Source organism: Schistocerca americana, chromosome 4 (assembly GCF_021461395.2).
Source record: "Schistocerca americana isolate TAMUIC-IGC-003095 chromosome 4, iqSchAmer2.1, whole genome shotgun sequence".
Taxonomy (NCBI): Eukaryota; Metazoa; Arthropoda; class Insecta; order Orthoptera; family Acrididae; genus Schistocerca; species Schistocerca americana.
This window is the reverse complement of record NC_060122.1, coordinates 435,451,818-435,523,906: the sequence shown is the minus strand read 5'-3', so window position 1 is coordinate 435,523,906 and position 72,089 is coordinate 435,451,818. Positions and strand designations below refer to the sequence as shown.

General features: G+C 39.5%; 1 protein-coding gene and 1 long non-coding RNA gene across 2 annotated transcripts; one reads left to right on the top strand and one right to left on the bottom strand.

The window, feature by feature from the left end:
• Window positions 1-29,528: 29,528 nt before the first annotated feature.
• LOC124613940 lies at window positions 29,529-30,170 on the bottom strand. Its single transcript, XR_006979661.1, has 3 exons — window positions 30,110-30,170; window positions 29,838-29,998; window positions 29,529-29,747 (listed from the first exon to the last, which is right to left on the bottom strand). It is a non-coding gene; the product is annotated as an uncharacterized LOC124613940 (long non-coding RNA).
• A 3,636-nt stretch (window positions 30,171-33,806) lies between these two features.
• LOC124612350 (dr1-associated corepressor) lies at window positions 33,807-52,845 on the top strand. Its single transcript, XM_047140503.1, has 5 exons — window positions 33,807-34,012; window positions 34,346-34,418; window positions 40,128-40,221; window positions 42,822-42,974; window positions 51,086-52,845. Exons 1-5 carry the CDS (start codon window positions 33,971-33,973, stop codon window positions 51,558-51,560), a joined length of 837 nt encoding a protein of 278 aa, XP_046996459.1. The 5' UTR covers window positions 33,807-33,970; the 3' UTR covers window positions 51,561-52,845.
• The last annotated feature ends 19,244 nt before the right edge of the window (window positions 52,846-72,089 follow it).

Genomic DNA, 72,089 nt, shown 5'->3' with positions numbered 1-72,089 from the left:
CTGATGGAGAGTGAAATAGCAGTTTGATATTTGCAACAGCAAAGGGAAATGCTGCTAGCAGCACATACATTCTATAATTATCATAGGATCCTGATATGTAATGTTCCTGGATTTGTTCTCTTTCTACTGACCTAGTTTTCATTATGTTAGGTAAAGATTTAGTTGTGGTACCTGGGGAGGGTCCAAGGGATGAACAAATAACACCAGTTGTGGGTTGTTTGGGGGAGGAGACCAAACTGCGAGGTTATCGGTCTCATCATATTGGAGAAGGATGGGGAAGGAAACCGGCCGTGCCCTTTCAAAAGAACCATCCCAGTATTTGCCTGGAGCAATTTAGAGAAATCACTGAAAACCTAAATCAGAATGGCCGGACGCAGGATTGAACCGTCATCCTCCCAAATGTGAGTCCAGTGTGCTAACCACTGCGCCACCTCACTCGGTAACACCAGTTGTGTGTACACAGTGTAACCTACCAGATCATACAGCCCTACGTACCAAATCACTTAACATGGTATGTTGGGTATGCCAGGAAAGAAGGCGTTATGCCAAGCAGTGTAGGGAGAATGCTCCATTGAGATGTGGAAGGCCAAGCATACCAGGGATATTTAGGCCAATACAGACAGTAGGCGATTGAAGGTGTAGTTTATTTTAAATAGACTTGTTATGTAAATCAGGAATTTAAAAATTCTGCAAGGAGCTATGCTAGTAGATATGTGGTTTGACATCTGTAGAGTGCCCGAGTCATGCGCAGAGCTTTTCTCTCTCTCTCCATTTTTGTGATGCACTCCTTCTGCTTATGCTATTTTTGAGTGAAGTAGTTGTAAATCGTGGTGCAATGCTGATGAAATAAAACATAGATCAGTATTGCAGCAATCTTATGATTTAGGTTGTTTGTCTTTTCATCATGTAACACAAGCTCACAGAAACACAACAAGGGACTGATATATCATAGATGCAAGATGGGTCATTAGCAATGACTCCATCACTTTTATACTTTTATAGCACTCTAGGTCCCTCAAGGCTCAATGGCCATGACAGCAGAAAATCTACCTGAGATAACTGTCCAAATCAGCAAATGGCATAATGGAAGAATGCATCAGGGGATTATGTTGAGAAGATCACAGGACTATGAAACTTTGTGGAAACATTAGCAAAAACATGCGGACGAGAAGTAATGAAGAAATCATTGAAAGAAACACATTTAATTTCTGCATGAGAGGGGAAAATCTGTTAACTGCATGCCATGATTCTGTTCCAGATCAGAAATGTTGCTCATTGTGATGATCACCTACATCCACAACAGTGCAGAACTGCCCTAGACACATCATTTCACAATTGTTTGCAGCACTTTTTGAATGGTGAAACATGTAATGTTCAGCAGTCATGGCTCAGTTCATGCATTGCTTGAAGATCACACATTGCATTCTCAGCCATGGAAACAGTAATGTCTTCAGCAGTTTGTGGTGCAATTAGCCATTGCTCTCCCCCAGGAGCAATTCCTAAATCAACATTTAATTCAAACGTCTGAATAATGTTCTTCAGCACTGGTATTGAAAGAGGACTTCCCATATTCCTTTAATGCATTTATACTTGTGAAGAGCAACAGCACTACTGCTGTTGTTCTTTGATAAAATAGCTTTACGAGTAAAGCCCTCTTCACCTTGTCCAGAGCAATGTTGGCTGCCTACAACTGTAATGCACACTATCTCACTGTAACAGTATCGGTGCATAAAGGCAGGTCATGACACTAACACTACTAACAATGCAAGTCCTGCAGTATACAGTCTGAACATCATTCCTATAAGGTTCTCTGTCTACACTGATTCAAGTAGTGAAATGTTAATTATAACTACTGTATCCCATATTATGGAGTATTATAAAATTGTGTTAAGGGGTACAGGTTGTAGCTGATAAAAGTCCTGTGGTTAAAGTAAATATGCCAGTGGTATCACAGAACTGATGAAGCACAGTACGCTGGACAGGTCTATCAGGGATGAGAGGTGAAATTTAGTATTTAAGTGACAGTGACCCCAACATTGTGATCAGAAATTTGATTGTAGCAACTTTATCATGGATTTTTGCTTGTAAACGGTTCATTCTCAGCTTTTTTGCCAGACTTGGGCACTTATTTTTTATGATGTACTGATAAGGTATAATAGGTCATTAAGATAGTATGTCACATGAAGGATGGGATAGCTAAGCTGAAGGTGACTGGCACATTGTTAAAGATAAATATAGAGTCAAGGAGGATAATGCTTCAAAAAGGTTGGGTGCAAAGATATTTGATGATGGGGGGAGGACTATTGTAGAGTGCCTTCCAAATTCCCATACCTCTATTCCTACAAAATGGTTAGAAGTAACTGATGAATACACTGTCAAAGTTAACAGCTCTTCCATTAGAAGGCTCAGAGTGTGCTGCAGGAAGCAGTGAGTGAACCATGAAAGAAACTTTAGCAGTTTTAGTGTAAATAAGACATATCTGGTATTTGTTCTCAGTTTTCAGGGGCAGTCAGTGGCTGGAACCATATAAACTCACGAAATTTCTGTTATATCCTAGCCAGTAATGCCACCCGAGCCCGCTGCCAAAAGGTTGGCAGCATCAAAGTCCGGACGCCGTCCGCATAAGCAGCGCCAGCGAGACAGGAAATCGCCGCAAGTCTGCGCGCGCCACTGCTGGCTTCTGGTTTCTTAAGCGCTGGAGTCGCGAGCGCTAGGACAGTTCTGTATTCGCCGCTCAGTTGTATACTCGCCACCAAATTGTGTACTTGCTAGTCAGTTGTGTGTTCATCGCAGCAGAGTTGTTGTTTGTCGTCAGCCGACGCTGACCTAGCCGCTCCGACTCGAACTAGTTCACTACTGTGTTTCTGTATCTTCGTTAATAAAGATAAGTACCAACTTTTATTTAATCAGAGTGTTTGGGTTTTCATCTTTCTGTTCACTGTTCCAGCGGACCAGTCGGCCCGCTATTAAAAGTGTGGCGGTGACTTCGTAAGCCGTTTCTACAGCGAATTGCTTGTCGCTACGAACACCGCCACAAAAACTGGCGACGAGGACTTCCGAACTCGTGTGCAGGGCTGGTTCAACTTGTTTCTGGTTATACTAATTATAGCGATAAAATTTTGGGGGCTGGTTTAATTTGTGTTCACTATGTCTGCCGAATTACAACAGTTGATCTTGTTACGGAGTCAGCAAATACAAAGTCTGGTGGAAGCAATCGCCAAACAAGCACAGGCAGCACCACCTTTCCGTGCTTTTGATGCATCAAGAGAAGAATGGCGAGAATATTTCGCGCAGTTGCAGGCGCACATGACAGTCTACAAAATCACGGGTACTGAGCGGCAGCTTTATTTAATTTCCACTGCAGGCGTGGAACTCTATCGACTACTTTGTAAGTTGTTCCCGGAATCCCAGCCAGAAGCTTTAGACTATGACGTTGTTGTTAACAAGCTTGCTGAGTATTTCGAGTCGCGAGTTCATGTGGCAGCAGCCAGATTCAAGTTCTTCAGATTAAAGAAACTGCCACATCAATCTAATAAACAGTGGTTAACAGATTTACGGGGCCTCACCCGTCAGTGCCGATTTAATTGTGTGTGTGTGGAGCTTCCTACAGTGATGTCATGTTACGAGACGCTATTACTCAAAACATTGCAGATTCTCGTATTCGTGCTGCTATCTTAAAGTTGCCTGACCCGTCATTAGAGACTGTGATGAACATCATTGACGCCCAAGATACTTTTGACTATGCTGAGTGTGAGTTAGATCAGCCATGTATTTCTCAAATTGCCTGTGCTAAGCAAGTTATGTCACGCCCGCGGCCCCACCGGCAGAGTCAGACTGTAAACACTAGCCGGCCGCGTCATGTTAAACACATTCGTCAGCCGCATGTGCAAAATGATAGAGTTAAGTCTTGCCCTAAGTGTGTTCTTGCTCATCCTCGTGAACGTTGCCCATTAAGAAACGCGGTTTGTCACTTTTGTCAAAGGAAAGGACACATCCAGACTGTTTGTTTGCGTAAACGCAAGAACAATTCTAGTGCTGCCCAACCCATGGATATTCATGTTCTTCAAAGCCAGCCCGCCCAGAAGGTCGCGTTTAAAGACTCTTCCACGGTTCTTGTGGGTAATAAACTTGTTCGCAATAAGCCACCCACCCAGCCCTCTGCTATGCGACCCAAGCGTAATTCAAACGCTGTAAAACGTAATGTACAGACTGCAAGTGAAGCGGGAGTTGTTGTTCCACCCGCCCAACCCACGAGTTGTCATAAGCAGCGAACACGCGCTAAACGCACTGATTTTGTGTCTTCCGCCTCCACTGCACCGATCCAGAAACAGTGTAATAAACTACACTCCTGGAAATTGAAATAAGAACACCGTGAATTCATTGTCCCAGGAAGGGGAAACTTTATTGACACATTCCTGGGGTCAAATACATCACATGATCACACTGACAGAACCACAGGCACATAGACACAGGCAACAGAGCATGCACAATGTCGGCACTAGTACAGTGTATATCCACCTTTCGCAGCAATTCAGGCTGCTATTCTCCCATGGAGACGATCGTAGAGATGCTGGATGTAGTCCTGTGGAACGGCTTGCCATGCCATTTCCACCTGGCGCCTCAGTTGGACCAGCGTTCGTGCTGGACGTGCAGACCGCGTGAGACGACGCTTCATCCAGTCCCAAACATGCTCAATGGGGGACAGATCCGGAGATCTTGCTGGCCAGGGTAGTTGACTTACACCTTCTAGAGCACGTTGGGTGGCACGGGATACATGCGGACGTGCATTGTCCTGTTGGAACAGCAAGTTCCCTTGCCGGTCTAGGAATGGTAGAACGATGGGTTCGATGACGGTTTGGATGTACCGTGCACTATTCAGTGTCCCCTCGACGATCACCAGTGGTGTACGGCCAGTGTAGGAGATCGCTCCCCACACCATGATGCCGGGTGTTGGCCCTGTGTGCCTCGGTCGTATGCAGTCCTGATTGTGGTGCTCACCTGCACATCGTCAAACACGCATACGACCATCATTGGCACCAAGGCAGAAGCGACTCTCATCGCTGAAGACGACACGTCTCCATTCGTCCCTCCATTCACGCCTGTCGCGACACCACTGGAGGCGGGCTGCACGATGTTGGGGCGTGAGTGGAAGACGGCCTAACGGTGTGCGGGACCGTAGCCCAGCTTCATGGAGACGGTTGCGAATGGTCCTCGCCGATACCCCAGGAGCAACAGTGTCCCTAATTTGCTGGGAAGCGGCGGTGCGGTCCCCTACGGCACTGCGTAGGATCCTACAGTCTTGGCGTGCATCCGTGCGTCGCTGTGGTCCGGTCCCAGGTCGACGGGCACGTGCACCTTCCGCCGACCACTGGCGACAACATCGATGTACTGTGGAGACCTCACGCCCCACGTGTTGAGCAATTCGGCGGTACGTCCACCCGGCCTCCCGCATACCCACTATACGCCCTCGCTCAAAGTCCGTCAACTGCACATACGGTTCACGTCCACGCTGTCGCGGCATGCTACCAGTGTTAAAGACTGCGATGGAGCTCCGTATGCCACGGCAAACTGGCTGACACTGACGGCGGCGGTGCACAAATGCTGCGCAGCTAGCGCCATTCGACAGCCAACACCGCGGTTCCTGGTGTGTCCGCTGTGCCGTGCGTGTGATCATTGCTTGTACAGCCCTCTCGCAGTGTCCGGAGCAAGTATGGTGGGTCTGACACACCGGTGTCAATGTGTTCTTTTTTCCATTTCCAGGAGTGTATTTGTGAAGCTACGCATCCAGGATAAGACCTTCAATTTTCAATTAGACACTGGTGCGTCTGTGACTCTCATAAATAGTGCTACGTATGCGGCTATCGGCCGCCCTAAACTTTCAGCGGCAAAACATTCTTTGGCTACTTATAGTGGAGAACAAATTCCTGTGTTAGGTGTATGTAGCGTGCCAGCCACATTCCGTGGCAAAACAAAAACAGTTTCATTCACAGTGCTCCGTGCTACAGACAGTGTAAACATTTTCGGATTAGACTGTTTTGACTTGTTTGGCCTGTCTATCCAAGACAATGTGTTGCAAATTAATTCTGTTGTTGTTCCACAAGACAGCATAACCGATTTGTGTAAACGATACAGTGACATATTTAAAGACGAACTAGGTTGTGCTGCGAACTTTGCCGCTCATATTACGTTAAAAGATAATGCTCAGCCTTGATTTTTTCGTGCTCGTCCAGTGCCTCACGCCCTCCGGGCACCTGTAGAAGATGAACTTCGTCGTTGGCAAAACAACGGTGTTATTCAACCCGTTTCAGCGAGCCAGTGGGCTTCTCCCTTAGTTATTATAAAGAAACCGTCTGGCAAGTTACGTTTGTGTGCTGATTTTAAGTCGACAGTTAGTCCTCAGACTGTCATTGATTCTTTTCCTTTGCCTAGACCGGACGAGCTGATGGATAAGTTAGGGGAAGCTCGTTTCTTTTCCAAAATTGATTTCCATGAAGCATATTTGCAATTGCCCCTCGACGAGCAATCACAACAGTATTTTGTCATCAACACGTCGTTGGGGTTGTTCCGTTTTCTGCGTTTGCCTTTTGGTTGTGCGTCAGCTCCAGCTGTTTTTCAGCGTTTTTTGTCACAACTTCTGGCTAATGTGCCATCGTGTTGCAACTATTTAGACGATATTGTTGTGTCCGGTCGGACACCTGCTGAACATTTCCGTAATTTGGAGTGTTTGTTTACAGTGTTGTCTCAGGCAGGCCTACGTTGCAACATCGATAAATGTTCATTTTTCCTTACGGAGATGGAGTATCTGGGACATGTTATTAATGCTCAAGGCATTCATCCCTCCCAGTCACATTTAGCAGCTATTCGTGATTTGCCCGCCCCTCGCAATCTGCAGGAACTGCAAGCAGTTCTTGGCAAATTGACATATTATATTAGGTTTATACCTAATGCACCACAGATTGCTGCACCGTTGCATCGTCTCCTCCGTAAGAATGTTCCGTTTGTGTGGTCAGCTGATTGCCAATCAGCCTTTCAGCAGCTTAAAGAGGCTTTATTGAATGATCGTTGCCTGGTCCATTACGACCCTAACAAGCCTCTGGTGTTAGCTTGTGATGCCTCTTCTTTCGGCCTCGGTGCTGTGTTGTCTCACCGAGTCGGTACCACCGAACGTCCTATTGCGTTCGCATCTAAATTGCTAAACAAAGCTCAGAGTAATTATAGCCAATTGGACAAGGAAGCGTTGGCTATTGTGTTCAGTGTCACAAAATTCCATCACTACCTCTATGGTAGACCATTCTATTTAGTAACAGATCACAAGCCCCTGACGTCACTGTTTCATCCGTCTAAACCAGTTCCTCAGTGGACAGCTCAGAGACTACAACGTTGGGCTCTTTTGTTATCACAATACCAGTATGAGATACTGTATCGCCCTACAGCTCAGCATGCAAACGCTGACGCGCTTTCTAGATTGCCGATTGCTGCGGATGATGTCTTCGATTCCTCTGACGACTCTTGCCATCAGATTGACGCCGATGAGCATCAATCCCTCCGGGATTTTCCGATTGATTATCGTCAGGTGGCACGTGAGACAGCTATGGATCCTCATCTGAGTTTACTATTACGTTTTGTTCAACGTGGTTGGCCGTCCAAGGCAAAGGACATATCGGATCCTGTGGTTCGTCGCTATTATCCGCAACGTCATCTGTTGTCTGTTTCGCACGGAGTTTTGCTGTTACGCACCGAGAATGACCAGCTTCGTGTAGTGGTTCCCCAAGTGCTCCAATCCAAGGTCCTCGACTTTTTGCATCAAGGTCATTGGGGAGTGGTCCGCACCAAGCAGCTTGCCCGCCGTCATTGTACATGGATCGGCATTGATAAGCAGATTACGCAGATGTCTACAGATTGTTCGACGTGTGCCGAACACCAAGCTGCTCCGCCTCAACGCTATTTTGAGTGGGCACGCCCTGCCGGTCCCTGGCAGCGAGTACATATTGATTTCGCTGGTCCATATTGGAATTCTCGTTGGCTCATTGTGATAGATGCATTTAGTAATTTTCCGTTTGTTGTGCCCATGCAGTCTACAATGTCTGCACAAACTACACAGGCGTTGACTTCAATTTTTTGTATTGAGGGTCTTCCAGAAGTTTTAGTGTCTGACAATGGTCCACAATTTACCTCTGCTGAATTTGAAAGTTTTTGTTCTGCCAATGGCATTCGCCATGTTCTTACTCCGCCATTCCACCCTCAATCGAATGGTGCAGCGGAACGTTTTGTACGCACATTCAAGGATCATATGGACCGCCTTCATGCTACGCACTCTCGTCAGCAGGCCCTCCTCACGTTCCTGTCGTCGTACCGGACCACGCCACGCGACGGCCCTTCGCCTGCGGAGCTTCTCCACGGCCGGCGTTATCGCACCCTACTACGGTTGTTGCACCCCCCGGATCGACCCGCCGCTTCTGAGCATCGCACACGTTTTCAGCGCAACGACGCCGTTTTTTTCAGAGTTTATCACGGTCGCCGTCGTTGGGAACGTGGTACCGTGATAAGTGTCCAGGGTCGCGGTTTTTATACTGTTCAAGGTGCTACTGGGGTGCACAGGAGGCATCAGAACCAGTTGCGCCGCGCTGGCCGCCCGGATTCTGCCGCTCGTTCTTTGTCCACAGATTTGGTCCGCGGCGGGTTCCAGCCGCGCCTTCCGACTTCGCTGCCGCCCCTAGGGCAGCAGCATCAGCCGTCGCCGCTACCACGCCGACAGCCCGTCCCGTTGATGCCTCCCGCGCAGCTTCATCCAGGAGCGCCCCAGGTGGTCGCTCCGGCGCCTGCGGTCCCTCTTCAGTCGCCACCGCCTTCGGAGCTGATGGACGTCGACCCCTCAGCCGGGCCGCCTTCCCAAGCGGTGGCTGTGCAGCCTGTCCTGCAGCCGCTTTCCTTGGGCACCCCCAAGGAGTCTGACACCGCAGCGCCTTGTCCGGCGCCCACTCAGCAGCCGTCAACACAGCGTCAGGAGACGCTGCCTCTCTTCGTGGGTCCCGACGCCTCGTCGCGTCCAGTACCAGAAGCTGCGCCCGTGGTCACAGGCGTGCACCCTGACCTCGGTTTTCAGTCGGTGTTTCCCGAGGCCCTGCGCAGCCAATGCTGGGGTGCGGACCGGGGACTGCCACCGACAAGTCTCCGCCCCGGTCTCTTCAGCTACGCCTGCGGCCAGACCCCTCCCCCGCCGTCGACGCTCGCCACGTCATTATTCAACGACGGTGCGGCGATTTGGGGGGGGAGGAGTGTTATATCCTAGCCAGTAATGCCACCCGAGCCCGCTGCCAAAAGGTTGGCAGCATCAAAGTCTGGTCGCCGTCCGCATAAGCAGCGCCAGCGAGACAGGAAATCGCCGCAAGTCTGCGCGCGCCACCGCTGGCTTCTGGTTTCTTAAGCGCTGGAGTCGCGAGCGCTAGGACAGTTCTGTATTCGCCGCTCAGTTGTATACTCGCCACCAAATTGTGTACTTGCTAGTCAGTTGTGTGTTCATCGCAGCAGAGTTGTTGTTTGTCGTCAGCCGACGCTGACCTAGCCGTTCCGACTCGAACTAGTTCACTACTGTGTTTCTGTATCTTCGTTAATAAAGATAAGTACCGACTTTTATTTAATCAGAGTGTTTGGGTTTTCATCTTTCTGTTCACTGTTCCAGCGGACCGGTCGGCCCGCTATTAAAAGTGTGGCGGTGACTTCGTAAGCCGTTTCTACAGCGAATTGCTTGTCACTACGAACACCGCCACAAAAATTTCTAATTTGTCTGGATATCTGTCTCAGCTATTGAAGTGTCACAGATGTTCTCTTACAGATGTTGTGAGCCAAATACTAATTAGATGTGTCTGCAGTGAAATATAAAGTATTAACTATTTCCAGACGTATCAACAGGGAGAATTCAGTGGACCAAATTCTTTGAAGAGGGGAAGAGTGTAATGACATTGACCTAGGCCGGTGGGCTGATAACACAAAATCACCCTTTTACAGCAATACGCTGATCTATCAACGTGACATGGGCTCACTAAGCATCACCATTACCTGCAGGTCAATGCCTGGCCTGTTACCATAACCAGGGGCACTCTGGCACTTTGCCATCCACCCACGCTAAGCATGCATCAAAGCAATAGTTCAGTGAGTAGACAGGTACCATAATTTTAGCAAGAACAGACATTGCCTGCAGGGGAAACATGAGTGTTGAAATTGAGTTTTACTGAACAGCCAGAAGTCTGACTCAATATTTTTTATTGACCAGTTCAATTCAGTTTAACAAGAGCACTGTCAAAAACTGTGGAATTTACTTTGCGAAGTAGTTGGCTGGTTACATTGCTGATGTTAGAGAACAAGCAAGTTAACAGTTGACAATGTAATCAGTCAGATACTTTAAATTCCATAGTTTCTGATGATTCTTTTGATAAATTGAGTGAAACCAGTCAATAAAGAGTACTGAATGTGACTTGTAACTGTACTGTAAAACTTAACCGTCATAACGTCTGTCTCCATCACGAGTCCACTACCACGCTGACATCATCGTGAGAGGATCACTTGCCAAGGGGGTCCAGCTGCCACCCGAGGAGCAAGTCACCAATCACACTCACATGTGATTGCTCTGATCTGTTGAGCAACTACTGAAGCTCTGTATTTATACAGTCAATGGAATGCTTTTTCCAGGTCTTGTCACATCAAAGATTGTGTGAGGAGCATTCCCAGCAATGTGCCTGTCATCATCTTCAATTTTGTAGTTGAGATTTTGGTCCAAACTGTCCTGCCACTCCTAATAAACAGTTTATCATCTTCTTTAAAATTATATTTTCCCAGTGTCTAAATCACCGGTGACATCATCGAGCCTTGCAATTGACTTAAAATAATAGTTACACAATATTTACTACACAGTGAATTCTGTGCTAGTTCAGACATTCCCCTCCCATGACTACTCTCTAGCAGAAGGACCTTCTTGGTCTTTTTAAACCTCTGACTACTACTAACTTAAGTTTGCAGTTTTTTTTCTGTCTTGTCAGGGTGTTCATGAACTCTTTTGGGTTGTCAGTGGTTGCCAACCGCATTTTCCTTCTCTCTATCTGTATCATATATAGTCTAGTTGGGTCAGAAGCACACTTTCATACAGTTGAAAGCTTTGTGAAGGCTTCCTTTGTTTCCTGGATACTGCAGCTGCAGTATTGTCTATGGCGTGATAGGTTGACTCATTCCTCAGTGCTGCTTTCAAATCCAGAATTATTAATGCCTGATGACCATTACTCACTGCATCTTTGTAGACTGCAGTCCTATGTTGTGTGCTCTGGAGTGTCCATACTGCCGCATGTGCAACTATCATTCATCCATCTTTTGATTTTGTACGTATCAGATACAGAGCATATGGGCCACAACCGATCTGCTGTAGATCCACGAAACGGAAGTAGTAGTCTCACTTTTAGTCTCTCCCTGATGTTAGGGAGAAATATGTGTGTTCTCCTCTCTGTGCTTACGATTGTCCCATTCATTTTGTTCCAGTTGTAATATGTGACCTTGTGTTAACCGTTTTGTATTGGCCTCAGTTCCACGTATCCTCCATACTACCATTTGCCTGTATTTCTTTAATCAATAAAGGGCTCCCCTTTTTCTGATTTCCAAGCCCAGCGGGCATATCCCTAGAATTACTAACAATATATCACTCAGGATAGAGCAGCATGCACCCTTTGATCTAAGGTCTTCTCACTGAACTCTTCTGGCTAAGGAAGCTAGCTTCACAAACTGCAATATACAAGCCCAGACACTCACAGTGTATCTTACAACTAATGCTAATATACATTGGTGGTATGCTCCGATAGTTTTCAAATAAATTCAAAATTGCATATTTGTTATGATAGTTATAATTTTTTGCATCACATTTGTACATTTTCTGGCACCTCTATACAATGTATTAAATTATGGTGTTGGTCCAGAAATACCCATACATATCTCATTACTACACATCTTCTAATCATTCACTCATTGAATTTTATTTTAGGATTTTTTCCAAGGTTCCCTTTCAGCAGAAGGTTCATAGTTTTATGAAAAGCTAGTGACAATTTGACACTTCTTTGACACCATCCTTTAAGATAATGGAGTGCTGTGCGACATTTATTTTCCATAATTCTTCTTGAGTCACCATTTATGATGAACAATATTTCATCTGCAGATGCTACCAATCTACTTATGTTACTATTTTCGTGTAACTTCGAGTATGGGCTCCAGCACTACAACTCAAAATTCTGCACCACACACTGATCCCTGTGGACTGGCTTTTGCTATGGTCTTCGTCATTTCCTTTCCTGGGCATATTAAAGATGCACCTCCCCAATGGCAATAGTCTCTCAGGCAGTTGTATAACACCTCTGGCCACTCCAACTCCCTTAACGCTACTGAAGAAAGACACCCATAATTGATTATCGAAAGTGCCAGTAATGTCAATAGGACTAAAATACAAAGAAGAGTAGCATGTTTCATCACAGATTGATTCAATAAGCATGAAAGTGTCACAAAGATGCTTGGCCAACTCCAGTGCAGATGTTGCAAAAGCAGTCTGTATCACAGTTTGGTTTACAGTTTCCGAGAGCATGCTTCTAGATGAGTCAACAAACACATTGCTTCCACTGATAAATGTCTTGTGAAAAGACCATGAAAGTAAAATTAAGAGAGATTTGAGCTCACACACAGGCTTACCAACAACGATGCTTTCCACAAACAATTTGCGACTGGAACAGGAGAGGGGGAAATTGACAGTGGTACACAAAGTACCCTTCATCACAAACCATTTGATGGGCTCCATAGTATACAGACATCAGCTGTTCTCAAGAAAACTGATCCACTGGTAAGAGATATCATGAAATCTACCAAGGAAAACAAAAATCTCAAAAAGAAGGGAAAATGTACGTGGATCAATGGATGAGCTACGGTGAAATATAATGAAATGGCACTTCTAAAAACATCAGACTACATTAATAGAAGAACAAGATAGCAATGGGGAGACATACGTCAATTGTCGATACACATTAAGGCAAAATATCATGGATAAATGCAGGCAAACATTCCTACGAAACTGTTGTTCCATACAATAAAGGTGAATAAAATGTTTATAAGTTTCAAAGTTCACATGAAATTTAATCAGGGATTGTTCCTTAGCCAACTTCACTGAATACACTTTCGAGATAAATCTTTAGTGTGAATGTCATGGAATAACATCAATCTCTCCCACCCACCCATCCACCCACCCAAATGTAAACTGTATGCAAACTGATCTCATACAACAGTTAATCAGATTTCATCCACCATTACCAACTAATATAGTAACTCTCCTTCACCAAAATCATATATTAATTTTAAAGCTAAATATGAAAGTTTTAGATAAATGTAACCTTTCCGTGTGAAATTCAAAAACACTGGAAAAGGGCTTTATGGTCTTTAGGCCAAAAGTCACAAAATAAAAAATAAAAAATCAGATTATGGCACCAAAGATAGTGTCCAGACACTTACAGATGTCCCACAAATTGAAACTGATGATAGGAAAGCATAAGTAAGAATGCTGAACTCTACAAAAGAGGTTCCAGGAGTACTGCCCAAGTTTAATTCTCGCACCACTGCAAAGATGAGCAGTACAGATATTAGTGGCAGTGGCAATGACGTTGACAAACAGCTAAAACTGGAGACACTGAATAAGGTACCTGAACCCAATGGCACACCTGTCAGATTCTATACAAAACTTGCTGCTGAATTAATCTCTCTTTTAATCATAAAGTATTGTTGATGGTAAATTCCTCAAACAAAAAGACTATACCAGGTAATTGGAAGAAAGCACAGGCCACACCTTTCCAAACTACCATCCAATATCTCTGGCATCCATGTGTTACAGAATCTAAGAACATGTTTTGAACTCTTATCTCTAACAGAATGACCTCCTTTATACCAGTCAGCTCAGATTCCACAGACATCAGTCATCGAAAAGCCAGCTCCCTCATTTCTCACACGATATCCTCAAAGCCTCAGAACAAAGCAGTGAGGTAGATGCAGTATTCCTTGACTTCTGAAAAGCATTTGACTTGGTATCACACCAATGCTTGTTACTGAAAGTGTGATCATATTAGGTTTCAAAGGAGTCACTTCATTGATATCTTGGAGAGATATCTGAAAGGCTCATTGACAGATATAAGAGAAAATTCAGGTCTCAAGGACCACGAGTAGTCTGAAAAAAGCTGCACAAGCATTCAGGCAGATCTTGATACCATTTCAAATTGGTGCAAATATTGGCAAATTGTTTTAAATGCTTAGAAATATAAAATTTTGCACTTCAAAAAATTCGAAATGTAGTACAATGCCTACAATACCAATGACTCACAATCAGAATCAGGCACCCGATTCAAATATCAGGAAGTAACAATTTGTTTTCAGTTTTTGCATTTTCTGTGCATCATATTTATGACAATTCACCATGTTGTAGAATGTGTCAGTAAGTTCACAAACAAAATAAAATTTTCACTGTTAAAATGGTGCTCCATCTTAGCCACATACATAATTGGATTTTTTGTTAAAAATGATAAATATAGACCAACTACACACTGACAATCTATTCAGAAATTTATATATGGGGTGGGAAGAGCTGCCTAGTAAAATGATTTCAATCCATTTTTAAATCTTTTATTATCTGCCAGTACCTTTAATTCACAGGGGATGTGGTCAAATATTTTTGTGGATGCATACTTTGCTGCTTTCTGTGTAAGAGTAAGGTTAATTGCATAAATTTAGGTAGTGAAGGCTAGTTTTGTTCCTAATTTAATACTACTATAAATTTCACATAGTGCCTGATTTTTCATGACAAACTTATAAGAGAATACACATATTTTGATGCTGCTGTTAATGCTTAATTTTCAAACAGTTGCCTACATGAATTTCAGAGAGGGACACCAGATATTATCCTTAAAACACATTTTTGCGCAGTGAACTCTTTATGGTCACATGTGAAATTTTCCCATAAAATTATTACATGTGAAATCAAAGAATGGACATATGCAAAGGAAGGTAATTTTCTGATGTTTTCATAACTGAGTATATGTACAGCAGATATTGATGAACTCTGGTATTTGTGAAGGTCTATAGATGTGTGTTCCACTTCCAAGGTCTGATCAATATGCACCACAGGAATTCTGAACAATGGCTTCACATATTTCCATTCCTCCATACTGGATTATTATTGAAAATGATTTATGTTGCCTTGTTCAGAACTGAATGAACTGTGCAGTTCTGCTGGGTTGCCAGTGGCCACACAACAGTTAATGTGTTACGTAGGACAATCAGATGAAATCATGACTTGAGATATTTCATTCTGGTCTTGAATAGTGAGAATTCCTATGAGACTAGAAATAACCACTCACATCTACATTTGACTACTCACACCAGCATCATTTCAGTAAATCACATATCTAAACTGCTCACAAAATTTTCATACCATCTTACTGACTAGCACAGTTACTGTTCTTTTATTTATTTATCATCAGAAGCCTCTTTCCCAGTACACTTCTGAACATAATAAATCAATACTTACTGTCTCATGTGTAATGGAGGTAAAAGCAAACATGCTTTTCCAGTGCAGCTCACCAGTGTGTGAGCTGTCTCTTCAATCATGAATGGCAATGTGGCTTATATGCACTATTCAACTTGTAAATATGCTTCAAGCTGAGACAATGCATGGATCATTGCATCACAAGGAGGTTCCTCAGCAAGGGAAGCTGCCTGCCACCACACTACAGACACAACATCTGAACATTCAACCATTGCCATGACACACAAAAACACTGAATATCTGCCTTCTAGTACTCGCTCATGGTAAACATGATGACCACTATTACAAATTATGGCCATAGGTACCCTCAAGGAGAATAGAACAGTATTGTACTCTGCAACCAGGAGGACTCTGGATGCAGATCACCACATGATCAATTGAGCCTCAAAGAGTCCATTACGAATGGTGCAGTCCCCCCTCCCCAGTGGTACAGTAGTGTGCACAGTAGGTGGATGAGTGAAAAAACAGAATTTGGATTAATGAAATAAGAGTTCTCTTCACCAACAAGTGCAGGATCTGCCAGACATTTACCATAGAAGAGTGTGGACGTGGCCAGGTATTGAAGCACTCTTTGCAGGCCCACTAACACAACAGTGATAAGCTTCCGCCATGTTTTGGGCCTGTATGATGTACAGAAGTTGGATGCCTCTCATTGGTATAAATGGTAATTTGGGGACCGTGCAGTATTAGGGCAAGGTCCTCCATCCCATTACACAGCCTTTCAGTCAAAATTCTGGCGACTGCTTTCTCTTTCATAATTATAATGTGTAAGGAACTGCACCCACCTTGTGAAAATCTTCTGTTGGGAGGCATGAAGCAAACAGACTAAATGGCCTGCAGTATCCACTGATGTGAACCCAATTCGGCATGCTTGGAACAAGTTGAAATTTAGTCTTAATAAGTCGCAAAAGACGAGATAACATATATAACTAGTAATATTGCAAATGCAGAAAAAGAAAGACTGTAAAACAAAGAAGTCGGCATGTTTTGCCCTCACAAGTATACCTCATTTTCGAAAATAATTTGAGCTTATTTAATGTATTTTCACTCTTTGTTATCTTGCTGTATTATTTTCTGGCACAGAGCACCTAAAATAAATAAAGCATTCATTCAGCAGAAGCGAACAATAAAAATATTGTGTAGGTTTCTCTACGGCACTTTGAATTCTTATGCTCACTTCACAGTGTATTACCTCCATAACAGTTTTTGCTGCAAATAATAAAAGTCAGTTTCAACTGAACTGTGATTTGCAAAATTCTATCACATGCCACAAAAATAATTTAATGCAGACTTTGCCTCATGACCTATGGCACAGAGTGGAGTTATGTACTCTGGTGCACAAGAAAATCTAAAGCATATGTATTTAGTTGTTTATTCATGGGTATAATGCTTACTGCCATAGCTGTGAAGTAATCATTGTGTATGGCAGTCAGTGATTCAAAAGCGTCACCATTCCTGCCAGAGCTTTTTATAGAGCTCTGTTTCATTTGAGTCAACACTTTTGTTTGTGTCTTGTCTCCATGTCTGAATTTGATTCTTAAGTATTTTATTTTTGAATATAGTGAATGTATTTCAATTTTTAATAATTTTGATGTGTCACCAATGGTGTTGCTGTTGCTCACGACAGTCCAGGAGTCAGTAATGGCACTGCTCCTGGTCACGACAGCCTGGCCACTGGCGACCGTGGCCACAGAAGTGCGAGTGAACCTGAATCACGGCCGCTCTCACATGGCTGCTGTAGTCCATGTGCCCTTGAGCCAACTGAGCCAATATACACAGACCCATCTACCTTCTAAACATGCTGGCTACACTGCAGGAGAGACTGCTTACTGTGTGAGAGACTACAATCAAACCAGCAGCTCCTCAGCCTCAGTCCATACTAGTATGGTTCCAGTCCACAAATGTCAATAGATGGTGCAATCAATCGAGTGTTACAGATAAGTCAAGACACGCAAGACAAATACATTTTAGCAATATTAATTGACATCACTGGTGGTTTCAACAACCTTTGGTGGCCTGTGCTATTCACAACATTTAGAGATATGCAAGTTCAAACTAAACCTATATAAAAGGGTAATTGATTCCTATAAACAGAGTTGTAGAATGCTGAGAACGCCAGCAAAAGTATGAAAAGAAAATCACCAAGGGCTACCCACAAGGATCAATATGGGAGCCCATATTCTGAGATATTGCCATTGAGCTGCTCTTAAAAAACTAAGAGATGACAGGGTAAATGGGGAGTAGCATATACAATTAGAGACTGATAATATGCAGCATCTTATGAGTGTGATTGACTGGTGCAAAAACAACAAACTACAATCAAAGTAAATAAAACAGCGTACCTATTACTTAAAGGTACTCAAAATAAACCCCATCATTAAACTTGATAACATCAACATACAAAGAAAAGGAGTGATAAGATACCTGGGTATACACAATGGCAAAAGCCTAACACCTAACTAGCACACAAGACTTACAATCAACAAAGCAATTATATTAATGCATCAATTGGAAGACTTGATACTAAGCAACACAGACTACCTGTAAAGACAATAGGCACACATCACACTGCCCTATTCAAATCTATCTTATATTCTGTGGTAAGCAACTCGGTACATCGACTGTGTCTTTTTGCCTGCAAAAAGAAAAAAAAAAAAGAAAAAAAAAGGCGTGGGCAAAGAAGCATACTGCTCAGGATGTCAGGGACTTTTGGCACAATGTCTGTGGAGCCACTGTGTGTGGTGTTAAGAGTGTGCCCCATTGGCATCACCATCTGTAAAAGAGTGGCAACATACTGGTTGAGGTGGGGCAGATGTGACAAGGCACTGGAAATAACGGAAGATATCACAGAAAAACACCTACTAAAACAATGGGGGAATGGCACCTGGCAAAGAAAATGGGATACAACTGATAAGGGACATCGCATCAACTTCTCCCCCAGTACCTGGGAATGAATTAGGCTACAGCATGCTGATCCAATGCATGGTTCATTTCCTCATGGACCATTGTCCATATCCAGTGTGTCTATGCAGTGTTATTCTAAGCCAGACAGAAACATGCACATGTGCAGAATGTGGATGTTTTGAACAATGTATCTCATGAAGTGTCCCAAACCTTATACGTGTCATATGGACAATAGTGGACACACAAGAATCAAAAGTGGATACATGATAACGAATATATTGCATGACACAGATAGAGATTCAGATGCTGAAACTGACATAGGCAATGATAAACATATACAGATCTAAACATAAAGAATTAAGACATTAAGAATTACAGATTTATAACAATCATTATTTTGCATAGTATTCTTGTTGTTGTTGTTGTGGTCTTCAGTCCAGAGACTGGTTTAATGCAGCTCTCCATGCTACTCTATCCTGTGCAAGCTTCTTCATCTCCCAGTACCTGCTGCAACCTACATCCTTCTGAATCTGTTTAGTGTATTCATCTCTTGGTCTCCCTCTATGATTTTTACCCTCCACACTGCCCTCCAATACTAAATTGGTGATCCCTTGATGCCTCAGAACATGTCCTATCAACCGATCCCTTCTTCTAGTAAAGTTGTGCCACAAATTTCTTTTCTCCCCAATTCTATTCAGTACCTCCTCATTAGTTATGTGATCTACCCATCTAATCTTCAGCATTCTTCTGTAGCAACACATTTCAAAAGCTTCTATTCTCTTCTTGTCTAAACTATTTATCATCCATGTTTCACTTCCATACATGACTACACTTCACACAAATACTTTCAGAATAGACTTCCTGAAACTTAAATCAACACTTGATGCTAATAAATTTCTCTTCTTCAGAAACACTTTCGTTGCCATTGCCAGTCTACATTTTATATCCACTCTACTTCGATCATCATCAGTTATTTTGCTCCCAAAATAGCAAAACCCATCTACTACTTTAATTGTCTCATTTCCAAATCTAATTCCCACAGCCTCACCCGATTTAATTCGACTACATTCCATTACCATCATTTTGCTTTTGTTGATGTTCATCTTATACCCTCCATTCAAGACACTGTCCATTCTATACAACTGCTCTACCAGGTCCTTTGCTGTGTCTGACAGAATTGCAATGTCATCGGCAAACCTCAAAGTTTTTATTTCTTCTCCATGGATTTTAATTCCGACTTCAAATTTTCTTTTGTTTCCTTTACTGCTTGCTCAACATGCAGATTGAATAACATTGGGGATATGCTACAACCCCATCTCACTCCCTTCCCAACCACTGCTTTTGTTTCATGCCCCTCGACACTCATATAACTGCCATCTGGTTTCTGTACAAATTGTAAATAGTCTTTTGTTTCCTGTATTCCACTCCTGCCACATTCAGAATTTGAAAGAGAGTATTCCAGTCAACATTGTCAAAAGCTTTCTTTAAGTCTATAAATGCTATAAACATAGGTTTACCTTTCCTTAATCTATCTTCTAAGATAAGTCATAGGGTCAGTATTGCCTCATGTGTTCTAACATTTCTACGATTCCAAATTGATCTTCCCCAAGGTCAGCTTCTAACAGTTTTTCCATTCGTCTGTAAAGAATGTGTGTTAATATTTTGCAGAAATGACTTATTAAACTGATAGTTCAGTAATTTTCACATCTGTCAACACCAGCTTTTTTTTGGATTGGAAAGGTGTATAGTATTACATTACATTAATACTTGTTCCATAGATCATGAATATGACATTTCGTAATGATTTGGAACGTGTCAGTTTAACACAAGTTTTCTTTACATAATATAATAATAATAACAATGATGATAATAATAATAATAATTATTATTATTATTATTACTATTATTCTTTCTTTCTTTTCTCATACGTTATGTCTGGTCAAAAATGGAAAGTGACGTGGACCTTGATCAAGTGTCACTTCCTTTTAACTGTATGGTATATGTTATATTGCATTTAGGAACTTTCGGGTAATTGAATATGTATCAATAATTACAGTTTTCTGTAGTTGTATATATAAGTTTGGATGTAGCTGTATTGCATTGATGTACTGGTGGATATTGTGTGGTATGACTCCTGTAGTTGATAGTATAATTGGTATAATGTCAACTTTATCCTGATGCCACATGTCCTTGACTTCCTCAGCCAGTTGGATGTATTTTTCAATTTTTTCTCCTGTTTTCTTTTGTATATTTGTTGTATTGGGTATGGATATTTCGATTAGTTGTGTTAATTTCTTCTTTTTATTGGTGAGTATGATGTCAGGTTTGTTATGTGGTGTTGTTTTATCTGTGGTTCTGTTCCAGTATAATTTGTATTCATCACTCTCCAGTACATTTTGTGGTGCATACTTGTATGTGGGAACGTGTTGTTTTATAAATAAGTTTATGTTGTAAGGCAAGCTGTTGATGTACTATTTTTGCTACATTGTCATGTCTTCTGGGGTATTCTGTATTTGCTAGTATTGTACACCCACTTGTGATGTGATCTACTGTTTCTATTTGTTGTTTGCAAAGTCTGCATTTATCTGTTGTGGTATTGGGATCTTTAATAATATGCTTGCTGTAATATCTGGTGTTTATTGTTTGATCCTGTATTGCAATCATGAATCCTTCCATCTCATTGTATATATTGCCTTTTCTTAGCCATGTGTTGGATGCGTCTTGATCGATGTGTGGCTGTGTTAGATGATATGGGTGCTTGCCACGTAGTGTTTTCTTTTTCCAATTTACTTTCTTTGTATCTGTTGATGTTATGTGATCTAAAGGGTTGTAGAAGTGGTTATGAAATTGCAGTGGTGTAACCGATGTATTTATATGAGTGATTGCTTTGTGTATTTTGCTAGTTTCTGCTCGTTCTATAAAGAATTTTCTTAAATTGTCTACCTGTCCATAATGTAGGTTTTTTATGTCGATAAATCCCCTTCCTCCTTCCTTTCTGCTTAATGTGAATCTTTCAGTTGCTGAATGTATGTGATGTATTCTATATTTGTGGCATTGTGATTGTGTAAGTGTATTGAGTGCTTCTAGGTCTGTGTTACTCCATTTCACTACTCCAAATGAGTAGGTCAATATTGGTATAGCATAAGTATTTATAGCTTTTGTCTTGTTTCTTGCTGTCAATTCTGTTTTCAGTATTTTTGTTAGTCTTTGTCTATATTTTTCTTTTAGTTCTTCTTTAATATTTGTATTATCTATTCCTATTTTTTGTCTGTATCCTAGATATTTATAGGCATCTGTTTTTTCCATCGCTTCTATGCAGTCGCTGTGGTTATCCAATATGTAATCTTCCTGTTTAGTGTGTTTTCCCTTGACTAGCTATTTTTCTTACATTTGTCTGTTCCAAAAGCCATATTTATATCATTGCTGAATACTTCTGCTATCTTTAGTAATTGGTTGAGTTGTTGATTTGTTGCTGCCAGTAGTTTTAGATCATCCATGTATAGCAGATGTGTGATTTTGTGTGGGTATGTTCCAGTAATATTGTATCCATAATTTGTATTATTTAGCATGTTGGATAGTGGGTTCAGAGCAAGGCAGAACCAGAAAGGACTTAATGAGTCTCCTTGATATATTCCACGCTTAATCTGTATTGGCTGTGATGTGATATTATTTGAATTTGTTTGGATATTAAGTGTGGTTTTCCAATTTTGCATTACTATGTTTAGGAACTGTATCAATTTAGGATCTACTTTGTATATTTCCAATATTTGTAGTAACCATGAGTGGGGTACACTATCAAAAGCTTTTTGGTAATCAATGTATGCATAGTGTAGCGACCTTTGTTTAGTTTTAGCTTGATATGTCACCTCTGCATCTATTATCAGTTGCTCTTTACATCCTCGTGCTCCTTTGCAACAGCCTTTTTGTTCTTCATTTATAATTTTGTCCTGTGTTGTATGTGTCATCAATTTCTGTGTAATGACTGAAGTTAATATTTTGTATATTGTTGGTAGGCATGTTATGGGGCGATATTTAGCTGGCTTTGCTGTATCTGCTTGATCTTTAGGTTTCAGATAAGTTATTCCATGTGTAAGTGTATCAGGGAATGTGTATGGGTCTGCAATGTAACTGTTAAATAATTTAGTTAGATGTGAATTTCTTTAGCCAGAAATTTGCTATTTTATCTTTTTCAGGGGCTTTCCAATTGTGAGTAGAATTAATTGCTTGGGTGACTTCATGTTGCAAAATTATCACTTCAGGCATTTGTGGTATCATCTTGTATGTATCTGTTTCTGCTTGTATCCACCGTGCATGCCTGTTGTTATTATTCAGTCATGCATTCCACACAGGCCATCTCTGGACTATGTTATTTCAGCTGTCTTACTTTACGTGTTCTGATGTTTGCCCAGTGCTCCTGCATTCGTTCTCAGTGTTGCCCTTTCCTCCCCTGGGACCAAGCCTTTCCTGTTTTTAGTTTTGGCTTTTCTTGGGAACCCTGCCATGCCACAAGTTTCTACTTGAATGGGACACGCTCCAAGATGTCATCTTGGGTGATCCTCACTTATTCAAGATCTTTCTCCACCTCTGTGAACCAGGACCATTTTTTCTTGTTCTCCTGAAAGTAGGTGAGTCTTCCAGGGCACAATTGGGTCATATGTCCACAAAACATAATCCTCCTTTTCTGGATGGTATCAGTTACCTTCTCTATGTGGGAATACAGTTCATGATTATGACATCTTCTATATTCCCCATTCTCTTTGATGGGAGCTAAGATCTTTCTCAAAATCTTCTTTTCGTTGGCCTCCAGTTTTTTGATTAGGCTTTTTTTGTTCATTACTAGGCATTCAGAAGCGTAAAAGACCTATAGACAAATGACACTGCAATAATGCCATAACTTCGCATTGAATGATGCTGATCTTTTGTTGTAGATGTTTTTGGTTAAATGGAATGCCATTTACATTTTGTTCATGCAAGATACGAAGGCTTCTTTCTCTGATAAGGTGGCTGTTATCCATTCTCCGAGATATTTAAACTTTTCAACTCGCTTAATTTTGCCTTGACCCACTGCAAGCTCCGTTTGTGGTGGATTTATGTTTGTTATAAACTCGGTTTTCTCAAATGAAATGTGCAAGCCAGTCTTCTGTGCTTGTACATTAAGCTCACTCACGAATCACCTTCTCGAGCACACAGTTGAAGAGCAGAGGTGAGAGCCCATATCCTTGCTTCACCCGTCTTTATTTCAAAAGCTTCTGATTTTTCTCCTCCAAATTTCACTTTTGAGGTTGTTTTGGTTAGTGTTTGCTGGATTATCACTTTGGTCTTCTTGTCTAGGCCAAGGCTGATCAGGGTTTTATGATCAATCAAGTCATACGCCTTTTTGAAATCCACAAAGGTCACAACAAAATTATTATTCCTGAGCTTCAGGTATGAAAGGATGGATTTGAGGTTCATTATCTGTTTGACGCATGATCGCCCCTTCCTGAAACGTCCATGATCCTCTCCCAGCTTTGAGTCTAGCTGTTCTTCCATCCTAGTTTACAGAGCTTTCGACAGAACCTTATAGGTTGTAGAAATGAGAGAGATACCATGATAGTCATTTACATCTGTTCTGTTGCCTTTCTTACAGAGAGGATGAATTAGAGCAGAATTCCAGCCATGTGGAAGTCTTTCAGTTTCCCAAACCTGGCTGATAATTTCTGTCAGTTTATCTACTGCTTTATCCCCTGTATACTTCCAAAGCTCAGTAATTATTATTATTATTATTATTCTTTCTTTTCTCAGACGTTATGTCTGGTCAAAAATGGAAAGTGACACAGACCTTGATCATGCGTGATTTCCTTTTAACTGTACGGTATATGTTATATTGCATTTAGCAACTTTCGGGTAATTGAACATTTATCAATAATTACAGATTTATGTAGTTGTATATATACGTTTGGATGTAGCTGTATTGCGTTGATGTACTGGTGGATACTGTGTGGTATGACTCCTGTAGTTGATAGTATAATTGGTATAATGTCAACTTTATCCTGATGCCACATGTCCTTGACTTCCTCAGCCAGTTGGATGTATTTTTCAATTTTTTCTCCTGTTGTCTTTTGTATATTTGTTGTATTGGGCATGGATATTTCGATTAGTTGTGTTAATTTCTTCTTTTTATTGGTGAGTATGATGTCAGGTTTGTTATGTGGTGTTGTTCTATCTGTTATAATGGTTCTGTTCCAGTATAATTTGTATTCATCAATCTCCAGCACATTTTGTGGTGCATACTTTTATGTGGGAACGTGTTGTTTTATAAATAAGTTTATGTTGTAAGGCAAGCTGTTGATGTATTATTTTTGCTACATTGTCATGTCTTCTGGGGTATTCTGTATTTGCTAGTATTGTACACCCGCTTGTGATGTGATCTACTGTTTCTATTTGTTGTTTGCAAAGTCTGCATTTATCTGTTGTGGTATTGGGATTTTATTATTATTATTATTATTATTACAGTTAGTACTTCATGTCTAAAAATTCATCTGTTGAGTAGAAAGAGTTATCATTCAGAAATTCTTTTAATGCTATTTGGCAAATGACCAATGATTTTTGTGGCAGCATAATTCACCCCTTTCCATGTCATAGTCAAACTTAACCCAGAATAGTGAAGATCAGCCTTTCTTCTAGTGTTGTAGTTATGCACTTCGCTGTTATTTTTGAACTGGGATGGGTTATTAATAACAAATTTCATAAGAGAATATATGTATTGCAAAGGTACTATGAACCTCCTGAGTTCCTGAAATAAACATCCGAAGAGTGATTTCGAGTGGGCTCCGGCTATTATTCTGATTACATGCTTTTGTGCAAGGAATACTTTTTCTTTTAATGATGAATTACCCCAAAATATGATGCCATATGAAAGCAGTGAATGAAAATAGGTATAGTAGGCTAATTTACTGATTGTTTATCATTGCAATAACCTTAGCAGCATATGTAGCCGAGCCTAACCCTTTCAGCAGATCATCAATGTGTTTCTACCAATTCAATTTCTCATCAGAAATTTTGAACATTCTGTCTTAGCAATAGATTTCTATTCAGTCTATATTTATCAAAGGTGTTATGCCATTTACTGTACAGAATTGTATATACTGTGTCTTCTCAAAATTTAGTGAGTCCATTTGCAGAGAATCACTTAATAATTTTCTGAAAGACACTATTTACAATTTCCTCAGCTGATTCTTGTTTGTTGGGTGTGAATATTAAACTTTTATCAACAGCAAAAAGAACTAGCTTTGCATCTTCATGAAAATTGAGTGGCAAGTCATTAATATATATTAAGAACAATAAGGGACCAAAGACAAACTTGTGGGACACCATTCTTGATACCTCTCCAGTTAAAGGACTACCAATTTTTGTAGACTATCTGTAGTGTTAATTTCAACCTTCTGCACTCTTCCAGTCAAATATGAATTAAACCATATGTGCACTTTCTCACTCATACCACAATACTTAAGCTTACATAGAATAATTTCAGGGTTTACACAGCCAGAAGCCTTTGAGAGATCACAAAATATCCCAATGGGTGATGTTCGGTTATTCAAAGCATTTAATATTCGACCAATGAAAGCATATACAGCATTTTCTGTTGAAAAGCCTTTCTGAAAACTAAACTGGCATTTTGTTAGTACATCATTTTTACAAATATGTGATGCTAATCTCGAATACATTACTTTTACAAGAATTTTGAATAAAGCTGTCAGAGGTGAGGCCAGGCAGTAGTAGTTAGCATCAGACCTATCCTCTTTTTTTTTTTTTTTTTGCACTGATTTAACAATGGCATATTTCTGTCTCTTTGGAAAAATTTCCTGTTTCAGTGAGCTACTACATATGTGCCTGAGAATCCAACTTACCTGTTCGGAACAAGTTTTTGGTACTCTGTTGGAAAAGCCATCAATTCCATGTGAGCTTTTGCTTTTGAGTGAATTTATTATTTTCAAAATTTCAGTGGGAGAGATGAGTTGAATTTCAATTTTATCAAATTGCATAGGTACTGCCTCTTCCACATACTGCCTTGAATTTTATAGTGAATAGCTGGATCCTATTTTTTCTGCAACACCTAAAAATGATTATTAAAAATGTTTTTTACTCCTAACTTTTTGTTAACTACCTTTTCATTGAGTTTGATAGAAATACAGTCTTCCTGTGCTCTCAGTTGCCCTGTTTCCCTTTCAACAATGTTCCAAATTGCTTTCATTTTATCATCAGATGTGCTAATCTCAGACATAATGCACAATGTTCTGGACTTTTTAATAACTTTTCTTAATACAGTGCAGTAGTTTTTATAACGTTTCACTGTTTCGGAATCATTACTACTCCTAGCTATAAGATACATTTTCCTTTTCTGTTTAAAAGATTTTTTTCCCACTTTAGTAAACCATGGCTTTTTAGGTGGTTCCTTAAAATTATATATTCACTGTTTTCTTAGGGAAACAGTTTTCAAATACACTCACAAACGTATTGTGAAATAGGTTAAAAATTAGCACAGGTTCTCTGTACACCTCATCCCAGTCTAACTGTTGCAAGACTTCCTAAAATTTTCAATTGTTAAACTGTTAACTGAATGCACTGTTTTGGAGGACTGTTTGCATTACTGTATGGAGCTATTTCATATACTGTAACTAGCTGTGCAACACAATCGGACAGACCATTGGTCTATAAAAACATCTATCGGCGTGCAGCTTTCCTGTACCACCCGAGTAGGAAAATCAATAACTGACGTCAAATTGAAAGAACCTAGTAATGCTTCAAGGTCAAGGTTTCTATCAGACTCTTCCAGAAAATTTACACTGAAATACCAACAATCAATAATTTGCTTCCCTCTGTCTCACAGATAGCATAACAAACAATCCAAGTTTTTCAAAAATAACCAAAAATTTCCCAATGGGGACCTATACACAGCAAGAATTACAAAAGCACCATTACTTAGTTTAAGCTCACATGGACAATCTTCTTTATGTTGCTCTACACAATTTTTTTTTTATTATTTTCTAAATGTTTCACACTATGACAGATTTCAACTTACATGGCACCTCCTCTCCCTACAGTGTCTCTATGTACATGTGCTGAAAGCTTATATCCACCTATATTTACCTTTTTCATATCTAAGACTGTATGATATTCAGAAAGGCATAGTACATCTATTCTACACTCTCAGTTCCTAAATCTTCTAAACAAACAAGAAGTTCATCTTCTTGTATTTTAATCCCCTGATATTCTGATGCAGTATACTATTTATCACTGAACTTTTATGAGAATCTTGTGATATTTCAACATCTCTAATACCTGCCTGTCTGAGCTTCTCATTAAACTTAATTTCATTCAATGTTTAATCACTGGACACTGATCTTAGCCTAAAAAAGGGGTACACCCATGAGTTTTAGTATCCCCCTTAAAGATTTTGCTATAATTTTAGTCCAATTCACCCTTCCCTTTCCTACTGAGATGCAGGCCATGTCTTGTGAAGTCCCACCTGCCAATTCTATTAACAGGAACAAGACCTATTCTGACAAAGAAGCCGCCCAAAGCAGCTGATACTGTTCCATATTGACCCTCCTGACAGAGTTGGTCAATTGGAGCCAATCATACCACATGAAAGTGGGAACCAAGCCAACATTTGTATGGTTCACTGCAGATGCTATTTTCACCAGGTCACACGCAATATTGGAGCCCTGATCCCTATCAGTACCATTTCCTGCTCCATCCACTAGTGCAACACGATCCTGCTTTGTAAACCTCTTTCACAATGATCCTACATCCTCTATCACTTGGTTAACTTGCACTTTTTCCAGCAAGGTCTGGCCCACACCTCTTCCATGGCTACTAACAACAGAATTTTCCTCCTATTTTCTACTTTTTTTCATGGTTTCCTGGTGAAAGACTGTTGAGTTCTGACTACACTTACATCTACCATCTACCTGAACCACATCCTTCCTTAACTGAGGTAGCAGGGCAACTCTATTGTTTGTGTCAATGATGAAGCTGTCAAGACACTGTCCAGTTCTGTGGTCCCTGTTCCTTGCTACCACTTCCTACCTGTCTTCACACTTCTGCCCCTTAACCTAATCAATTCCTGCCTAGCACTATCCAGTTCAGCCTTAAGGACTCATCTTCCCTTCCAGTCCAGCTATTTTCCTATCCCTTGAACAAATTATGCAATACCATGGAAGATACCCATTTACTTCCCCAATTCCCATGCCACTACATTCCCCCCTCCCGCAATGTAACAATTTGTACAAATGGTTCAAATGGCTCAGAGCACTATGGGACTTAACATCTGAGATCATCAGTCTCCCAGAACTACTTAAATCTAACTAACCTAAAGACATCACACACATCCATGCCCGAGGCAGGATTCGAACCTGCAACCGTAGTGGCCGCGCGGTCCCGGACTGAAGTGCCTAGAACCGCTCGGCCAACCGGCCAGCAACAATTTGTACAACACTTGTTAACATAGAAGAATAAAAAAGGAAATGATCAGATCAGTGTTGATATGCACACAACACCCAGAATGAAGTCTAGTTATAGCAACATGAACAGCAGAATGGCTGCTTCATACATGACGCACTCAAAACTTTAAACAAGTAGTAATAGTTAATAGATAGCAGAAGCAAATAAAAACATAACCATGCATTATTTTATGCTAGAAAACATAAGTGAATTGAACAGGAAGAAACTCTAATAATTGGTACAACGGAATGTACTCTCTGCATGCATCTCATGGTAGTTTGCAGAGTGTAGACATAGATGAAGAAAAGGTACCTAACCTAGATGTAGAATCGTGTCATCTGAGTGCAAGAGGCTCAAAGTACTGCTGAGGTCCTCATCCTCAGATGGCAAGTGGTAGCTGATTGGGTAGGGTTGCCAGGAGTGAGGGGCTCAATGTCTTTCTGAGGTCCTCCTTCATGGGGAGCATCAGGGGTGGTATTCTCCAAATCTAAACTCTTTCATATCTTTCTATTTTCCTGTCTTCTAAATACATAAATTGTTAATTTTCAGCACTTTTATTTCTCAGTTAGTTTTGTGTTTACAAGTATTAAAGCTTCACCATTGTTAAAATTTTGTTACAACAATAACAACTTCACATTACGTAAATGCACAATTTGGTCACTAGGTTCAGTTGTTTGTGAATTGCAGCAAATAAAATAAAAAAGTCCATGTGCGGACGCAGGCGATAGATGCGGCAGCACTAATTCGCCGAACATTTCTGCAAAATAACAACACAGCAGCCTATAAGTTTCTGGAGTTAATACACACACTTATATGCTCATGCAAAAAGAGGGAGATGGACAGATACTCATGTAAAAACTCTGCCATGCCTGAATAAATCAGTGGTATGGTGGTGGCTTCTGATCCCGCTTCTTCATCTCGTCACAAATCATCAACATCATTGGAGCACGAGCTGGCTCACAGGGATCCACTGGCTCACAACAAATTGTATGCCTTTTGTCAGAGTCACTAGAACAAACACAACAATGACCCTTGTTAAGCATACATGACAACAACAGCACATAATTTTTATATAAACATATGTGTAGAGGGAGGGATAGTGATATACATATTACATACCATCAGCAGCAGCAGCAGCAGCAGCACCCTGGAACATTGTGGTCGACATCTATGTTGTTGTTGTGGTCTTCAGTCCAGAGACTGGTTTGATGCAGCTCTCCATGCTTCACTTCCATACACGTCTACACTCCATACAACTACTTTCAGAAAAGACTTCCTGACACTTAAATCTGTACTCGCTGTTAACAAATTTTTCTTCTTCAGAGACGCTTTCCTTGCCATTGCCAGTCTACATTTTATATCCCCTCTACTTTGACCATCATCAGTTATTTTGCTCCCCAAATAGCAAAATTCATTTACTACTTCAAGTGTCTCATTTCCTAATCTAATTCCGGCAGCATCACCCGGTTTAATTCAACTACATTCCATTATCCTCATTTTGCTTTTGTTGATGTTCATCTTGTATCCTCCTCTCAAGACATTGTCCATTCCGTTCCACTGCTCTTCCAGGTCCTTTGCTGTCTCTGACAGAATTACAATACCATCGGTGAACCTCAACATCTCTATACAGCCAATAACGTTTGGGCACCAACATTCCAACACTTGCGATGCTGTGAATTGAGTGGGTGGCACGTCATAACTGAGCAATCCTCAAACCGCAAGAATAAAACTAGCTAAGCAAAATGCCCAGAGGATGTTACTATACTGACAGCAACAGAGCTTCAACTCTTTACAGTTTGTCTTCTGAATTAGGTAGCACTTTCACTTTCTCACAGAAGATACCTTCATCCTCGGAGTAAATGTCCTTTATCTTTGCTTCTATTTAATTGCAGGCCTACTCTGTTTTAGCAAGTAACATGACTCAAAGTGTATGGAGATGTTAGGAAAACATTAAAATTTTCCATAAACACTGCATGTTTTATCAACCTCTTCCCAACATTCTATCTGGAGTTTATCTTTCAACACTGTGTGTAAATTATTGTTTATGGTTCTGTAATATGCTACAATCATTTTCTTCTCTAATCTATACATAAATAATTCATAAATTTTACTGTTGACATATGACCATCATTTTCACATTTTTAAAACAACTACTGGCTTATCATTGAAGGTGGTTGTGTCTACGAAGAATCTGTCAACGGCTATTGCACTACATCCCTCAGTTCTTAAAGGAAACTTTACTTAGGTTAAGAATCCAAAGCTTGACATCAACAAAGAGATAGTCTATCAGTACTACCTGACAGAAAATCTGCATTAAAATCTCCAGAATCGTTAATGTCTGGATGACCTGGTCAAAACTATCACGAAGTTGCTTTATGAAGCTTAAGACATATCTTGCCAGTACTATAAGCTTGAATGTTTCCTGGTCCACTATTGGGGAACAGCATTCAAAGAGCTGTTTAACACAACATTCATCAACCTGAATAGCCTAGGAGTCAACTTCATTCCCCCTTTCTTCACACTGGTTCCACAGCAGAATATGTTAGCTTCTACCCATCAACATGAAACTGTCCCCTTCCAATGATTTCCAAGTCTTGTTACCATATGCACAACACATGCAATTTACTTGCCCCTTCATTTTCCTATACTGGTATGTCTACAAGAAGTGTTCCCTGTAGTAGTGAGGTTCCTGATGTATAACACAGTATACTAAAAGACTTTTCTTTAATATGACTGACTTTGCCCAAGCTGCAGTATTTTGGTTTGCTTGTAGTGTTTTCATTTGAAATTATATTCTGCAGGTCTGTCTCACACACATATTTTCATTAATAAAGACCTAGGGAGTGCAATGGGAAGAGACAGATACTGCTTTTGTCAGACTGGGCGTTTATGGTTGTGCAAGTAGTCTCTTGCCAGAAGCATTCATCTTTACTGCTGTTGGCTGTTAGTAACCTGTGATGATGTGCACAACGCCCATTTGTTCCACATGGCTAGATTGTTCTGCACAATCATACTCATCAGCAGAGCAGGACAGTTTTAGAAAAAAATGGACTAAGTATTTACCCCTTGGCGTAACACTGCAAGAACACCATCTTTGGGCACTGGAATAGTGTTATTTATTGATTACACTTTCTATCACCCCAGAAGTACTTCACAGTAAAAGTTAATTAATAACTAAGATTTTAGGGCATAAAATTAGGCTATTTAATAAGCTCTTTGCACTTCTACAAGATAGTTATGTAGACTTCCACGTTTTTGAGCAAGCATTAGCCTATACGACTAGATAGCTGCTCATCCATTTTTAATAAGATTCTGAACTGTAATGCAATATCGTCATGCCAATACCAGGCTTACTGTGTTTTTGTGTAAAGAAATGCAATTTTTGTGTAATTCATCAGCCTATTGATATGATGCCCTGATAAAACACCGTCAGGGTTATTAAACAACGTCTTTTATTAACTGATTCTGAGATACTTTTGCATTTTGCAGCATAGGCCTGCCATGATGTATACCTTAAATGTGTATACATGGAATACCTGCACTGAATTAGCTGTTGCCATGAAGCAGAAACAGTAACATTTCAAATAACGACACGAAACCATTTCACTAATAGCAAGAGGGGTTCCCGATAAATGTTCAACACAGTTAATCTCGAATATTCACTCTTCATATTAAGGGGAGCACAAAGTACAGTTATGTTTCGTCTACTACGCCCCTGTGTATTATTCTTGTGAGTGTTACGCTGCGAGTTTCCGTAATTGCTTCTCTGCTACAACTACTTTACACAGCCTAAAATATTGTGCAGTTTTGTTCGTACCATGCGTGGGGCGTTCCGAAAGTAAGTTTCGTCACTGTTTCGCACGGACATCTTATCGGCAAAAGCAAATACACCATGGCATCATGACCTATACACCTTGCACTATTTTACGACGTAGTCGCCATCGACATATGTCGTACGGAGCAATCAGTTTTAAAAAACCACTCTGTTAAAATTCGGTGCCCTGGGATGCAAGGACATGTTGCACAATCCACTCCACCTCAGCATTAGTTTGGAACTAAAGTCCCGAGAGCGCATCTTTCAATGCAGGGACCAGTGAAAGTCCGTTGGTGCAATATCGGGGCTATAGGCCATTTTATCCAAATTTTACCACCCGAAGCGACGAATCTTGGCCGTAAGTAGTTTTGCGTTGTTATCCAACACATTCACTCCAGAGCCCTTGGTCTATTTCGTCAAATGGCGGACCAACTCTGTGTGAGGGTATCGCAGTAGTGTTCCGCACTGATGGCCCCTTGCTGGAAGAAATCAAGGAGAATCGCACCTTTCGCGTCCCAGTACGGCGTGGCCATAAACTTTTCCAACTAGTGTGACACTTCGAATCTTTTCCTCGTTCGTCAATGGGGGCGTTCCACGTCATTGAGACAGCCTTAGATTCTAGGATAAAGTGGGGCACACACCTCTCATTGCCTGTCATAATTCCTAATAGGAACCTATTTCCCTCTCTGTCGCACCGCGTCAAGTGATCGAGGCTGATTCCCAATTCTTGCACTCTTGTGATCCAGGGTCAGGTTTCTCGGCACCCATCGTGCAGTCACTTTTGGATAACTACTAGCACACCACCCAAATTTACAAAAGTTTTTAAGGGAAGCGTCGTTCTACACTGATCAGTTTCCAATCTATTAAAAAAAAAAGTGTCATGTTATGTTGTGGTTAACTCTTATTCACTACACACTAAACTTTCTTCTCTCAAACACGCAGTGCATGAGTGCGACTCCTGCTTGTTCGAGATATCGAGAGGCTTCACATCAAATCAGTAAACATACATCCGAGATATCGAGGAAGTTGTACGTTTATAAGAATCTATGGTCAGAATGTTTAAATATGTTCGAGATATCGAGAGAGTTTAGGAGAATTGGTGAGATTTGTTACACGTATTTTGATCTACTTGGTTATTGTGTTGTACTGAACATCAAGCAAACAAAATGCCAACGAAGAAGAAAAAGTACAACGCACGGTTTCCTGCGGTAAGCAGTAAACATGTTGATTGTTTACAAAACAAATCATTGATACTTGTTAATGAAAACTATTTAACTGTCCGCGTTTACCATGAGATCACAACTGTAACATACTTCCAAATTATTTATCAAGTTGCTTAACATAGATACCTATTCAAAAGATTTAAAATCTAAGTGAACTATGTTATGATTAATAATAGACATTTGTTTTAACAGAGCGTCAATCATGTAGTTAAAAAATAAATGTAAAAGCGTGCTCTTACTGTGCTGTAACCTCATTGTTTACATGTTTACCTTTCTCTTTAACAAAAGAAAAAGATGCAAATTCAGTTTATGTTATAGGGTCGTATTAAGAAGATCATGCAGACAGATGAAGAAGTGGGAAAAGTGGCGCAAGCCGTACCTGTCATAATCTATATCCTTTGCATTGTTTATCCTTTGTTGTTTATGGACAACTGACGTGTAATTCTTTAAATTGAACAAATATTTTAATATTTCCTGGTTGGTAGGCTACTTTTTTATTCTTATGAACGAATTTTGTATCGTAAAATTACACATTTTTATTTCGAATACAACCATAGTACATGCATATCGAATTTGTCAGATAAACATTTTTAAAATGTGAGTTATAGTAACTAACACAATATTTCTTGATCGTTTTTTGACTTTTTCTCTGGCAAGAGTTTATAGATTACTCCCTCATTAATTATCATTTGCGTCAGCAATTGCAAAACAGTGCATATGATTTGAATTCACATAAAGCATTAACACATGATATTGCAGTGCGACGACAGGAATTTTGTAAATGCACGTGATGGACTGACCTTTGTGTGTGTAAGTTAAACAGGTTAAATCTACTGTTTATTTTTCACGATGATAATGTCTTGAATAATAATGTTTTTGATAAAGTAGAAATGAAATAAGTGTTTGGAAGCTTTACTATTTTACAAAACGTCTTGAATGTTATTTTTGATTAGCCAAATTCCTATCTGGTTGCTGATGCTGAACGTCTATAAAAGAATAGGTTGAGGTCTTTGTGCTCACTAAGGAAATATTTAAACAGATTATGTTACTGAGACAGTAATCAGTATATATAATGAATTAAGTAAGTTATAAAGAAAACTATAGTTACATAAAGTAAATTTTCAGCTTAGTCTTTAAGTTTTTACAAGCAAATGGATTATTTAAGTCTGTTGAACATCTGATGTCTTTGCAATGAACTTACAACTTAGCAGTGTCTAATGAGGTATATTATCCATACTAAGGTCTCTCTGTCAGTGGTAGTTATCAGATCCCAGATATTCCTCATCACTGGAACCATAGATAAACAGTTGATGCATGTGAAATATCAAACCATTTTTTGTTAGGATAAACCACAATTGGATTTGCCATTTTCTTTTGTACTAACACTTCCTAGACACAGGATAACTTGGAACTTCACGTCAGTTGCTGTGTTTACACAGATAATGAGAGAGCAGCAGACAGGCAATGTTTGTCGAAATAAGGGGCGAAGAAATATTGTCTCATTCTCACGTCAGTATATCACAACCTCCAAAATCGTAACACATTCTGAAATAACAGGCAGACATTTTCACAGCCGAGATTATTAATCAAATTTAACCTGTGTGTTAGGTCCAAACCAAATCTCATTAATCTGTGGTGTTTTTAGAAGAAACAGTGAAATATATGTCACAACAAAGATTGTTAATTTAATATTTGTAAGTGAAACTGTCAGTCCAATCTAATCACAACCAGATAATTTGTGTGTCACTATTAAAATTATAAATTTAATTGCTGCAGCAGTTTCAGCTGTGCTGTCAGACTCTAACCTCGTAATTTGTGACCTATTTGTAACATCAGCAAAAAAGAAAGTGATTTCAGTTTCAACAAAATGCATTGCCTCATTTATTGTCTTCCATTGCTTAGCTGAAACTATCATGCAAAACGGACATGTTGCCAGACTATAAGGTAGCGAAACACTGCTGTGACTGCAGCTGGACATGATCAGGACTGTGGTCCTGGCTCTGCTATAGTCCAGCTTGAAAGTGCAATGTGAAGCTCAGACAAGGAAGAGGTTCTTAAATTGTGAGTTGTGAGTAGTGCAAGAAACCAAGGAGAACTAATGGCTGAAAAAAGAAGTTATTAGTTTTTATTTATTTACCCACACAGTAGAGTAGAAGGTTGGTAAAAACATAACTACTGATGAAAATTCAAATACTGATGTAATATTAGAATAGAAAATGCTAAAGTCATCATAGGTGATCCAATTTTCATATTCCTGTATTTCTTCCTGCATTGAATCTTCATATCTTCCTTTCCTTTTTAATCATGAAGGTGCTTAACATTGAATATTTCTTAATTTTAAAATTACTTTGTCACTGATCTCTTAGTGAATCAACACTTAGGTTAGTGTATTCCTTAAGACATTTGATTCAGAATTTTATTATTATTCAGGTCTGAAAGTATATTAATGAAACATTTGCACAGTGCCACTCTATTTTAAAAGTAAATAACTACCAGAGTATACCAGAACTTCCATTCTCTGTTGTTGGACTTAATTAAAAATTGCTTCTTTTATGGTTCTGCTCTCCCAACAGGACAGTACAAAATTTGAACAAAAAGATTGCAGTCAGGCTCTAATCAGAAATATCAAGTCACTTGGCAGTGCTGTAAGCTGTTAATAAGTGTGTGAAGTACGTCAATCGATGACCCCCTTGTACCTGAAGAGTATTATTCAAATTGTGTAATGTTCAAGGTGTAGTAACATAATGAGGTAGACAAAGGCAAGTGTAATTGATAGTGGGGCATTTTGCTAGGTGCTGCATTTCTTGTGTACTTTGGTCTTTTAAAGTTGGCTGGTTAATGTTCTCTTTATGAATAAATATTATAATTTCTCTTATTTTTGTGGTGGGAATTTTCAGCTGTAGTTTCCCTCTGTATCTCATGCTCTCGTAGTCAATAGGGCATTAAACCCTAGTCTTCTTTCCATGCTTCCTTTGAGTATCCTATATGTGATCTTTGAATTCAGCCATGGTTTCAGGTGAAGCGTTTGTGTTTAATTGGGAAGCCACACCCAGCAACAGCAACATCATAGTGCATTTGTGCCAATTTAGGTAAATGATTGCTTGTGGCCATAATAAGTGGTTCACAGACTGCTGACCTTGGATCACATTCCTCACCTTCATTAAGAGATCTTATGAATCCATGTCATGTATAAAATTCATGCAGTGGAAAGGCACACTGGCAACTGACCTTGGTTATGTTTGTGTTATACTTTTTTTCAAATAGTAAGACAAGTGAATTGATAATAAATGATCAGTTCCACATTTGTGGACCATTAACTTTAACTCCGTCATACATTTGGTAGTAAATGGTCTGTAACACACCCTTTGAACAGTTATGTGCCAGATAATGGATTGTATTGTCATCGTCATTGTTAATGTGTCATTGCCTTATTTGAATTGCAAGCAGTTCATCTCATTTCTCTGACGTAATATAACATGAGAAATATTTTGATTGTTTTTATTCACTTGCTTGTTGGGTCAGTTTCAGCGTACATAGACAAAAAAATTGGGGTTTTATTCCCTTCAGTTGTAGAAACCATATGTAGTTCATTATTTTGTAGTGATGTTGCATTACATTGTGTTCAGACTTTTTTCAGCTCTGAAACATTTTTTGTTGCTCCCTTAATTCGAGCATATACACTAGTGTTAAATAATCATGACATATTTTGCACATTGTTTCAATTAATTTAATGCTGGGCTTGAAAACTATACACAGTTCTGAACTTATAAGGGAGTTTTCTCCCAGTATTTGTCTAAAATATGACAATAAGCACGTAGAAAAGTGTTGTGGATTGGCAGGAGACCAATCCACTAAATTGAGAGGAAGCCGAAAGGCACGCGTTTAAGCTCACGCAGGCTGGCGTGAGGTCTGGAACAGGACAAGGAAATTAGAACTTAGAAAAAAGGAGGTAACTGGTAGAATACTTAACTTTAATCCATTAATGTTGAACGTAGCTCTTGTCTGTACATTATTTACAATATCAATAGTAACTGATAATGGCGCCTTGCTAGGTCGTAGCAAATGACGTAGCTGAAGGCTATGCTAACTATCGTCTCGGCAAATGAGAGCGTAATTTGTCAGTGAACCATCGCTAGCAAAGTCGGCTGTACAACTGGGGCGAGTGCTAGGAAGTCTCTCTAGACCTGCCGTGCGGCGGTGCTCGGTCTGCAATCACTGATAGTGGCGACACGCGCGTCCGACGCATACTAACGGACCGCGCCCGATTTGAAGGCTACCACCTAGCAAGTGCGGTGTCTGACAGTGACATCACAAAAAGTCCGACTAATTTGTGGGAATACAGAATGTGGGAGGAGCACACCACAGAACAGTTGAAGCACTTAAACAAGTATTTACTTCCAGTGTAGATTGTGGCAGGCATAAGTGATATGTAAAAGTAGGAAAAACTACCAAACATTACACACTTTCATTCCAAAATGTCATAAAGGATCATTTTTTGGGGTAATTAATTTAGTCAAGATAAAGTTTTCCATGCCTCAAAGCAAACAATACGGATTATTTGTGGTGTGAACTTGAGAACATTCTATTAAGGTCAGTTCAAGCAACAAGCGACTATAACTACAACTTCGCAATGTATTTTTATTTTTTTTATTTTTATTTTTTTTACCTCAAAGCTCAGTTCATGGAATTAGTGCTAACAATAAATAAGAATAATCTTCAACAAGATTTGAATTCACTTACTTTGCTCTAGAAATGTATCCATTTTTCAGGAACACACACATTCAAGAACTTTTCAGCAACCATAGATGTTTAGCTACTAATAAAGTCAAATTAAGAGGAGCCTAAAGGAGTTATTGGTGGCTAACCCTTTGTACTCAATTGATGAATTTCTTAATAGAAGCAGTTGATGCATATGTTGTTAAGTATTATTATTAATATCAGATAATGTGGGGATTATGTAAAATCTTACTTCTTTTCATCTTCAGTTAGTTAGTGAAGTAATTAGTGTAAATAAATTTTGTAAACTGCTTTCTGTCCAATGATATGTAGCTACAGCATACTAGGAATTATTGTGTTTACCTTAGTGTATAAAAAGTTACATGTTTGTTTCGACTTTCAGTATTCTCTCAAAAATGAAAGCATAAGATTTGTTTTACTTGTTGTGTAGGAACATTAGTGTAGAGCTTTTTTTGTACATTATATATTCTTGTATTTTGACAAATTCAACTTTGTGAGGTTCTCTCACTATGGCTCTGTGGAGCAAAAGTATGTCTCCATTAATCTAACCCTATTCCACTCCTCCTCCCAATTGCGTACCCCCATCACTTCCTACTCTAGTTCATTCTCTTTTTTCTCATCCAGTGAAGGTTAGGGCCACAGTTGAAAGCAGCCATGTCATGGACCAGCCATTCTGCAATTATATTTCGATTGGAATAACAAAGTGACGTACAGGTAGTTGTTTACAGGACAGCTACCATAGCAATAACCAATTAGAGTCCGCCCCGGTAGCTGAATGGTCAGCGTGACAGACTGTCAATCCTAAGGGCCCGGGTTCGATTCCCGGCTGGGTCGGAGATTTTCTCCGCTCAGGGACTGGGTGTTGTGTTGTCCTAATCATCATCATTTCATTCCCATCGACGCGCAGGTCGCCGAAGTGGCGTCAAATCGAAAGACCTGCACCAGGCGAACGGTCTACCCGACGGGAGGCCCTAGCCACACGACATTTCCATTTACCAATTAGAGCACCTGTTTGGTCATACCCTCTCTTCTGTGCTCAGTTAGCTAAGACTACTAGGATCCTGCTAAGTAAACTCAGTACTGCATGTGCATGTATAAATGTACTTGGTATAGAACTGAACGGCTGCTACTAACAGGGCTGTATTGCATTAGTGCATAGTGATAAAACAATAAAATCTTCTGCCTCCTTCCCCACTCCTTTCCATCCTCAACTGCCTATCACTGTTAAGCTGATCTTGGTATGAACTGTAGCACTGTATGTGGTTCTGACAACTAACCAGCTATCTATGGCCAACACCTAGACGTAACAAATGGCGAACTTCACTATCCAGTTTTCTTCAGCATGTTTTCTTAACTCTTGTACCCAGAACATTGGAGCTCTTTGTAGAATCTCTGCTCAAAAAGGCAATGGAAATTACGAGTGCTAAAAATGCAAAGACTTTGAGTCCATCTCACATGTAAGTATATTGCTGTCTTGTTGGTTCCTGATTGAATTAACTTTGTGCAATACTTGCTATAATTATTTAAGTTAGTGTAATGATAAAGAATAGTGTTAGGTATTAGAAGAAACACGTATTGATCTGCACTTTGTCAAGTGTGACTGCAAACTTACTATATTGAGAAATTGATTAGGAATGCTTATATTGTGTGCTGTCAACTGCTTGTTTCTGAACATAAAATTTTTGTGGTTTTTGTATTGTTCTCAGATAGCTAAGATAAATCATTTTCTTTATATTTTTCCTATCCCCTGTGTGTTTTTCCTATCCATTAGCTCCCTGAAATTCACAGGTCATGTTATTCTTGTTCAGCTAACATTGTTGGTTGTGTCAGGTTCTTCACTAGTGAATGATGTATTGTAATAATTATATGTCTCATTTATGTGCGTTTTACTATTAGCCTAATTTTTTTTATTTTTAGCTTCTGAACTGAACTGTTACTTTGTTGGTTGAAAATGGTTATTGTGCATTAAAACTGTGTTCTTCAAGTGTTTAAGACATCATTATTCATGCTGATAGTAATTGGTATTATATACACTATTATAAGAAATAGCGTTAGTTACATAGTGTCCCCAGCCTTAGTGTTAGTAGGTAAAACAAAAGACTTCATCTGGAATCTTTAATAGTCCTGTTATATTAAATCAAATGCAACACACATTAGACTTCACTCTCATTTTCATTCTTCCACAAGTGCATTTATAAAACATAGATCTACTTACTGTAGGTGAATATGATGAGAATGGGTGTAATGACTGAAACGAGTCACACTTGACATTCAAAGTATGGACATCAGTGGTGAAGGTTCTGGTCACGAGACCATAGGTGGCTGTTGCGATGGCCTTAAATCCCCAGTGTATTCATTTTTTTACAAATTATATTCCAAAAATAGTGTTTTTTTTTTTATTAATGAATGACATTATATATGGACATAATTATAAAGATAGCTGTTAACCCCAGAATAATTTAAATTTTTTTGAAGATCACCATTAATAAAATACCGAATATACTTGTGCACTGCACTTTGTTTAAAATATCCTGAAACTTAGCCATTTTTTAGCTTTTCTGTAGATATGAGGTCAAAACTTGTATTTCACTATGGTTCCCTTTGAACGAAAATTTTGATGGAACTTGTGGAGCACAGTAAACATAGTTATCTCATACCACTAGCAAACACTTGTCAATCATGTGACAACTGTCCTTATTTTCAGTCTCCAATAAAGTGACATCACATTCTTCTCTTTCTGAGCCACAAAATTAGAAGTCAATCTGAGGATCTCTTAATGATCCATTTTCTGTTGCACAGGCTAAACAACGATACAAGACAGAGGCAGAAAGCACATGTTTTGTTATCGTGTATCCAAAGCTGTGCACAGTAAAGGCGATAACTAGTGGTAACCACTTCAACCAAAACATGACCACCAGCTACAAATGTAGGAGTGGATGCTCTCTAGTGGCCAAACACTTAATTATCAATGCTGAAACAGATATGAGTGAAGTTTTAGTTCTTCAAATATTTGACCTTAAATTGCCCACATATGCTCAGGATTTCAAGTTCCTATAAAAATAATAAAAATGAGATAACTCGGTAATTTATGTTAATGAGATAAAAATGTGCCAAGAGAAAAAAAATTTCTATTCGGCTGACTGAGCTCATTTTGATAGTAATGATTTCATCCAACCTTTGTCTTAGATATGAAGCATCCTTTGTAACCACAAGGAAGGCTGTATTTTAATCACAAGAACAATCAAGTACAAAACCTATTCATTTTGATGTGGGAATTAAAATTGAGCTGTCAGTGTCTTCCAAAAGATCCTTATGACCAAACCAAATACAACGTAATATATTACTCTAAATCAAATGATAGAAATTGTGGGGTTGAATAACAACATTGAAATATGGTAGATTGCTGCTTACCACATAGAGCAGGCATTGAGCCACCGACAGGCACATTTAAAGTACATTTAATAGCATTTCAAAGGAGGCTAATCTATTGGACAAATTAGGCCAGGTTTTGCTTAAACAACAGAGTAGAGAACTTTTGGCTTATGCAGTGAATAATGGTCTTGGCTGGGGTGGTTAATGGGTACACAGAAGCAGCATGTGGTGAAGAGGGAGAGTTCTTTATAAATTCTTTATAGCATTGCTGTGAGTAGATGAATTCTTCTGCTTTGTATAGACTCTCAAATCACTGAAATTTTGTTTAAGTTCTAACAGTACAATTCTGCGTTTGATAAATCACAGTAGTCTCTTGTTCATGGCCATGCTCTTATTGGTGCATTTTCACTTTGAAAAATGCTTATGGCTTCCATGAGGGTACTGTTTCATTTGATGGACACTACAGGGAGCAAGTGCAGAAGGAAACATTCTGAATCTTTGCTTACATGTTGTAGGGCATTGATGCTATGACCCAAGCTAAAAATAAATTCAAGAAACATGTTCAGAAACAGTAATTTGACTTTTTATTTAAAATAGACTTTAATAGCAGTACTGGTGTCTCCTTTGTGTCCATGCAATTGAATTCAGAATTAAATTATTTTTGTCCTTCTGATCTGCCTTACAGGAAACAGTGTATTCTGTCAGAAAGTCGTTTTGATTTTCTGAAAGATCTAGTAAAAAATTTACCTGATGTTGCCAGCTGTGATGGTGAAGAGGGAAATTCACCATTTCTTCCAAGCCCACCCTGTGGAAACACTGCAGGTTACATTGATTTAAGGTATTACATTTATATACAGTTACAGAATTAAGCAGTCTCTTAAAGCTAGCTTTGTTTTTGAAGTAATCCAAGTATATATGTCTTGCAACATTACTTAACAGTAAATAACTTGCGTGTGGTGGAAAAGTTAATTATTGTGATGAATGACTTCCTGGTGGCCTGGCTATTTGTTTGAACCATGTTCTAGTTGTGGGTTAGAGTTACATAGTTTTCAGTGGTCATCTTATATTGTGCTTCCAAGTCCATATCTGTTCTTTTCAACAGTTCTGCCAAGTCCTTTGCTGTCTCTGACAGGAGTGCATTGTCCATGACAAACACCATAGTTTGTATTTCTTCGCCTTGAATTTTCATTTCTTATTCAAATTTTTCTTTCGTTTTTCTTTTCGTCCACAACTGTGTGTTCAGTGTACAAATTGAATAATGTCAAGGATAGACTGCAACCCTGTCTCACTCCCTCCTCAACTACTGCGATGCCCTTTGACTCTTATAAACTGCTGTCTGGTTTCTGTACAAGTTGTAAATGACCGTTCACTTCCTGTAGTTTACTCCGGCTAGCTACTGAATTTCAAAGAGTATGTTCCATTCAACATTGTCAAAAGCTGTTTCTAAGTCTACAAATGCTATAAGCATTGGTTTGCCTTTCTTTAACTTATCTTCTATGGTAAGTTATAGGATCAGTATTGCCTCACATGTAACGTGTTCCTACATTTCTCTGGAACCCAAAGTGATCTTTCCTAATGTTGGCTTCTGCCACTTTTTCCACTCATCTGTAAATAGGTTGTGTCAGTAAACTGATAGTTTGGTAATATTCACACCTGTCAGCACCTGCATTGTTTTGAATTGGAATTATTACTCTTCTTTAAATCTGAGGCTATTTTGCCTGTCTCATGCATCTTGTACATGAGGTGGAATATTTTGTCGTAGCTGGCTCTCGTGATAGTTCTGAAAGAATGTCTGCTCTAGGGGCCTTCTTTATATTCGTTCAGTCTTGGAACTTCCCTTTCGTTGTTTAGTACTGGTTTTGTGTCTGAGCTCTTGATATTCACACAGCTGCTTCGATCTTCTCCAAAGGCCTCTTTAATTTTTCTGTGGGTGGTATCTGTATTTCTCCTAGTTTTACGTGCATCTCTAGGTGTAACATTTGTCCACTAGCCATTCCTGTGTGGTCAGTTTGCACTTACCATCAATTCATTGTTTAGATGTCTGAACTCCCTTTTGTCTTCATTTACTGCATTTTTATATTTTCTCCTTTCATTAAAAATATCTCTTGTGATATCACAGAATTTCTATTGCACTTTGTGTTTTTACCTGTGTGACCTTCTGCTGAATTCACATTTCATCTTTCAGTGGTACCCATCTGTCTTTTACTGTATTTCTTTCTTCTGTTTCAGTCAACTGTTGTCTAATATGACCTTTGAAACTTTAGACAACCTCTGGTTCGTACAGCACATCCAGGTCCCATATCTTTAATTTCCTAGACATTTTGGAGTTTCTTCTTTTTTAATCTTACAGTTAATAACTTATGGCCAGAGTCCACAACTGTCGCTGGAAATTTCTTACAATTTGAATATGGTTCTGAAATCAAATCTCTGTCGTACCATTGTATAATCAATCTGAAACCTTCCAGCGTCCCCAAATCTCTTCCATGTCTACAACTTTCTTTCCTCATTCTTAAACCAACTGTTGGTGTTGATTAAATTATGCTGCATGTGATATTCTACCAAGGGGTACCTTTTTCATTCATTCCCACCTGTCCATATTCTCCTATCTTTTCCCCTATCTTTTCTCATTTTCTCTTATTTTCTACTATCAAATTTAATTTCCCCATCACAGTTAAATTTTCCTCTTCTTTAACTATACGAATAATTTTTTTTTCCTCGCCATACCTTGTTTCAATCTCTTAGCCGTCTTTGGAGAGAGTTGGCATATAAACTCATACTACTGTGGTGCTTGTTTAGCTTTAAGTTACTGGGTGTCTATAATTAACCTGACGGTGTTCTGAGTGCTGCAGTGTGAGCTGTATACATCAGATGATGCTGAAAAGATGTAGGTATGTTCATTGATTGATGGGCTCAGGGAATATGCTGAAAAAATAATACTTCCCCTTTCTGCCAACAGATGAAAATCTGGTGCTGTAAGCAGTCAAAATGTGGTGTGCGTGCAGGAAAAGGGGAGGAACGATCAAACACGTAATTACAGTGGTCCTGGGACGTTTATTAGGATATGGCCACAAACTATAACTTATGTTCATTATGGTCTCCTCACTCTGTAACATACTGGATTTGTAACAGGGCACTGCAGCATATCTGGTTTAATTAGTGACGTCATCATATGCTGTCCTGTCCAGGAAGAGTCCAGCTACACCCCTGATAGATACAGTCTTTCAGACATTCCCACAGTCAGGAATCGCATAGATTTAGATTGGGAGATGTGGAAAGCCAGTTTTCATATAAATAGTGGTATGGACACAGTTAGGTTCTTGCAAAGCTGGAATCGTGTTGGACAAGGAAGTTCTTATAATGTGCAGGTGTCACTGTACACCTAACTGGCCTGCGAGGTGTCATCTTCTCAAAGAAAAACGGACCAAGAATGAAAGAGCTTCTGAAACCACACTACACAGCCACGTAAGCTAAACGCAGTGACTGTTTCTGCACAATATGTGATTGAGTAGAGTTCCATATGCAACAGTTCTGTGCTTTCACGGACTGTGCAGATTGAAATGTGCCTTGTCCATCTAAAGATAGCCTGTCGTCTATTTCTATGTGTGGCAAAAGACAGAGTTCAAGATCACAGCAAATCCTGGGACTTCATGATGGACATTTTAAATCTTGTAGGAATACCAGGGTAAAATGTGCCACAAAATCTTTGGAATTATTGACCAGGGAGACAGAATTCTCATCAGCTTGATAACTGGCTGCAGAATTTGAAGCATGTGCTTCACAGTTAGCTATAACTACAGCAACTTTATTTATCAACTATCATGAGAATCAGCTTCCTCCATCCTCCTGCTACACTACCTAATTCACCTGGCTCTTCAAATATCTTGATCATATTCTGTAGTCCATTTACTGACCTTTGAAGATGTTTCTGTTGGCGCATTTACGCAATGCGGTGCTGCTGCTGTTGCCATTCTGATAAAAAATCTTTTCCAACAGTGCATGATCTTTCTTCTTAACAGCCATTGTGTTTCATATGTAAAACTTCAACCTTTTTAATCCTTTACACCAATGGTCACTTCACAAAAGAAATCAGCATGTGTCGCCAAGTGACAAACAGCATACTGACGTCAAAACAGGAAACATTTCACTTTCTGACTGCTTACAGCACCATTTTTTCACCTGGTGGCAGAAAGTGGGAATATTTTTTCAGCATATTCTGCGAGTGCTCCGACTAGTGAACATACCTACAATGTTCCAGTGTCCTGCAGTGTATGCAGGCCACACTGCAGCACTTGCAACACCATTATTTAATTATAACAACCCAGTTGGAAATTAAGAAGAAGGGATCTGTATAAATTGAAATAACAGGAAGTTGTTGAGAGCTTTAAAGTGAGCAGCACATGGCAACAGTTAACTGAAATAAGGGTAAGGAAGACAATAGAAGAAGAATGATGAGTGCTCTTGACGGATGAAATGGTGAATGTGGCTGATTATCGGATAGGAAGAGCGGCAAGGCCCAGTAAAAAGCCTTGGATAATGCATGAGAGATTGAATGTTACAGATGAAAGGAGTAAATATGAAAACACATTTGAAGCTAGCGAAAATGAATAGACACATCTAAGAAATAAGGATAATGGAAGTGCAATCTGGCAAAGCAGGAATGACTAGATGTGAAATCCAAGGCTTTAGAAGCAGGCATCCAGGACTGCAGCAAAATAGATTCAGTGGTAAGAAAATTAAGAGAAACCTAAGAACAAAGTGTATCAACTGTATAAATGGTATAAGCTCAGGTGGAAAGCCAGTACTAAGCAAAGAAGGGAAGACTGAAAGGTGGAAGGAATACATAGAAGGAGTAACTTTTGAAGATAATGTTATAGAAAGTGATGTTGTAGGTGAATGATATGATGCTACGAGAAGAATTTGACGGAGCTCTAAAAGAAATAGGTCAAAATAAATCTCCTGGAGGAGACAATACTGCCTCAGAATTGTGTAAGTCCTTGGGAGATCCAGCCATGATAAAACTATCCCACCTTGTATGCAATATACATGAGATGGCAAAATATCTTCAAATTTTAAGAAGGATGGTGTAATTATGTAAAAAATTTCTGGTGGGGTGTAAATAATTTAAGAGTAAAGGAGATCGCTGAACAAATAGCAAAAATGTTGAGTCATTGACAGGTGCCCACACAAGAGAGAAAGAAAACTTGCTAGCTTGTGGAATAAATCGTTTGTCAAGCTAGTTTTTGGCAGGTGGACTGGGTGGTGTGTGGGTTTATTGAGTGGGGTGGATAGAGGGGGGGGGGGGATGTAGGAAGAGGGGCTGCAAGTGGGTGCCCAGTGGCTGAGAGGATACAGCAGTATCTGCAGTGATGAGAACTCCTTTGCCCAGTATGCTGAAGGTCTCATGAGGGCCTTCACAGACAAGCTCTAGCCCCTAAGCCTTGTCTCCAAACAGGATTTCCATGCCACATCCTCACACACCATTAATCCTCCCATCAACCCCAAGAACCAGCCACAAAGGAGCACCTCCTTTGTCAGCCCACACCCCCCTGTACTGCAACAACTGAACCATGTCCTTCATTAGGGCTTTGAGTATCTTTCACCATGCCCAGAAATGAAGGACATCCTACTCAAGATCATTCCCACCCCTATGCCACAGTTATCGTATCCTTGTGGAAGATTCTTGTGCAAGGACTGTCCAATCCATTCAGCTAGCACTTCCTACTCCAGTCCTCTCACAAGCTTATCTTACTCCATCAGATGCAGAGCAATCTTTGAAAGCAGCCATTTAATATACCACTTCCGCTGCAATCATTGCTCAGCTTTTTATGTCAATATGACAACCAGACTGCTGTCCACCAGAATTAATGGCCAAGAACAAAGTTGACCACCCAGTGGCACAACGTGTTCGTTTCAATCGTTGCTTTGCAACCTGGGCTATCTGGATCCTTCCCTCCACTGTCACTGTTTCTGAACCGTGCAGATTGAATTATGCTTGCAATGCATCTTTTGCTCCTGTGGCCTACCCGGCCTCAATCTGTGTTGTCCCACTGTTCTCACACCTGCCACCCAACAGTTTCCTTTTCCTCTACCCTGTCATCCCCATCCAATATCCAATCTACATCTTGACATCACCTTCAACGTGCACTGTACCTCACTCTCTCCACTACCCATGCATTACCTGCCTAGTCCAAGCACCTGCCACACTCACTGCAAGCTGCTAACCACCCACACCCTACTCGACACAATCTCCGTCGCGCTGTAGCCCCACTGCGTAAGTAAATCCTGGCATTGTGTGTCCAGTGGGTACAATGTTGGACATAGGCAGGGGTGTGTGGTGGGGGAGGAGGAGGGGGGCTCCAATTTGACAAAGAATTTATCTCGAAAGCTAGTGTGTTTTACATCTTTTTTCTGTGTGCCTGTCAGCAACTCAATGCTTCTGCTATTCGGTGAGTGGTCTGCTTTATTCCTAAATAATTTACATTCTATCAGAATTGTCCTACATGGGAGAAGATGCACATGGACAAAACAGGAGCCACCAGTTGATTCCTCTCACATTCTTCCACTCTTATAAGTGCAGTCTGGTTTTTGCAAAAGTTGTAGATAACTTTTTGCTACCTGTATTTTATCCCCACTACTTTCAAAATTTCCAAAATTATACCTAAACCTTGTGTTCTGTGTTCCTTTGTTACTGTCTAGAACTTACGTGTACATTGTCTCTCCTGTTTTGTCCATGTGCATCTTCTCCCACATTCTCCCTATCGCCTTTGCTGTGTGCAGGCTTCACCAGCCCTGACAGTGTTATAGTGCCTACTTTTGTGACACCCTGTTGCATTGGTCATAGCTGTTTAAGACTGCATTACATGCTGTGTCGTGATGAATTGCAGGGACTACCTGATAGAAGGCTTCACCCAACTGTCTGACTCTTCCATTTACAAACTCTGTCATAGTGATCCTATCTCAGAACCCCACTGAAATCCTTAGGCTCGTCCCGGAACCTGCCTCCTTGATACCATCTCCCTCTCCACCCCATTAACACCCTGCATACCCATCTTTCATGCACACCAAAATCCACGAACCCAACAATCTTGGGTGCCCCATTGCAACTGATTATGGTGTTGCTACTGAAAAATTTTTCATTCTTGTTGACCAACTCTTCTTACCAATTGCCCAAAACCTTCACTGTCTCTCCATTATCTATCAGTTTTAATAAATTGTGGGTACAGAATACTGACACAGATTATTTATAAAAGAATGGGAAAGTTGATGGAAGCTGTCCCGAATGGAGATCAGTTTGGGTCCCAGAGAAATGTAATAACACACAGGACAATACTGTACCTATAATTTATCTTAGAAGGCGGGCTGAAGAAAAGCAAACATGTTACAAAATCTTTATAGCATTTGTAAACTTATAGAAAAGTTTTGACTATCTTGTCTAGAATACACTTTTTGAAATTTTGAAAGTAGTGGGGATAAAATACAGGTAGCAAAAAGTTATCTACAACTTTTGCAAAAACCAGACTGTATTTATAAGAGTGGAAGAATGTGAGAGGAAAGTAGTATTTGAGAAGTGAGGGAGAATAAGGGCGCCAAGGAGAAATTTGGAGAGAGAATTGAAGTTCAAGGAGAAGAAATAAAACTTTGTGGCCTGCCGATGACATTATAATTCTGTCAGAGCTGGGAAAGGACTGGGAAGAGCAGTTGAAGGGAATGAACACTCTCTTGAAAAGAGGTTATAAGGTGAATACCAACAACAGCAAAAAAAGGGTAGCGGAATGTAGTTGATTTACATCAGGCAATGCGAGAGAATAGGAAATGAGACCATAAAAGAATGTTATTTGAGCAGCTAACTGATGATGGCTGAAGTAAATAGTATATCAAATACAGGTTGCCAATAGCCAAAAAAAGTTTCTGGAAAAAGGAAATTAGTTAACATAGAATATAAAGTTAAGTGTTAGGAAGTCTTTTATGAAGGTATTTGTATGGAGTGTAGCTTGGTACGGGCATAAAATTAGAGCAATCAGCAGCTCAGACAAGGCAAGAATAGAAGTTCTGGTAATGTGATGGTACAGAAGAATGAAGATTTGAAGGTGCAGAATTGAATTGAGGAAAAAGAAATTTGTGGCACAACTTGGCTAAAGGAAGATACTGGTTGATAAAACACTCCATGCATCAGGGATCCTCAATTTGATAATGAAATGAGGGGGGAAGGGGTAAAAATTGTAGACGGTGATAAAAGCTTGGATGTAGTAAATGGGTTCAAAAGCATGTGGGTTGTGGTAGTTCACAGAAATGAAGAGAGTTGCACAAGATAGACTAGTATGGAGACCTTCATCAAACCAATCTTCAAGTGTAAGACCACAGTAACAACAACACATAATTTGCCTGGGAGTGTCTATTGTGTGTCAACTTTTTTTTCTCTAAATGAACAGATCCGTCCAGTATTCAAAGAAAAATGTGACAACCAACAAAATTGTATTGTTTCTTAGTTCATCAATTTTAATTCATGTACCTGCATTCTTTCTGAATATACTGTACTTAAATGTATTAGTCATTGTAATCCAAAAAGAGTGTGTTAATGATGTTTATTTTTATATAGTTTCTTGTCATATTAGTAGCATATTGGATGAATGTCACTGTCTTTTTATACTTGGGACATGCTGCTGAAATTACAAATGAAGTGCACCCTTGGTAGTTAAATCTCTGGTTAAAAAGGAAATGTGACAGCCATAAGTTGATCAGTTTTGCCCCATCCTACTTTTTTTGATTGATGAAAGTATAGGGCATGGACAGAGATTTGTAAGTTTGGAGTTGTATGATAATATGACAGAGGTTTGCATATGCTGCTGTATATCATTGTTACTTTTCTTTTTTAAAAAAATTGTTGTGTGTGGGTACTAAAAGTTTTGAATTTGTTTCTAAAATTAATATTTGTATTTTGTTGTTATACAGTGTGGGCACCCGAAGACTACCTGAAACAGATGTAAAGAAAGAGATGGGACAGGAGTCTGTAACACCAACACCAATTATGTCTCATCCGTTGCCTGTTCAGACTGTCCCAGCTGTTGTAACGAATCAGCTGCATGCTAATTTCTACAAAGAAACTGATGACTCTAGTCCAAGTTATGGTCAGGTTCCAGTCACATCTGAAGGTACAATTGGAAGGGGTTCTATCTTCCATGTTACGCCAGCTGACTCACCTCAACCAGCTGCTGTTGTCATGCCAGTAGTAGAAGCAATCAAGCCTGAAAGAGTTGAATCAAACTTGCTGTGTAGCACTGCAACAGGTATCACTTCTGTGATTGATACTGTCAGCAGTGGTGAGACTGCTATTGGTGCTTTCAATGCCCAGACACCTCTTGTTATACCACAGTATGTTAAAACTGAGGTCAGCATTGCATTAGATGATGACTGTGATACAACTTAATAGTTGTGGTGGTGAGTTAAAGATAACAAATTACTGAAGAGACCAACTTCTAATTTTGCAGTAATGTATGTTCTTTGACAAATGTGGTTTTAAACCATAAATTGCTACATTACAGTAGGAATACAATCAGGCACTTTGTGTATGTGGAACGTCATTGAAAGCGTACACACTATTGTTGAAGGTACTGATCAGTGTAGGAAGAACAGTGTTCGATATTTGCATAGGTCACCTGTACAAAAAGGGTGATCAGTAGGTTCTTCTTTCAGATGGTGTGTTGCGGGAACAGTGCATAATGACAGTGAAACATTTACTTTTATGTTTTTTTGTATGTAGTTACTTGCAGCTTTTTGAAGTTTTCAAAAAAAAAAACTTGTAATAAAAAGGCAAAAGTTTCAGCTCTAGTACTGAAATCTTTGGCACTGCTCATTTAATTTTAATTGTGTGTGTTTGATAATTTTGTTGTTAATATTTGTCTTAAAAATTTTGTGCCTTTTGTATGGCTTTATTTGTAATATTTTTATGTATGTGCTCCTTGTGAAAAATGTGGAATAAACTTAAAACATGTTCTGTTCGTATTTCTGTTTTGTAAAGTTCACCGGAATGGCTTTTCGTATTGTTTCTTATATTGCATAGTATTTGTTTCTAGTACAGTTCAAATTACCAAAAAAAATATACATGGAAATATTGCAAAAGCATATTTCACATGTGTGTTTCATTTAGGCTTCATCTGTAAGGATTTACATATGAATATGTATGTAGAACAATCTTTGCACATTACTACAATGCAATATTCTGTAAGCTGCATAAACTATTAAAATTTATACTGTCTTTTGTATTCATATTTGAATTTGCTTTGACATTATGTGTCATTAATGGCAGTGATGGTCCTTTTTAGTATAAGGCTGCTGTTAATGAAATATTGAGAAAGTCCCATGATTGTATTTCTTTTAGCTAGTATTGAAGACAAATAAGCAACAAATGTTGTGCATTCTGCACTACCATTTTGCTTTATAAGAGTGTGCCCATTTCAGTTCAGAACTGAAATAGGTCAAACCAAGTAATTACATGTAACTTGCAGAGACTGTAGAAAGCAGAACATGTTGTTGAAATAGTGCATTGCAGAATACTCATGTAGACTTGTAATGTTTTGAATATCCTTTGTGTCAAATACTTTCAGTCATAAACATTAACAGTATACAAAAATACTTTGGCTGTGTTTACCATCTTTGTTGTATAATTTGGAACTGTACAGTCCTTAATGTCTTTTCACGTTTTAGTAAAACAATTGAGAAAATTCTAGTGTATAATGATTAGAAATTTTTATTTATTTTTAAAATATAAGAATAAGAAAAAAACGCCATTAAAATTTGTAATACTGAATGAGCACTCATTTAAAAGAAATTAGTAGTAGTAGTTGATATCTACGTGTCACAATGCATCACCATATCAAAGTTAAATGTGCATAGTATGTAGTAACAATATGTGCATGAGTATTTTTGTTATGGACAGTATCTGTTCATGTTCTCCAGTCTTATCTTAAGTGAGAATTTTCAAGCTCTGTAATTTACTGAGTGTACTCTCATTTTGGGAAAAAAATCAATAAAACTTGTCAATTTTTACCCAGAAACATTTGCTGACATTGTGCTCTAAATCTAAAGTGTGAGATACAGTATAGGTGTTTCTAAAAATGTATTTACAAAAATAATTTTATGAGAGAAGTAACATCAGTATGGAATGTAGCATTGTTATCAGAAGCATACATTCTTCTGCTTTTTAGTTCAGTTTAGGCCTAAAAGATTCTCTAGTGAACCATTGGCTATTCTGTGTAGGTGTATCTAGAATGCATTGTTTCTGCATCTATTTATTCACAATGGATGTACGTTGTTCTGTTGTTTTTGTATTCTCCTAGACTTATGTGACTTGATTTCTTAGCGTTCTCAAATATAAAAATGCTCTAAAACCACACCATATTGTAAAGGAGGATGATGCGAAAAATGACTACAACAGAGACAAATCAAAGTAATTCTTACTAAATCTCCAAGCAGAATTTAAAGAAATAACTAGTGTGAAGCTTTCCCAGAGATTTGCTTCATGGTGGATAAAGTTGACCACACTTGAAATACTAATAAATATATTTAAGAAAATCTGTCTAGTTTTGCATCCACTTCATATTTCAAATAGTTATTGAATATTGAAATTCGAAAGTCTGCTTCTTACTGCAGTACCAATTTCCATATTATAGTGATCTTGTTATTATGAGAAAGATAATATGTACAAAATTTCTTGCATGTGTGGTAAACTGCAGTGAAAGGACTTGAAAATGTAAATCACCTTGCTCAAGATAGAGAGAAAACAGTACAAGAAACTGTAAAATGTATTAAAAACTGAAAAATTACTTTTAAAAATTTAATAAAATACAATATTTTGTGTGTGAAGCTAACATGGTACTAGTGCAGATGCAGACAGACAGAGAAACGTACTTGAACTTTTGGAAGTAAGTGTAACATAAACTAGCTGAAGAAATGAGTTTGTAGATATTGCTACATAAAATATAAAAATAAATAAGCAATGATAAAATTCGAGATTACAGAGGAAAATGGAACGAACATCTACAAAGAATGAAGAGAGATAGTGTGTGTTCCCTTAAAGGCAAGAAATTAATAAGTGCCATGGGAGAAGAGACAAAGGAAGACCCCAACAGAGATGGGTACCGTAACGGGCAATTCCTGCCTAATACCTGAAGAGAAGATGATGATGATAAGCTTCATTATAACAATTATACTCAATGAATTCAAAAGAATATTATCAGTGAACACATGGAGTAAGGAATGCATCTGTCAAAATTTTCAGAATGTTAATATTTTTTTAATAATTCCACAAGGGTCATCATACACTTTTGAAAAATTGGTGTTGTGTCCAGTGTTACACTTTCAAGAAAAGACTCAATGGCAGTACCTGGTTCAAAATTAAATCAATGTGTGATTGTCAAACGTAGTGGAAGAGCTTCCAATTTTGCTCTCTACATTGTTTTCAATTTCAGCTAACCACGAAATTAGGAACAGGTATAGTTATTAAGGGTCGGCCTTTACTGTATGCCTACTCTGTACAATAGTATTAAATACTAAATAAAGGGCTAAACTACTGTACTAAATGTACCCGTAGATAAGAAAACAGTATTGATTGCAATTACTGTTCTGCTAACTTACATTCCCCATAGATGAGTAGCATTTCTACCTTCTCTTCATTGGTGTACATTCTGCTCACACAACTCTTCAACTGACGGTGATTGATGGAATGACGGGTGTACAGTCTACTTATGTTTGCATTTGTCCTCGGTCAACGTCAGCACGTGGATGTGTTCCATTACCCCGAGTACATGCACTAAGCGCTGGGAGCATCAAGGCCAATGCTGTGTTATGTAATTAATAATGTTGTGTTTCAGTGAATGGTACACTGTGATACATTTTTGAATAGGTCTTTAGGAGTGGAAATGAATTACCGAATTAAAAAGACAGGGTGCGATTTTAATAAGTCATACCGCTGTTTGTACCTTTGTAAAAAGCAAAGCAACAAGGAACTCAGTCATGCTGATTGATGTCCCCCTGACGGCTAAAGAACATTTGCTTGAAACATTTTGTAATTTGCGTCTGGACAAACAGTTGTTTAGGGTGGTCAAGATAAATGGGCCACCCTGTATATAGACTATTATTACAATGGGGTTTCCGCACCCAGAGGCATTTTAAAGGTATTGCCAATTGCCCCTCCCGTGGGGAGGAGTCCAAGTTTGTGCATCGTGTATCTGAAGTGGGACATGGTAACTAGCCCTGTCTTTAACTCAACATGATGATAACTGCCTAAAAATCACATCCAGGCTCGCCAGCAAACCCAGCCCCATTGTTAACCTCTGAGGCAATTTCAGTACTGGGTAGGCACGCCTCCCCGTGTTCCAAAAGCAGGTGCTTTAATGTGCTTGGCTATCTGGGTATCTCTTCTCTGTCCATAGCAATTAATAAAAACAATACTGCTGTGAAAATCATAGTCAAATAGGATGATACAAATGTGCAAATAAAATAGGAGGCTCAGAGTCTGATACCCTGTGAAAAAACCTACATATTGTTGTGGTTTGCAGTCCAAAGTCACAAGATGGTAATTCTGGAAAATCTGAAATTGACAGGGAATTACATTTTACATGGAAAAACCAGGGAATTTCATCAATTTTCAGGGAATTCTCTGTTTTTAACTTGCACTGTAACTCATTTTTATTGAACTTTATAAGCCAAAAGTTATAAAATACCAAATATTTCAAAGTGTACTACTTATCTGAATATTATTCCATATAAATTATTGAAGTTTAAGTTTGGGTGCATGGGTTGGTGATAAACACAGTTGATCCACTGTGTGGATCAATGAAATCGCTTTGGAATCAACTTTGGCCCCAGTCTTGGTACAATTCCATTTCTTGTCAGAGTTTGACTAAACATTAAAGATTGTTGCGGTAAGTTTTGATATTGTGACCACACATTGTTGCCAATGTTGTTTTGGTTCTCAGCTTTTCATTTTGAAACCCGAGGTTGGCTGTGTGTCATTTGTACTTCCAGGTTGAATTCCTTAAATCACAATGTCTCAGGGACAGTGAAGTAACACGGAAGTTCTTGAGTTTTTGGAATAATGCCAGCATGAAATACATTTATGGATCTATTTGCCTACAATTTTGTACCGTATTTAAACCTTACTGATTTTGAAATATATGTAAAGTGTTATCACCTGCCAACTTCATTTATATTTCTTTTTCCTTTTGTTTTGTAGTGACAAAGTATAATTATTCACACTGGTAACAACAAATGCACTGGCTACGATCTGTGCATCATACATGTCTGCATTGGCTCTATATGAATTCAGCTGGAAGTTGGCTCAAATGTGTGGGCATTGACCACAAATACTGGCCCATGTTGGAGCCAATGTGCAGACGAAGGGTAATGGAGATTTGCATTGCAATGTTTTTTGAAGTGGAGCAAGTGTATTGTTACATAATGGTTTTCTTAAAGTGATTACATTTTATTTTCACACTTTGATTTTTACAAGAAATGTAAGGTAAAAATATTTTTAGTAGAACATCTGTTATATTTTTACAAGCATTTTCACAGCTAACCATAGTAAATATGTGTTTTCAAAACAGATCCCAAGTCCAAATGAAAATCCATTACACATCTCGTGCAAACTAAAATGGATGAAGCAGGGTACTATATATAAACATGACACTAGCTAGATCCGTGTTCAGGTGATATTACAACACACACATTTAAATCCCATTCATGCTGATTTCAATATATTTTACACACTTTTTTTCAGCCTTTAGTTTGTTATTTTCTAGTATGTTCTCTGCTTGTAGTTAAATAATTCAATTTTTAGAAAAGTTTGTTTAGGAGTTGACATTTAAAGATAAGTATTGTTCTGCATTGATGAAAGGAAAGTAGATACGGTTCAATGTTGTGATGAGCTGTGAAGCCACATACACACTGAACTTGAAACATATTTTCAAAATATATTTCCAGTTGTTACGTGTGGAAACAATTTCGAAACATGTTTTGAAATACAGATACAACTATCTGTATTTGTACAAATCTCAGGAAACAATTTTTCAAGCCAGCTACTGTACATCACAACTGCACAGTGCTATTGCATGTTCAAATGTCGCATTGTCTCTGGTGTACAGAGTTTTTTGTGTTGCCTTTTTGCTTGCTGTATTGAGTTTTTCCGAAAGAAATGGAGTGGACAATGCAGCAGACTGTTGAGTTGTTATCACTCTACCAGGCTGATGTCTGCTTGTGGATTGTACGGAGAAAGCAGTACAAGAACAGCACAATAAATACATGCTCTGCAGAGAGTTGCTGCTATGTTTGATGCTAGTAGCAACTGCTTTGAAAAGAAAATAAGGTTGTGTGGGAAAAAAGGAAGGTGGTGAACAGCAAAACATTGGGCGGTGGTGCAGGCACTGCTGACAACCTAACATAGTCAAGTTATTTGCTCCTGTAGTTTTGTAATGATGTTCATGACCCAAAAGAAATTAAATGCTGTGAACAAAGAGGTACAAAAAGTAGTGTTCATTCCCCTGTCACATTTATAACCATCCCAGAAACTAACAACACTGTTGAGCAAGTAATTTTTGGACATGTGGGATCATGCAACTGAAAAAAATTTTGGTTACATATTTAATGATGTCTTTCATTTAGTTAATATAATGGAAGGAAACATTCCACGTGGGAAAAATTATATATAAAAACAAAGATGAGGTGACTTACCGAACAAAAGCGCTGGCAGGTCGATAGACACACAAACAAACACAAACATACACACAAAATTCAAGCTTTCGCAACAAACTGTTGCCTCTTTCCTGATGAGGCAACAGTTTGTTGCGAAAGCTTGAATTTTGTGTGTATGTTTGTCTTTCATTTAGTTACCATTACTCAGACTTTCAGGACTTATACCAGTGCTCCATAAACTTCAGAAACTATTCAAGGTATAACTTGTTTCAAAATGTGAAATAAGTACTCTGCCAGTACACAAGGCTCTGAAATGAATCTCCCATTGCAGCTCTTTGGTGACCGTAATTGCTTTCCTGAAGCCTGTGTCTTTTTATTTAAACAAGTAATGCCACCACATTTGCCACGAATTCAAAATTGGTGGATGACATTTGAGTGAATTTATGAAAACCAGAGCTGTCTTCTGTATTTAGCTCCTGTAGCAAGTTATTACTGCCAGTTCTTCTTTAGTATGTTTTTGTCCATTGATGACAATGATGTCTTTCACTTTGTTTGCGTGAATCTTTGAGTATTAATAGTGCAGCACCATATATAATTACTTTTTGTCATTGCTAGACATAACATAGCAGTCGATATGAAAATTATGTGACAAATAGTGTTACAGGTGATGCAATTACACTGTGAGAAATGTTTGGCACTGGTGTGGACAGAGACGGAGACCGGGAAGAAAGTTAGGCACATGTTATGAAACGCAGCAGGAAACGTTTTTCTTAAACATGATAATGGATAGAGAGAGAGAGAGAGAGAGAGAGTGTGTGTGTGTGTGTGTGTGTGTGTGTGTGTTTTAAGTGGTATAAGTATTTTGTTCTTCTTTTACGGATTAATAGTGCTGAACTGTATAATTTCAAGATATTTGGAAGAGTCACCCAGATTTAAAGGACTGACTTGACCCTGTGCCTAATGAACTTTCTTTAGTTTATTGTAGTTCCTGCTGTAGCCAAATATCTTTGAGTAATATGGGACATCAGTTGCTGTCTAGGCACATGAACTGGAAGAAGCATACACAACGTGTTTTAAGCAGGGGAACATCATCTCAACTGGAAGTGGTTTTTCAGCCACAAAAGTCAACTGCTATCCTGTCACCTACGACTTCTGAGCCAAACACTTTGGTATCATCTTTTTCAGTCCGGTTGGGTTGGGGATTTTCTCAGCTGTGGACTGGGTGTTTGTGTTGTCCTCATCATTTCATCATCATCATCATTCGTGACTGGCTAGATCGAACTGTGTAAAAATTGGGCTTTGTACAGGCGCTGATGACTGTGCAGTTGAACACCCCACAAACCAATCATCGTCATCATCATCTTCTTCTTCTTCTTCAGACTCCAAACCTTCAACAACAAATCATACCTTCAACAGCAAATCATCCACACAGACTTGAAGAATTTGTATTGAAAGAAGATATAATGACAGCAGAAATTCTCTGGTGTGTTGAAACACCTATGACACCAAGTCACTTCAGGAGGCTGAAAAGGATGTTGCTGTAATGTCAAGAATGGGTAAAGATAGTGCTGCAGCTCACAAAATGCAATGTAAATGAGATAAGGTAGGATATGTTCGGAATTGCTCCTTACTTTAATCAGCAGTTGCCTAGGTTGCCGGTGAAAGCATTGTATTGTTCTTGGTTTTGATGAATCACTGAACAACATTGCAGGATGCAAACAAATGGATGTAAGATTTTGGAATGAAGATAAAAAAGATATAACAACAGGGTACCTTACTTCCTTTTTACTTGGTTGCTCCAGAGCTAGTGCCCTTTTATCTTCTTTCATTGATGTGAGAAAAGACGTACCAAAGGGAAAGATTCTCCAGATTTCAATGGATGGGCCAAATGTGAACTGGCTGTTTGTGAAAGAATATAAAGCACATTAAGCAGAGTTAAAACTGCTAGAGATTTTTAGTTGTGAGCTTCATTACATTCATAATACTTTCAAAGGTGCAATCAGGGCAACACAATGGGACATTGCATTATTTATGAGAGCCTTGTACAATCTGATCAAGAATGTCCCAACCAGGAGAGCATTGTGTGTTAAGTATCAGGCTGCCCTATGTTTAAAAAAATTGTTGTATTACATGGCTAGAGAATTCCTCAGTTGCTCCAAGAGCAATCAATATAACACGAATAAATTTCTTGAGGGTGGGGAGAAGGATAAGAATGAACTGAAGAGCGAAAGTTTCATGTTGTTGAGTAAATTTATTAATGTTACACTGTTGACTTCCTTTTTCAAGTTGTTAGCCTGTGATATCAAACCTTTCCAAACATAGTTCGAGACAGATGCTCCATTAACTCTGTCTCTCCACACAGCTTTGATATCTACAGTAAAGACCGTATTAGAATATTTTATGAAGTTGGAGATATTGTCGCAGAAGAAGCTGGGTTGTGCAGTTGCCGTAGTGTAGTGGTTATGATACTAGATTGTTGCATCGAGGGTTGTGAGTTCAAAACTATCTGAACTGAAAAATTTTACTTTCTATATTCAGTTTGAGTACATTCTACAAGTATCCACAAATGGCCAGAATCATTGTACTGGAATGTTCTGTACATGTATGTATACCGTATGTGCTTTGGCCGGAGGCAGTTCGCTACGCACTCTTATATGTGCAAGTGCTGAATAAACCTTCGTTAAGTGAAGTTAGTGTTTGTCATTCATCTACTTACATTTTCCTCTATGTGACATTACTCGGGTGGAGGCAATGGGTACTGGAACTTGTGATACCGCACATTATCAACGACAGTGGCTCCGACAGAGCTGCCGTTTATGTGACGAGAAACCTGAGTTCGAGCCATACTCAACAGATCACAATCTATCAGAGACAGAAGAAGAAGAGGACATCACGATGACAGCAACTGTGTGCCACCACATGAGACATCCTTCCGGGTTCTCTGGTGACGATGGCCAAGATCCAAACAAGTGGCTGAAGATATATGAGTGTATAGCATAATTTAACAAATGGGATGACACCATCTGTTTGGCTGACCTATTTTTCTACTTCAACAGCACTGCCAGGCAATGGTATGAGAACAACGAGGATAAGTTCACAAGCTGGGAAGTATTTCAGACAGAACTGTGTAAGTATTTCGGCAACACACATCATCATAAGTGCAAGGCTGAAGATAAATTAAAGTGCAGGGCACAGCATGCAGGAGAAACGACAGCATCCTACATTCAAGATGTCTTGGGGCTGTGTAAAATAGTGGATCCTCGAATGAAGGAGGAAGACAAGGTTGCACATCTCATGAAGGGTGTTGCTGAGGACATGTATCAAGCCCTACTCCTGAAGGAGGTTTCGACAGCAGATGACTTCATAAAATGGTACCAGTATATCGAGACAATGCATGAAAAAAGAATTACACACAAGAAGTTTTAACAGCTTCCAAATGTCGTATCGATGTCTGTGGTGGAGGAAGAAGCTGATTTCACAAGTGTTCTTCATCAGACAGTGAGAGAAGTTCAGAAAGTACTTGGATTGCAGGGCGAGCAAAAAACTGAGACACTTCAAGAGGTCATAAGGGAGGAAGTGGAACAGACATTGAACCCCATCTCTCATCCTTCATTTCCCTTTAAAACAGTGAAAAAGTCGAGACCCAGGCGAAGTTATGTTCCTATAATGCTGCATGAGGAACCCGTTTGGGCACCAAGGAAGACTGATGTCTGGAGGACCCAGGATAACCAACCAGTATGTTTCCACTGCGGACGACTGAGACATGTGGTGTGCTATTGTCGAGAAAGGTGGTGGATATTTGATGACACCTGCGCCAGATGACAGCAGATCGATCTTAGCCGATGCCAATTCCCGGACGACGAAGATGAATAAGAACATGAGGGTGCAGGATGACGTAGGTCGCCATCACCGGAAGCTAGCCGCTGGAGAGGATGCTCCCCAACACACCGATCAAGGTATCCATCACTGTTTAGAAGCTCCAGCCAATCACCTAGCCCCCACAACCTGTAAAACTAAAGGGTGCGACCTTCCTAGGAGGTGAGGCAGTTCAGTCACTTCAGAGAAGTACCATCGCCAGTTGCAGAAAACCATATTCGTCGACAACAAAACATCTCTGCTGAAGGTGGCTAATGGGAAATATGTAAAGCCTACAGGATGTAAGTGGCCATACACAGCCCTTAGAATTCATCATCTTACAATAGTTAGTCATGGCGTCATTCTTGGATGGGACTTTTTGAAAGCTTCTCAAGCAATTATAGATTGTGGTCACTCGAAGATTATGCTAGACGAGGTTAGATACTGTAGACACGAAGATGCGCATCCGAGTGTGTTGAGACTATGTGTGCTGGATGAAGTGATTGTTCCTGCAGTCATCACTAGAAAGGTAGCTGTCAAGTGTCGTGCCATGCATCAACCCATGGATCTTGTAGTGGAATGTAAGAGAAGCATACCACTGAAGAATAACTTGATCATCCCAGCCTCTGTCGTCTCGTTTAAGAATGGATTTGGTGAATTGTGGATAGTTAACTGTCGCTGAGAACCGCAGATCCTCACAAGACGCATGTGCGTAGCAAACGCTGAGCCGTTAATTGCAGCCTCTGGGCGAAATTAGCGCTACCACTACGAGACAAGATCTTCTAGCTCTACTATCACCAGATCTCCCTAAGAAACAACAGAAGAAGCTACTTGCCATTCTTCAAGAGTTCTCTGAAGGCTTCAATCCACAGGTGAAGAGCAATTTAGACAAATCGACGGTGAAGCACCGGCTTAGCACTGGAGACCATCAACCAATAAGCCAGAGAGCATACCATGTCAGCAACGGAACGTCAAATAATTCGCGATGAGGTAAAGAAAATGATAAAGAATGACATCAGTCAACCTTCGCAGAGCCCATGGTCATCACCAGTGGTTCTCATCAGGAAGAAGGATGGTAGTTGGCGCTTTTGTGTTGATTACAGGAAGCTTAATAAGATAACTAAAAAGGACGTTTACCCTCTTCAACGAATTGATGATACACTAGATTGTCTGAAGGGGCTAAGTTTTTCTCAACCATGGACATGTACTCGGGATACTTCCAGATTGAAGTAGATGAGGCTGATCGTGTGAAAACTGCATTCATCCCCCCTGAGGGCCTGTATGAGTTTAAGGTAATGCCATTTGGTTTGTGTAATACACCAGCAACTTTTGAATGAATGATGGACAATCTTCTAAAGCACCTGAAGTGGCCAGTGTATCTTTGTTATTTAAATGACAGTGTAGTGTTCTCAGAGACATTTGATGAACACATAAAACAACTGAGGGCCGTTCTTAAGTGTCTCCAACAAGCCAGACTGAAACTTAATCCAAGAAAGTGTCTCTCTGGAGCAAAAGAAGTCAAAATACTTGAGCACCTTGTGTCAAATGAAGGTGTGCAGCCAGACCCATAAAAGGTGAGAGCTATAACGGAATTTCCTATTCCTAAAAGTATTAGAGATGTGAGAAGCTTCCTTGGATTGTGTTCTTATTACTGTCGTTTTATCAAAGACTTTTCTATCAAAGTCAGGCCACTCCAAGAGTTGTTAAAAGTCAATGCTAACTTTATCTGGGGCGGTGTTCAAAAAGATTCTTTCGATGTGCTGCAAAAAGCTCTGATGACTGACCCTGTACTTGGTCTATATGATGAGAGAGCACCTACAGAACTATACACAGATGCCAGTAGGTATGGGATTGGTGCTGTTCTGGTGCAGATTTCGGATGGAAAAGAGAAGGTTATAGCCTATGCTTCTATGACACTTACAAAAGCTGAGAGAAACTACTCAACTACAGAAAGAGAATGTCTTGCTGTGATCTGGGCCATGTGCAGATTTTGACAGTATCTCTATGGAAGGCCATTCACAGTTGTTACAGACCAATATTCACTTTGTTGGTTGACAGGTCTTAAGGATCCAACAGGACAACTTGCCAGGTGGGCACTATGTCTTCAAGAGTATGACATCACCATAGTGTACAAAAGTGGAAGAAAACACCATGATGCCAACTGTCTCTCAAGAAACCCTGTGCAAGACCATCAAGACTTTGATGAAGATAGTGACTGTCTTGCTGAACTCCAGGATCTCTCTGCTGAGCAGAAGAAGGACGCCAAGATATCTCAAATTATGCTTGCCTTAAATCAGTCAGAGGATGTGAAAGGACAATTTAAGGCAGTTAATTGATTACTTTCCAAGAAAAAATTTGATCCATTTGGAAAGAGGTGGCTACCAGCGATTCCTAAACACATGCGCTTAGATGTGCTACAGAAATTCCATGACACACCTGAGGCCGGACATTTAGGATTTATTAAGACATACGATAGGATCTGCAAGAGACTTTTCTGGCCAGATTTAATTAGGAATGTCCATCACTATGTGTCGCACTGTTGAGAGTGCCAGAGGAAAAAGGCAGTTCCTCAGAAACTACCTGGCCGACTCATACCAATTTCACCAGCCAAAACCCCTTTCCAGCGTGTTGCGCTTGACCTTCTCGGACGATTTCCAATGTCTGCTAGTGGCAATAGATGGATTATTGTTTGCACTGATTATCTGACGCACTATGCCATTACAAAATTCGTGAAAACAGCTGAAGCATTTGAGGTATCCAAATTCATCATAGAAGACACTGTATTAAAACATGGTGCCACAAGGTCATTAATTATGGATCAAGGGAAAGTTTTTCAATCGAATCTTGTGACAGAGATAAGCTGTTGGTGCAACATTACTCATCACATGACGACTGCCAACCATCCGCAAACTAACGGGCTTACTGAACACCTTAATAAGACTTTGGCCGACATGCTATCAACGTTTGCCAATGTTGAGCACAGCAATTGGGATGAGATGCTACCTTTTGTGACATTTGCCTACAACACCGCCAAACAAGACACCACAGGATTTACACGATATTTCCTAGTGCATGGGCGTGAGGCAACTACAAAGATGGACACTGTGTTTCCATTACATCCCGATGACATGGATGGTGACTGCATCGGCCAGGTGTTAGCCAGAGCTGAGGAAGCTCGGCAGCTAGCTCGACTCCACATGCTGTAGGCTCAAGAAAATGGTCGCCAAAGGTATGACGTGAGCCACCGCCCTGTTGTTTACCAGCCTGGTGACCTCATCTGGATCTTCACTCCTGTTCAGAAGGTTGGTCTCTCTGAGAAGCTCCTCAGGCGCTACTTTGGACCTTATAAGGTTGTAAGACAGTTGTCTGATGTTACTTACGAAGTTGAAGATTTCAACCCCGACACAAGATGACGAAAGATAAGAGATACGGTCCACGTCCTTCGAATAAAGCCCTATAAGGATCCTGCAACCCAGGGTAAATTCAAAGCTCCGGCGAAAGGCAACAAGCGGAAAGGTAACGAAGAATGTAGCGGCAAGGGAAGTTCTAAGAAGATCACCACCAGGACGAACGTCAGTCATCGGGGGTTGGAGTATGCCGAACTGATGACTCGTTCCCACACTAGGAGGATGTAACACAGAGACGCTGTTCTCTTACGGAGGGAGCAATGTCACAAAAGAAGCCAGGTAGCACAGTCACTGTAGCATAGTGGTTATGATACTAGATTGTTGCATGGAGGGTTGTGAGTTCAAAACTCACCTGAACTGAAAAATTGTAATTTCTATATTTGGTTCAAGTACATTCTAGAAGTATCCACAAATGGCAAGAATCATTGTACTGGAATGTTGTGTAGCTGTATATATACCGTAAGTGTTCTGGCTGGAAGCAGTTCCCTCCACGCTCTTGTATGTGCAAGTGCTGAATAAACCTTCATTAAGTGTTTGTCATTCATCTACTTACACTTTCCTCTATGTGACAATATTATAAAAAAGTACGTTAATCAAGTTAGCTGATGCCAACGAAGAAAACATCTGCTATCTGCAAAAAATGTAAATCTAGGTTTTGATACCCATAAGGAATTGAAGAAAACTAGTACAGATGCAAGAACTGTCAATATTCTTAAGTTTCGACAAGAATTTAGGATAAGTCTTCAGACAATTGTCATCAAACTTAATAACAGGTCACCCTTAAATTACTTACTGACATTCACCATTACATATCTTGACCCAGGTTTGATTGTGTCTAACACCAGTTTGGCAAAATCATATCTTGATAAGCTGCTTTGTATTCTTTATCACCTAAGTGGAACTGCAGCATATAATGTAATGTAATTCAAGGATCTGACTTCTCTACCACATGCTACCGATTCTTTTATAGAATACAGTCGTTTGAGAAAAGAGTTGATCGTTTCTGGCGGGATATCCTCAGAGATTAATATGAAAATTTGATGGTTGTCATGAAATTAGGTTGCAGTCTTTCACATGGGAATGCCAACATTGAAAGGGTCTTTTCTGTTAATGGTGAATGCCTCTTTGAAAACATGAGGGAGAAATCTGTTGTTTCACGTAGACAAACATATGACGCTGTGTCTCATATAGGAGGCATTGACAACTTGGATATTCCAAAATCCCTTATTCACACTACAAGGAGTACACACTCACATTATGTAGAATATCATAATCAACTCAAAGAAGAACAACATACAGCAGGCATTGCATTTTAGAAAAAAGACATGAAAGCAAAAGACTTGGAAATAAAGCATTTTTTAGAAAGTGTTCAAAAGCAGCATTGGTGCTTGAAGAACAAATAAGTGTTTTAGAAAATTATGTAACTGCACTGTTACCATGTATTTGTTTCCTAAATAGTGAAATTATCAGAAATATCTAAAATTTGGTTCCTGTACCAAATTTCTAAATAAATGTTTTACATGTTTCAAGTTGGGACTTCAACGTTTAAAGAAATAGATGAGACCTGGATAAGTGAAACATTTAAAATATATATATATTGTATAAGTACACATTATTTGAAGTTGAAAAATATTTAAAGTGTTTAATTTTGACAGAAAATTGAATTATGTTGTATAAGCTTGTTTAACTTTAAATATATTTCTACCAATTTCATAATTTTGGATTCATTTTGAGTGGCCTTTTATCACTATTTTAAACCACTTCATTATAAACCTCCTATAATAACACTATTTTCCCACATTTATGTAATGATGATATATAAGAAAGAAATGAAGATATTCACCTGGAAATTTGTAATATGAGGCGTGTTTTTAAGTAAGTATCACTTTGAAATTAAAAAAAAAGACTTGCTAAGATATCTCAATAATTTTATTTTTACATGAAAGCCTGAACCTTAATCTACTTTTCTAAATAATTTACATCAATATTGAGGCACTTGTCATAATGTTGTACCAGTTTTTGAATACCCTTCTCATAGAAGTCTGCTGCCTGACTTGTTAACCACTGCATCACCACCGTTTTGACTTCGTCATCGTCTTGGAGACGCTGACCGCCCAGGTGTTTCTTCAAGTGCAGGAACAGATGGTAGTCACTGGGTGCAAGATCGGGGCTGTATGGAGGATGATCTAGAGTTTCCCATCAAAAAGATGTGATGAGATCTTTGGTCTGATTCGCCACATGCAGACGGGCATTGTCTTGCAGCAAAATGATGCCCTTGTTCAACTTCTATGGACTGTTGCTTTGATTCTGGTGTGACATAGGCCACCCACGTTTCATCACCCATAACAATTTGGCTTAAGAAATCATCACTGTCGTTGTGGTACAGCTCAAGGAAAATCAATGCACTGTCTAAACGTTCGGTTTTGTGCACATCCGTCAACATTTTCGGTACCCAGCGGGCAGACAATTTTCAGTAATTCAAGTGCTCGGTCACAATGCCATACAAAACACTACGAGAAACATTAGGAAAGTCATCCTGCAAGGAGAAAATCATAAAGCGTCTGTTTTCTCTCATCTTATTGTCCACTTCCTGCACCAAACTTTCATTAACGACCGAAGGACGCCCACTCCGTTGTTCATCATGCACATTTGTGCGGCCATCTTTAAATGCTCTCACCCACTTTCTTACCATTCCATCACTCATAATGTTTTCTCCATAAACTGCACAGATCCCATGATGAACATTGATCATTTTTAGGCTTTTAACACTAAGAAATATAATAACAGCCCGTACTTCACAGTCGGCGGGACTCACGATTATCAGAGGTTAAACTCTCAGTACACAACGTTAACAAGGAAGAATGAGGCTGTAATGGTGTCAGTGCATAAATTAAGGTACAGGCTTTCATGTAAAAATAAAATTATTGAGATATCTGAGCACGTCTTTTTTAAATTTCAAAACGGTACTTACTTAAAAAACACACCTCGTACTTACTGGGAAAATATCAGGAACTCTCAGGGATAATTTCAAGCAGCCACCCAGGAAGACTGTCCATTCGATGCAGTTCTCCATACTATCCTATCAAGCCTCTTCATCACTGTGTAACAACTGCAACCTACATTCCTTTGAAACTTCTTTCTGTATTCAAGCTTTGGTCCCCCTTTACAATGTATACCCTCCACATTGCCCTCCAAAACCAAACTGATGTTTTGTTAAAGTTTCATATGTTTTCTATCAACTGAACCATTCCTGTACACTAGTTGTACCATAAATTTCTTTTCGTGCCAATTTGATTTATTACTTCCTCATTATCCAATCTAATAATTTTATATATTCAGAATTCTTCTGGAGCACCACATTTGTCTTCTTGTTTAAAATGCTTATTGTCCATATTGCACTTCTGCATAAGGCTACACATCTGCCAAATATTTCCAGAAAATACTCGCTAATAGTTAAACTGATATGCAGTGTTAGCAAATTTATCCTTTTTTCAGTAATGTTTTTCTAGATATTGCCAGTCTGCATTTTATAAGCTCACTACTTTGGCCATCATCATTTATTTTGCTTCCTCAGTAACAAAATTTATCTACTACTTTTAGTATCTTATTTCCTATTCTAATTCCCTCAAAATCACCTCATTTAATTCAACTGTACTTCTCCACACTTCTATTAATTATGATGGTATTTATCTTATAACCTCATTTTAAGAAACTCTCCATTTCATTCATTTGATCATCCAAGTCTTTTGTCATCTCTGACAGTATTAAAATGTCATTGGCAAATGTCAAAGGTTTTGTTTTTTCTTCCTGAACTTTAATTCCCTTTCTAAATTTCTCCTTTCTCTCTTCCACTTCCTTGAATGAAAACGAAGATGGCAACAATCCTGCCTCTTTCCCTGCTAAAATAAATATTGGTCCCCTTTCATGTCCTTCAGCTCTTACATCAGCAGTCCAGCCTCTATATAAGTTGTGGATAAGCTTTTGTTACTTGTATTTTATCTGTGCTATTTTCAGAATTTTAAGAAATGCAGTCCAGTCAGCATTGTCAAAAGCTTTCTCTAAATCTACAAATGCTGTAAACATAATTTCTCCTTTCTTCAGCCTATCCACTGAGATAAGTCATATGGTCAGTATTGCTGCACAAATTCCTAATTTTTTCCAGAAGCCAAACTGATTTTCTTTGACTTCTAGCAGTCTTTCCATTGTTCTGTAAATAATTTGTGTCAGTATTTTGCAACCATGACTTATTACACTATTGTTTGAGTAATGTCCACACCTGTCGGCATCCACTTTCTTTCAAAACTGAGTTATTACATTCTTCTTGGAATCAGATATTTCACTTCCCAAATATCTTGGTTAAGAGGCAGAATTGTTTTGTTATATTCTCCCAAGGATCTCAATAATTCTGAAATAATAACATTTGTTCAAGGTGCTTTGTTCCAAATTCAATCTTTCAATGCTCTGTTGAATTTTTTAGCAGTATCAAATCTCCCATCTTATCTTCATGTAATTTCCTTGCCATAATATTGTCTTCAGTTTTGTTTTCCATCTATATTCCTTCTATACAGGTTAGTCCATAGGTGTGTTCCACCCCGCTAAAACAAACACTTGTGGATAAACAGAAATTAGAAGTCAAGAAGTATGGAATGGTAGAGGGGAAAAGTGTATGAGGCTGTGTTACCAACATAGTGACCACTTTGCAAGCTGCTACTTAAATGCAATTCATGATTTTCAAAATTAAAGCACTCGTGCGGCATATCTTTTCTGTCCTGCATAACATGCTCCAATGGGAACACCAAACCACAGGGAAACGAACACACATTCCTATAAGCTCACAATACACCAAGTTCTGAAGTATTTTAGGTTGAGTTGGGCTATGTGGTGGTTTGTTATACTTCACCTCATGCACCAAACACTTAAATAAGTTGCCACCTGATCACTCCTGTTATATGCTATGAATGTTCAATTGCCATGGAGTATTATTAATCGGGGACCAGCTAGTCTGCCCTGAATCAGTGTGCCTTCTTCCTCCAGCTTGGCTCAGACTTTGCCTCCATACAGGCTGCAGATAAAGCAACTGAAAATTAACCACTTGTTCTCATTCACTCTACCACATAGATAAGAAGTGAGATGTCAATTCACCTTCTTATATTATCTCCAAAATTACAACTCAATACACGATAGATGAGGACAGCTACCAACTCATACTGCCTCTCTGTCCTATGTATATAACAGATCTGATAAACAACTTGATTAGTAACAATTACAATACATATATTATCTTTGAAATTTCACATTCTTAGATTTCATGGAGCTCTTTCTTCCACACCACCCTCTCCATGGCACTCATATCTCCACCTCAGCAGGTAGGTTCATCTGGCTGCTACCCACTTCCATAGTCACTGGATCATTAGCTCTTGTATCAGCACCTATGATTTAAAACAACTCCCAAAAGTGGGTTGCTCACCACTTATTGATCACTCTCAGTCATGAACATCTTTCCTCTAACATATGTATTGAAGGATGTGATACCTCCAATTCAAAGAAGGGGATGTATCTCTACAGTTCATGAAGTGAACAAAGCACTAACAAGTCTGGGATATAGCAAAGTCAGTGTAGAAGTACAACAGTTCCAAATCAGTACCCACTCATGACTTTAAAATAACTTGGCTGTGCAATGGCATGATATAAACAGCTACAAAGTACAGCAAGCAAGGAGCCAAGCCATGAGCCCAGGCCACAGGCTCAGTGCAAATAATTGCCACAGGGTGGCACCACATGACACTCTTATCTTAGTGGTGGCTCCCCTTATGAAGTCAGCACACAGCTGCTGCTTGCAGCCTTAATACCTCTGACATATGACGTCTGTGTTAGGCTGGGAATCTGAATCACTGTTGGATACGAAACCCCTCCCCTCTTTATATTGGCATATAGGGCCGGAAATGGTCCAACCTATGAAACTTACTGGCAGATTAAAACTGTGTGCCCGACCGAGACTCGAACTCGGGACCTTTGCCTTTCGCGGGCAAGTGCTCAGTTGGTAGAGCACTTGCCCGCGAAAGGCAAAGGTCCCGAGTTCGAGTCTCGGTCGGGCACACAGTTTTAATCTGCCAGTAAGTTTCATATCAGCGCACACTCCGCTGCAGAGTGAAAATCTCATTCTGGTCCAACCTATGCCAACAGCATCGAGAATGGGGAGAGGGCAAAACAGGAATCCCTGCCAATGGCTTGGGAAATACATCCTATACAGCCAGAGTGGGAGGTGGCACCATCTGCATGGATTGAGGCCAAGTAATGACCTCCGGGACACACCTTTGACGTACCAACAGAGAAGTGGCTGTCACATGTGACAGGGGTGATGCCAATGGATTGTCTTCTCATTCTGAGAAGACACAGTTCCGCGACTGTAAGTGGGAAGCATTGGTAGTAGGAACAGAAGTCATGCACAATGTAATGGGATTTTTGTGCAATGTACATCTATTTCCATGTTTCTACCTACATCCATAGTTTGTAAATTGCAATTAAGTTTATGACAGCTGGTACTTCCCATTGTGCCATATATTTTAAGGTTTTGGGCATTGGATAAGTGACTTCTGAAATGCCTTTGTGCAAGATGTAATTAGATTCATCTTAGGGTACTTTGCAGCTTCATTGCTGGCACATCACACCTCGCTGCTCGCTGGAAGCCTTATTACATTTACGATGCAGCCTCGATGCTCACTGCACACAGAGAGTTGTTACCCTCCAGTTGTTCACATGGCTAGTAGAGTGCTAGAAGAATCAAACATGGCACTGATGAACTGTTCTTGAAGCAGCCAATCATGGTTCAAGTTCCAGGACATGCAACAATGGGTGTGGCCTGGAACAGAAACAAGCATTACATCATCACCTGGTGAGGATTGTAGAGAGCAGTGGGCTGAGCAGTACAGTAACGTTGCACATTAAATCAGCTGGTAAGACTCAGTGGACTTGTTTCATCATATTTCCAGGCCATGCCAACAAGCAGT

What these genes read in the sequence shown, in the direction of transcription:
- LOC124612350 (XM_047140503.1), top strand. Translation starts at nt 33,971, where the DNA reads ATGCCAACGAAGAAGAAAAAGTACAACGCACGGTTTCCTGCG. An exon ending in ACAACGCACGGTTTCCTGCG is followed by an intron (nt 34,013 to 34,345) that starts GTAAGCAGTAAA and finishes TTTATGTTATAG; the next exon opens with GGTCGTATTAAGAAGATCAT. An exon ending in ACTTTGAGTCCATCTCACAT is followed by an intron (nt 40,222 to 42,821) that starts GTAAGTATATTG and finishes TCTGCCTTACAG; the next exon opens with GAAACAGTGTATTCTGTCAG.